This window comes from Pelodiscus sinensis, chromosome 5 (assembly GCF_049634645.1).
Source record: "Pelodiscus sinensis isolate JC-2024 chromosome 5, ASM4963464v1, whole genome shotgun sequence".
Lineage (NCBI taxonomy): Eukaryota > Metazoa > Chordata > Testudines > Trionychidae > Pelodiscus > Pelodiscus sinensis.
The window spans coordinates 303-71,706 of NC_134715.1; the positions used below are offsets into that span (position 1 = coordinate 303).

The 71,404-nt window shown below is 46.0% G+C and overlaps 2 protein-coding genes across 7 annotated transcripts in view; both read left to right on the forward strand.

Annotated features, from left to right (window-relative positions):
* Positions 1-3,039: 3,039 nt before the first annotated feature.
* MFHAS1 (multifunctional ROCO family signaling regulator 1) lies at positions 3,040-50,037 on the forward strand. 6 transcript variants are annotated; one of them, XM_075929191.1, is made up of 4 exons: positions 3,040-6,393; positions 36,090-36,374; positions 41,526-41,977; positions 47,393-50,037. In XM_075929191.1, exons 1-2 carry the CDS (start codon positions 3,078-3,080, stop codon positions 36,218-36,220), a joined length of 3,447 nt encoding a protein of 1,148 aa, XP_075785306.1. In that variant the 5' UTR covers positions 3,040-3,077; the 3' UTR covers positions 36,221-36,374; positions 41,526-41,977; positions 47,393-50,037. The 6 variants fall into 6 exon arrangements, with proteins under 6 accessions (XP_075785306.1, XP_006112360.2, XP_075785308.1 ...); XM_006112298.4 differs by having other exon boundaries at positions 36,090-36,216; XM_075929193.1 differs by lacking the exon at positions 36,090-36,374.
* Positions 50,038-56,785: 6,748 nt separating this feature from the next.
* ERI1 (exoribonuclease 1) overlaps positions 56,786-71,404 on the forward strand; it is a 21,466-nt gene continuing 6,847 nt past the window's right edge. Inside the window, exons 1-5 of the mRNA XM_075929196.1 lie at positions 56,786-56,917; positions 58,196-58,371; positions 62,141-62,351; positions 66,652-66,735; positions 69,002-69,111. Of these exons, the coding sequence (XP_075785311.1) occupies positions 56,846-56,917; positions 58,196-58,371; positions 62,141-62,351; positions 66,652-66,735; positions 69,002-69,111 (653 nt within the window). The 5' untranslated portion in view covers positions 56,786-56,845. The remainder of the gene's footprint in view (positions 56,918-58,195; positions 58,372-62,140; positions 62,352-66,651; positions 66,736-69,001; positions 69,112-71,404) is intronic.

Genomic DNA, 71,404 nt, shown 5'->3' on the forward strand with positions numbered 1-71,404 from the left:
TGCCCCAAACCTGTCCCCCGCCCTCCTGGCCCCGTTCCCTCTCCCTTGCCCCCCCCCACCCCTTGCTGGGCCTTGATGCAGTCACTGGCACAAGGGAAGGGGTGTATGTATGGGTCAGGGCTCCAACTCAGAAACTGCCACACCTGGCCATGGAGGTGTGGGGGTGGTGGACACTACTTCCATGGTGTGGGGAGGGTAACACACCGGGCCCTTCCCCGAGAGGTCACTGAGCATGTGCGGGAGGTATATCCAGTGCTCTGTGTAAGTGGCTACAAGGAGTTTGTGTGGGGTGGGGGAATACAGAGCGCTGCCTCTCCTGGACTGTGCCCTATTTTTACCTAGTCTAGAGGTAAAAATAGGGTACAGCATGGCTTCCTTGCGTGGGAAAGGGGGAAGATCCCTGCTTCAATTGGTGGAAATACACACAGGGTAGAGCCCCAGCTGGCCATCAAGGGTTGCTGCTAGAAATGGAGTCAATTAAACCATTACCCAATAAGCGGGGGTTTGTCAGTTAACTATCAGCTACATCCAATTCCCCCTCACGCGACTCTGCAAGTCAATTTTTTAGCAGGCTAGCTGACTCACTCCTGGCTCGGGCCAGGCCCTGGCAACTACCCCCACTGTGGCTCTGCATTAGAAACACTTCAAGTGCCAGCGTGCAGGCAGGCTGGATTTAAATGCAGAGCAACAGCAGTGGTAGCTGCCGGGACCTGGCACGAGCTGGGACTGAGCCAGCTTGCCTGCCCACTGGCTCCTGAGCTCTTTGAAATGCAGAGTGGCAGCAGGGGTAGCTGTGGGAACCCTGTACAAGCTGGGACTGAGCCAGCGTGCCTACCCCCTGGCTCCCAAAATACTTTCAATGCGGAGCTGCTTATTGGTTAATTCTGTAAATCACAAAAAAAAAATGTGTTAGCTGCACAATTACTAACCTTCCTCATCAGCGATGATCTAGATCAGGGCAGGGAACCTAAGGCTCTGGAGCCAGATCTAGCCCCTGAAGCTTGGGGCTCCCCCCAGCATTGGGAAGCCCACAGTGCGGGGGGTGGGGGGTTGTTTGTGGGTTGGTTGGTTTCTCACTTGTGTGTTGCCCCTGCCTGATCTTTCTGTGGGTCAGAGGCCTAGATCCAAAAAAGGTTGCCCAGCCCTGATCTAGATCATGTTTGGTCCTGCCTTAAGGGCAGGGGGCTGGACCTGATGACCTCTCAATGTCCCTTCCAGTTCTAGTGTTCTAGGATTCTATGAGCAGGATTGTGACCTTATACTGTAAATTCTTCTGGGCAGAGATTTAGGCCAAGTCTACACTACAGCTGGAAGGTTGGCTTCCGGTATGGAATTGCAGCCACATAAAAATGTAGCTGGAGTCGACATACTTTAAGCTGAGCTTGGCACCATCTCTACAGCAGGAGGTCCAGGGGAGAAGTCCCGTCAACTTCTTACACTCCTCGCAACAGGAGGGGGTACCTGTGCCAACAGGGCCCTTCTTAGCATTTGATTTAGTGGGTCTTTACTAGACCTGCTATATTGAACCCCAGAAGCTCGATCGCCAGCCTGCTGATCCTTCAGTAACTGGAGATATGGTCTTTCTACATGTATGTATTAGGCACTGGTACACTGAGGGTTTTATCTCAGCCAGGACCTCTAGATGCTACTGTACAGTGCTGGTAATACACTTATTTAGACAGACATACAATTCATCAGGCTAAGTTTTACTTTCTTAAATATTTCTAACAATGCATCAAATTATTTAAAAATAGCCTTATAATGGGGAGTGGGATATAAAGACTCAGTAACAGAGGCTGCAAGAAATAGTTTAAAAAAATATTAGTAGTGCTAATACACTTTTGGGTTCCTCGGCTTTTAGGGATAGGATTTTCAGAATCACTCGGGATTGGCAGATCTCTGTTGTTCACCCAGGCAAGAGCTGGGTTGAAATCTTGGCCCCATTTACATGAAGGATCAAACAGCCAGTGGAAATGTTTTGTTTGTTTTTCTTCCCTCTTTTCAAAACACAGGCATTGACAGGAGTCACAAATATATTTTAAAGTTGAAAAATCAGATGGCATCTATTGTGGTAATTCCACCTCCCTGTTCCTTTTCACCATTCTCCTGCTTATTCATCCAAGGATCATGTTTGCTGCCTTAGTTACAGCACCACATGGGGAGCGCCTGGTCAGCTGCTTTCCATCATGACCCCTAAGTCCTATTCTGAGACACTGTTTCCCAGGATGTAGTCTTCTCTCCCGTGTGCTATATTCTTGGTTTATGACCTGAGAGCTAGCCACCTTACCATAAGATACAGATTTCTCTGTACCTCTGATTTGCCCTTAGCACCATTTACTGCTCTATCAACGTATGCAACCGCTCCTAACTTTACTAACAATGATTTTATGCAGAACTAGACACTGCAGCCAGGCGCCACAGAAGTCCTGCAAAGTCGCTACATAAGCATCCAAAAGGCACCCAAATGTCCTTGTACGAAATCTCCCCAGGATTCAACAGAGATCACACATACCTGTGCCAAGAGGACGCTCCTAGCCGCTGCCTAGGAAGCAGCAGGACGCCGGGAACTCCCTCCCTGCTGGAGTCTATTGCATTATCCCTGACCTGCTCCGCTAGCGTTGCCCAGCTGGTAGGGGATTGGCAAGAGGTTTCTGGCTGTCCTGGTTAAAGGGGGCGGGGCGGGGATCCATAGGACCATAGAGCTGGCAGAGACCTCGGGAGTCATCAAGTCCAGCCCCCTGCCCCAGGCAGGGCCAATCCCCACTCAGTCAACCCAGCCAGGGTGCGCTCTGTTTCCTAGCCGGCCACGGGGCTGGGGCTCCGCTCCCCCGGCGTACGCCAAAGGGCGCCCTGGGCAGGGCGCTGGAACATTTGTGGGGTGTGAGCGCCCCCGACCCCGCCTGTAAACCCCGGGGCGCGATCGCAGCCGGGCAGCAGCAGCCTCGTCTCCAGCCCCCGGAGGCGGCCGGCTCGCTCTGCCCCGCGCGGTCTGGCGGCGGCCGGGCCGGGCCGGCTCCTCCCCCGGCGGGGCGGGGCGGGGCGGCGCTGCCTCTCCCGGAGCCGGCCGGGCGCCGCGCATGGCGCTGGCGGCGAGCGGGGGCTGCGCCGAGCGCCCCGCGGCCCGGCCCGGCCCGACCCTGGCCATGGCCGAGCCCGAGCCCCCCGCGGCGGCGCGGCGCTGGCGAGACGCCGCCCTGCGCGCTCGGGAGCTGCGGTGCAGCCTGCGGCAGCTCAGCCTGGGCCCCCGCGCGGAGCCGGAGCCGGAGCCGGAGGGGCCGCGCCCCGGGCCGGGCGAGCCGGCGGCGCTGAGCCTGAGCGGCTGCGGCCTGGAGGAGCTGCCCGAGGGGCTGGGCGCCGCGCTGGGCGGGCTGCGCGTCCTCAGCCTGCGCAGGAACCGCCTGGCCCGCCTGCCCGCCGCGCTGCGCCACCTGGGCCGCCTGGCCGAGCTCGACCTGAGCCACAACCGGCTGGGCGGGCTCGGGGACGGCGAGGCGCTGGCGCCGCTGCGGGAGCTGCGCAAGCTGAGCCTGAGCCACAACCAGCTGGGCGCGGACGGCGCGGCGCTGCCCGGGCGGCTGGGCGCGCTGCCGCAGCTGGAGGAGCTGGACCTGAGCTTCAACCGTCTGCGCCGCCTTCCCGAGGCCCTGGGCCGCCTGCAGCGCCTGCGCTCGCTCGACGTGGACCACAACCAGCTGCCCGCCTTCCCGGCGCCGCTGCTGGAGCTGGGCGCGCTGGAGGAGCTGGACTGTTCGGGCAACCGGCAGCTGCGGGCGCTGCCCGAGGGCATCGCCGCCCTGCGCCGCCTGAAGATCCTGTGGCTGAGTGGCACGGGGCTGGGCGCGCTCCCCGAGGGGCTGTGCCAGCTGCCGGCCTTGGAGAGCCTCATGCTGGACGGCAACCAGCTGCGGGCCCTGCCCCCCGGCTTTGGCCGCCTGCACCGCCTCAAGATGCTGAACCTCTCCTCCAACCTGCTGGGGGAGTTCCCGGAGGCCGTGCTGGCCCTGCCCAGCGTGGAGGAGCTCTACCTGAGCCGCAACCAGCTCGCCCTGCTGCCTGCCCACCTCTGCCAGCTGCGCCAGCTCCGCGCCCTCTGGCTGGACAACAACCGCATCCGCTACTTGCCTGACTCCATCGTGCAGCTCCACAGCCTGGAGGAGCTCGTGCTGCAGGGCAACCAGATCGCCATCCTGCCCGAGGGCTTTGGGCAGCTCTCCCGGGTCAGCCTCTGGAAGATCAAGGACAACCCGCTCATCCAGCCGCCCTATGAGGTTTGCATGAAGGGCATCCCCTACATTGCCGCTTACCAGCAGGAGCTAGCACACTCCCAGCCTGCACTTAAGCCCCGGCTCAAGCTGGTCCTCATGGGCCTGAAGGATGCTGGGAAGACCCTGCTGAGAAAGTGCCTGATGCAGGAGGAGAGGCAGAGAGACTCTCAATTGGCTGCAGCCGGCAAAGATGCTGGGAGAACCCAGCCCAGAGGATACTCCATGCAGCAGCGAGACATCAACCTGGGCCTGGCTCCTGAAAGGGTTGGAAAAATACAGCAAGGCCATTGCCTCATTACTGAGCCCCGAGATGCTCTGTCTCCAAAAGACTCCTCGCTAGGACCTGCCTCTGTCGAGCAGCAGGACCCGCTGCTGTCCCCGTCCCTCAGAGTTGCTGGAAAAACCACGCTAGAGGATTGTTCTACTGAGCACCAGGATGTCTGCCCATCTCCATCCCCACCAGTTAATGGGGAAGCCCAGACAGGACACTTCCCCATGCTGCTGGATTGTCACGCCCCCCTCAGGCCACTGGTAGCAGGGCTGCCAGGCACCAGCCAGGGCATTGAGGTGACAGACTGGACAGCAGATGCAGAGAGGGGTCTGACCTTCATTGTATACGAGCTGGCTGGGGACCCGAGCTATGATGTGATCCAGTCCTTCTTCCTCTCTCCTGGAGCCCTGTATGTGCTGGTGGTGAATCTGAGTGCCTACACCCCCCATCGCTTCTACTCCTCAGTGGGCTACTTCCTGCACTGGCTAGGTGCCAAAGTGCCCCATGCTGTAGTGTGCATGGTGGGCACCCATGCTGACCTGTGTGCTGAGCGGGAGCTGGAGGAGAAGTGCCTGGACATCCACCACCAAATTGCCCTGCAGGAGAAGCGGGATGCTGAGGGACTCCAGCACTTGGCCCAGCAGGTGGACGAAGCCCTAGGGCAGGACTTTGACCTGCGTTGCTCCAGCCCCCACACTGCCTTTCATGGGGTTTCAGACAAGAACCTGCGGCGCAAGAAGGCCCAGTTCCAGTATCTGCTAAACCACCGCCTGCAGATCCTTTCACCGGTGCTGCCCATCAGCTGCCAGGACAACGACCACGTGTGCCGCCTGCGGGAGAAGCTACTGTCAGTAGCTGAGCATCGGGACATCTTCCCAAACTTGCACCGGGTGCTACCCAAATCCTGGCAGGTGCTGGAAGAGCTGCACTTCCAGCCACAGGCTCAACAACTGTGGCTCAGCTGGTGGGATTCAGCGCGTCTGGGCTTGCAGGCGGGTCTGACTGAGGACCGACTCCAGAGTGCCCTGTCCTATCTGCATGAAAGTGGAAAGCTGCTGTACTTTGAGGAGCATCTGACTCTGCGGGAATACGTATTCCACAATCTGCCCAGGCTCATTGACATTCTCAACGTCTTCTGCCAGCGGGATGCCACGGTGCTGCTCCGGAAGCTGCTCCGTGACACCCAGACAGACGAGCTGAAAGCCACCCAGCTCCACCACTATGTGGAAGGGTTCCTGCTGTATGGGCTCCTTCCTGCCCATGTTATCCGCTTGCTTCTCAAGCCCCATATCCAGAGCAGGGAGGACCTGCTGCTTATCCTGGAGCTGCTGGAGAAAATGGGGCTCTGCTACTGTATCAATAAGCCCAAATGCAAACCCCTGAATGGGGCTGCTGCCTGGTACAAGTTCCCTTGCTATGTGAAGAACGAGGTGCCCCACGCAGAAGCCTGGATTAATGGGACCAACCTGAGTGGACAGTCCCTTGTCATTGAACAGCTGCAGATTGAATACATCTTCCCCTTCATCTTCCCCCCCGGGTTATTCGCCCGCTACAGTGTCCAGATTAACAGCCACGTGGTTCAGCGGTCCGATGGCAAATACCAGATTTATGCCTACAGGGGGAAGGTGCCTGTCGTGGTGAGTTACAGGCCTGCTAGGGGCACTCTCCAACCAGATACTCTATCTATTGCTAGTCACGCATCTCTACCAAATATATGGACAGCCTGGCAAGCTATAACCCCCTTAGTGGAAGAACTGAATGTACTGCTGCACGAGTGGCCAGGTCTGTACTATACTGTGCACGTCCTCTGTTCCAAGTGCCTTAAAAGAGGATCGCCGAACCCGCATGCGTTTCCAGGTAAGGTGGGAGTCCACTCTGCTTTAGCAGCCCTTACGTAATGTAACTATCGCCCCCTCTTCCAGGGCATTGGGTTTCAAAGTTGTCTGGTTTTGTGGGTAACTTCTTTTGGATAGTACCTTTCTTAACCTGATTCGGTCCCTTCCCTACACTACAGTGCGTGACTACCTGGGAGAACATAAGTGTGACCTGAAGGGGAAAGGCTCAAAATAAGCTTAATTGGAGATGGGTGCTGTTACATGGCAATATTCTCCCCGCCCCATGCCCGTTCTAACTGTATACTCTATTTTTGTCCCTTAGTGTAGAGTCTGCACATGGAGTAAGACTTAACCCCCAAGTTACTTGAGTTCCTCACTTCCCATTTTTCTGTTAATTTTTTATTGTTTCCCCTTCTCTTTGGGGCTGTCTGTAAGTCAGTCATGTTTGAATTTACATACTCAGAAAACCAAAAAGAATTTATGAAACAGCTATTTGGAATGCAGAGGTTTGTGTTTGTCTAAAAAAGCCTTCAGAACGTCTCAAATTCCTGTCTAGATCTAGGAGGAAAAGTTACTTCCTGAATACGGGAGGGTGTTTTATCTTCCGTTAAATAGCTCTGCAGACCACCTGGAAGTGGGTCACAGACCTCAGTTTGAGTGCCAGTGTTTGGAGAAGAGCTCTGAAACTGTTTTAAAACAAATTTTCATTGATGCTTTATATGTGAAACTTTAAAAGCAATGTTTGAAAGAGGTGGTAGTTACCACAATGGTATGTTTTGTGGTAATGGAAATTTTCAGATGGCCTGTGGTTTGGATTCTGTTCCATTTAGTACGTATGCAGATGCTGCGATCTCAGTTTATAAAACTGTTGCCAACTTTGCTGTGATAGCCTCAGAGAGAACCAGAAAAAGATGTGTTAGCAATCAGTGCCTATGTTGGTGTAAAATCAAAACTAACTTATCAACTGTAAGTAATTAGCGCAGCAACATCTCCTATAATGGAGATCAAGTCTAGCATCTGGCAGGATTTACATAGCCTGTCACTGAGGGGGCTGTGTGTGGCTGGGTTGCCTTTTTCTTGCCTTATTTTAAACAATAGTTGCAGTAGCTGTTTTGTTCTAGTCTTGCATTCTTCTAAAGGATATTATTCCTCTTAATGGAGGAAAAGGTCAATCACTTCTAAATCTGTGCGCCCAGGCTTACTTTTATAGAACCACTGGGTGTTTAGGGTTTAGGCTGTGGACAGTCACAGTTCAAGCTGAATCAATTTGTTGAGTTAAGAGGATAGAAGATTAGCTGTAAAATGTAAGTAAACCATTAAGCTTTAGAGCTGTTTGTTAAATGTGTCCAGGTTTTCCATATTACTGAATGTTAGTTTTGGATAATGGGATACTAACTACTCTATTTTCCCCAAAGACTTCAATCAGATCTACAGGAAAAAGGCCAAAATGCCCACCTCAAACTGTACATACATACTATGGGTTCATGTTTTGTAGAGGAGGCCCAGCACCTGGGATGGCAATGTATTTTTGTTCTCTTTTTAATAAATCTATGTGAAATGTTACAAAGAGGGGAGAATTGGTCAAGCCCACAAGGGATTGGGGATGTTAAGTAATGATTAATTTACTAGTCGAGTAGTCGATGGCATGTCCATCGACTACTTGCTAGTTGAGAGGCACTTTTGCATTCCTCCTTTGAAATGTACAAGAGCCGCAGCGGGGGCTCTCGTGCATTTCAAAGTTTGAACCTGGCATTGAGCTTAGGATCACCTGGGGAGTCCCCAGCTGACCCCGGGCTCCACTCAGCGTTTCAAAGTGGCAGCGCTGCACTGAGCCCGGGTCACCTGGGGAGTCCTCAGCTGATCCCAGGCTCTAAGTGGTGTTGCCACCTTGAAATGCTGCACGGAGCCCAAACCAGCTTGGAGCCCGGGATCAGGTGAGGATTCCCCAGCTGACCCGGGCTCAGTGCAGCACTGCTGCTTTGAAATGCTGGGTGGAGCCTGGGATCAGCTGGGGAGTCCCCAGCTGACCCTGGGCTCTATGCAGTGCTGCTGCTTTTAAGTACCCCCCTATTGCCCCTCTTTACTGCCTCTTTCTAATAGAGGCAATGGGGGGGAGGGGAGCGACTAGTCGACTATCCTGTTGACTTTCCGATAACCATTTGCCTACTAGGGATGTAAGCAACTAATCGACTAGTTGACTAACTGATAAGCAAAAGCAATTGCAGCCAGGGAGGTTTAGGTTGGACATCAGGAAAAACTTCCTGCCTGTCAGGGTGGTTAAACACTGGAATAAGTTGCCTGGGGAGGCTGTGGAATCTCCATCCCTGGAGAGATTTAAGTGCAGGTCAGACAGTCACCTGTCAGGGATGAGCTAGATGGTGCTTGGTCCTGCCATGAGGCAGGGGACTGGATCAATGACCTCTCAAGGTCCTTTCAAGTTCTAGTGTTCTATGATAGTCAACACACTAGTCGACTAGTCCCTCCCCCTCTCCCCTGCCTCTATCAGGAAGTGGCAGCAAGGGGGGAAAAGAGGATGGGGCGCTGGGAGGAGCTGGCTTAAAAGCTGGTTCCCCTCAGCTCCAGCTCCGTGGAAGGGGCAGGGGCACAGCGGTGGCATTCCATCTTTGAAATGTACAAGAGTCCCTGCTGAGGCTCTTGTACATTTCAAAGTGGAAGTGCCACATGGAGCCTGGGGGCCAGTGGAGCTCCTCTTTGGCCCCAGGCTCCATGCAGCGTTTCAATCTTTGAAATGCACAAGAGCCCCTACATTTCAAAGGCAGAATGCTGTGCGGCACTTCCGCCTTGGAAATGTAGCAACAGCCCGCCCAGCTGTTGCTACATTTCAAAATGGAAGTGACCTTATCGAGTAATCAAATAGTCAATGGAAATTCCATCGACTATTCAGTTAGCTGATTCATCTAATTTTAACTTCCCTAAAGGCCACATTATCTATGGGAGAGAATGTCAGAAATACAGAGGGCAGTTAGGTCCCCAGATTTTGCAGGATGAGTTGATTATAAATCAGCAAGTAGGAAAGCTTGATTTAAATAATTGATTTTAGCCATGTTTTGCATTTGTACTTTTTAGAGGTTTTAAGTTGACTTTTCTTGGTAACTATTAAAACCTACTATTTGCAATGTAGTATCTTTACACTGCATTTGATGGTTCTTTTTGCTGATCGGGAGCTTATTCTAATCTATATACATTCATTTAAGCAATTAAATAGCTTAAGTTACTATGATTCATCTTAATGGTTTATGTTTTTGTGTTAGAAAATGGTGAATAATTTTTTTTTATTTACTAGATTAATTTCTTTTTTGTAATTTGTGAAACTGGATGGAAAATGTCATTTAATATATACAATTAGCATTTTTGTTAAATAAAGCTACTGTACAGTGCAAGATAGATAAGAAAATATGCAATTAAAATATACTTTAAATGCAAAACTACCGTTTTCATCAAGGGAAATATCTGTAGATAATTAATGGAACTAATTATTTCTGGTAACCATGTCTTTCAAGATTTTAGAGCTAACAGAATTTACCCTCCTATAGTTTATTCAGAAAAGTTATTTACTTGTTCCCATAATATAAGAACTAGGGGCCACCAAGTGAAATGAATGGGCAGCAGGTTTAAAACAAATAAAAGGAAGTTCTTCACGCAGCGCACAGTCAACCTGTGGAACTCCTTGCCTGAGGAGGTTGTGAAGGGTAGGACTATAACAGGATTTAAAAGAGAACTAGATAAATTCATGGAGGTTAAGTCCATTAATGGCTATTAGCCAGGATGAGTAAGGAATGGTGTCCCTAGCCTCTGTTTGTGGAGATGAATGGCAGGAGAGAGATGGATTGATCATTGCCTGTTCAGTTCATTCCCTCTGGAGTACTTGGTATTGTTCATTGTCGGCAGACAGGATATTGGCTGGATGGACTTTTGGTCTGACCCAGTATGGCTGTTATGTTATGTTCTTATTTCCTGCTTTTTCAACTCCAAGTTGGTTTTTGAATGAATTAGTCATTGAACTGAACTAGCTGAATAAACAGAAATGAAGCAAATATTCTCTTTGCTTCTGCAGAAGAGGCTACTGCTATCGAAAGCTGGCTTAGCTTTTTGGCAGGTGCTGGTTTCAGGTGCTTAGCCAAAGACTTCTACCAGTCTAGTAGTCTGACTTTCTTTAGAAATGAACAGCAAATACTAGTATTTTTATATTTAATTTAAATTCTTTTAGTAGGTTAGAATTAAATTTAGGCTTTAGCATAGATTACATTTAAAATTATGGCAATCTGAAATGGGTTTATTTTATAAAAGAAACCCAGATTTAAATCAAAAGAAAAGTTTGATTTAAATATGATTTTCTTAGGTTTTTTTTTTTTAATCTGTATTTGTTCACTTTGTCAGATTGCATTGAAAGTCACTCAGGAGAGAAACTACCATTTTGCCACCTCTTCTTGGGATTGGGGTCCAAGTTATCCATGTTGAAGATGTCTCTGTTGAGCTGCTACTACAGGGAATGGAAAATGCCAACGGACTTGCTGCATATGTTGGCAGAAATCAAGTTACTTGTAAAAATAATGATACTTTTAAAACTTTAACTTGGTTAAAGTTACTGTGCCAGGCACATCATTGATTCCTTGATACTGTAAAACCTGAGAATTATGAACACTTTGGGAATGGAGGCTGTTTGTAACTGAAATATTTGTAACTCTGAGCCAAGATTGTGGTGTAAAAGTCTGAGATGGAGCCATGTTAGTCTGTAACTAAAAAAACCGTAAATAATAATAGTCCTGTAGCACCTTAGAGACTAACCAAAAAATATACACAGGCTGCTCTTGTATGTTTCAAAAGGAGAGAAGCAGCAGTTGGGATCGCGGGGGGGGGGGGACGGTTTCAATCCCCGCTCGCACCATTTCCCCACTGCCCTCTGCCTTCCCTGGCCCCCTACAGAGATGGTGTTGTGGGGTAGGGGAGTCAGCTTTTAAGCCAGCTCCCCCCAGCACCAGCTGCTGCTTTCCCTCTTGCTGCCCCTCTCTGATAGTGGCAGCAAGGGGCAGGGGAAGCGACTAGTCGTGTTTTTACCCCACTACCCAGTAAACATTTGTTTTATCAGGTAGTCAACTAGTCACTTACATCCCTAGTGGGCAGAGCCCATGAAAGCTCATGATACTATCTATATATATTTTTGGTTAGTCTCTAAGGTGCTACAGGACCATTGTTTAAGTTTTTTTTTTTAACATTATGGTGGCTTGTTCAAAAGTTTACAACTGAACATTGACTTAATAGGGTTAAAAATTTACTATGCAGAGAAAAGTGCTGCTTTTAACCATCCTTCAATTAAACCATTTCCTTACCTTTTCAATTTGTCTTCCCTTTTCTGATGTTTACGTTTAACACAGTACTGTAGTATAACTGCTTTTTTTTCACTTGACTCTTCTGCTGCTGACTGCATACTATTGGTTCCAGATAAAGTGTGTGATTGACTGCTGTGTTTGCAACATCGGTGTTTGTAACGCTGAGGTTCTACTGTATTTTGGTTTTCTTCTTTGAGAGCTTGCTCAGTATGCATGCTTATGTGGATGGTGATCAGAGATTTTCTCATTAGCAGTATATGTAGGGCTGGCTTTCTCGTGTGCTGGTACTCTTGAACCTCTTTAATCTGGCAACTCTGGGATGTAGAATATGCTGGATTAAGGAATTTTCGTGGGCCATAGAGGGTGCTGGGGCAAGGTCTGGGAGGGAAGGGGTGTGAGGAAGATGGGCTAGGGTGCTTACCTGGCACCCCACTTCCAGGGGCACACTTGGCTCTGTGCCCCTTGCTGCTATAGGAGTGGCAGGAGAAAAAGTCTCTAGAGAAGTGCTTCGCTGCACTGCCATTACCCCAGCTGGGGGATGGGGTGGAGTGGCAATGCACAGAACCATTTTCTCCTCCCTCTGCCAGCGTCCAAACCAGGGGTGTTCCGGGATCAGAGACACCCAGAATAAGGAGTTTCAGGTGTATACTGGGCATTGCCAGCCCTGCACTCTGACAGTGGCTGGAATACTCTTTGTTTTCTGTTCAGGGACTTTATTCTAGGGATGGAATACGAGGGGTTTAGCCATGGGCTGCTTGTCCTAAACCAGTGCAGGGGAGTGACCAGCACACAATGTTGGAAATGTTTGGGTGACGTGCCCGTTAAGGAGAGATACCAAATCGATCAGATTTGAGACCGTGCGCTCTCAGGGGGACAGATGTTTGGCTTACAGCCCTTCTCATGGAAGCTGCCCTGCACCTGGCATTGGAGCTGCTGGTACTGGGCCCATACTGGCACCAGCTCCCTCATCCGTGCCTAAGAAGAGGCACAAGACGTCAGGGTCAGCCAGGAATGGCTCCCCTCTGCAGTCGGAGCTTGTAGGTGAGATGAGACCCGTGCTGGGCTAATGGTCTTCCCCAATTTGGTATCTGAGGTGGGGACTGCACCCAGCCCAGTGAGACTTGCCACCAACTCTGGTGAACAGCAGGGACTCTGTTCACTTGTTGCTGCCTTCAACGCTGGAAGCCCTTACAAGCTGTGACTGGCTTGACAACTCTTCCTGTGCTACCCCCAGCCTGAGACCTTGCAAGATTTCAGTGCTCCGGGAAACCCGCAGTGAAGGCACGCTGGTGCCCAGTCGGCTGTGCTTGGTCACTGCTGTGACACCCCGATCGCCAGCTCCGTTTTGCAGCTGAGCGGCCCCATTCCTGGTTCCGCACACTCTGTCCTTGGCACCGAGGCATCCGTCGCTGCCTCCATGAGACGCTCCCCTTAGCAAGGCCACTGACAGCTGGTCTCCACAGCACATCATGGTCTCCCCGGGAACAGTCCTTGGGATCAGAGTGTGACCCAGGCAGTTCTCAGGGCATTACCGGCGCAGTTCCTAGGCACCAGATTTTTTCTCACAGTTCAGAGGTTTCTCTTTCAAGTCTGTCATTAATGCTTAAACTTGACACTTTGCGCCTGGGTCTCAACAAAGACGCTAATTACCCATTACAAAGATAGCTTCCCCAATTATCACCTCTAATATCATTAGCTCACAGACATTAACCTCTCCCCCCCCCCCCCCCCCCCGTTCTGAAATTTGATTTGTCCTTTTTATATGCGTTCACTTTTTTTGATTGTATCCCTTTTGGTGTATATATATGGCCAGGCCAATTTTCTTCCACAATTTGATCTGAGGAACTGGGTCTGGTCCACGAAAGCTCATCACCTAATAAACCATCTTGTTAGTCTTTAAAGTGCTACATAGTCCTGTCTTTTGTTCCAGCTACACCAGACTAACACAGCTACACCTCTATTACCTTTCAAGGGCAGTGTGTTTTTTCTCACCACAGGCTGACCCCAGGCTGAATTTGGTTGAAGGACTCCAGAGCCCATGGCGGTGGGGCTGGCCCACAGGGCCAGGAGTTGTGCAGAGCCTGTGGTGACAGGCAGCGAACTTTGACTCCCTAGTGCTACATCCCTTACATCGGTTTACCGCGTAACCGATTCAGTTTTGATCGGTTACATGGCTAGTGTTTTTCTATATTTTTATATCCTTAAGTTACCACTCATTTCACCAAAGTGCAAGTTTCCTCTGGCCTTCCTCGCGCAACTCCCAGTTCAAGATGTCTGCAGGACTGCTGCGTGGTTCTCGCTCCGCACCTTTCTGGCCCATGACACTGTCACCCAGCAGGACCAGGATGATGCCAGACTCACAAGCAGTATCCTTGAAGCAGTCATCAAGCATGGAACTGTCATGAGTAAGCACCCAAAGAAGAAAAGGTGATTGTCTGTCATAACTCTTCTTCCAGATGTGTTGCTCTTCTTCTTTAAAGCAAAGAAGATTGGAAGACTAGAAATGTGGTCTCTCCATTTTTAATGTTGGCACAGAATATGTGCCTTTTAAATGCAAATAATACTTGAATTTTTAAATTTCTAAAAATACAGGTTGAGCCTATCTAGACCTGACCAGTGCTGGACCAGAGAATCTGCCAGACCACAGGAGGTCAATATTGTCCAGCAGCATTACCAGCACTGCCACTGCTTTCTGGGCTCTTAGAAGACATCTAGGGGTAAATTAGAGCTAAATAACAGCACAGAGCCCTGAGAGCCAGAACTGGAGGCTGCAAACAAACTTGATGGGATGGTGGATGTTGCCAGACTGGAGTGCCAAACTAGAGGGCTATGTCTACACTGGCAGCTTCTTGTGCAAGAACAGCAGTTCTTGCGCAAAAACTTGCCTGCTGTCTACACTGCACGCGTGATCTTGCCCAAGTAAATTTACAGTATAGCGTTGTCAAACAGGGCTTCTTCTGGAAGAGTTATTCCTCCCCCCACGAGAAATAAGCCCTCCTGCGCAAGAGCTCTTTCACAAGAGGGCGGTGTAGACAGGCTACATGAATTTCTTGCGCAAGAAGCCCCTATGGTTAAAATGGCCATCAGAGCTTTCTTGTGCAAGAGAGCGTCCACACTGCCTTGGATGCTCTTATGCAAAAGCACATGGCAGGGTGGATGCCCTCTTGTTGAAGATTTTTTGCACAAGAACTCTTCTGCAAAAGAGTTCTTGTGCAAGAAGCCACCAGTGTAGACATAGCCGAGAGGTTTAACCTGTACTGTAAAACTCTTCTTTCCCTATTCTTCCCTGGTGCCCTTTTTCTTGAAAATGTTTGGGTAGCCCCAAACTCTCTAACAAAAACCAGGACTATGTAGCACTTTAAAGACTAACAAGATGGTGTAATAGGTGATGAGCTTTCGTGGGCCAGACCCACTTCCTCAGATCTAATAGTGGAAGAAAATTGTCACAACCATATATAGCAAAGGATACAATTAAAAAAATGAACACATATGAAAAGGACAAATCAAATTTCAGAACAGAAGGGGAATGGGTGGGGGGTGGTGGTAAATGTCTGTTAGCTAATGATATTAGAGGTGATAATTGGGGAAGCTATCTTTGTAATGGGTAAGATAATTAGCATCTTTATTCAAACTTAGGTGTAAAGTGTCGAATTTAAGCATGAATATCAGTTCAGGGGATTCTCTTTCAAGTGTGGTCTTAAAAGGCCTTTGAAGCAGGATGCAGGTAATCAAGTTGTTGAGACAATGTCCTTTCTGATTGAAATGGCAAGAACCTGTTTTTTCTTTGTGATCCTGTCTGATATCTGTTTTGTGGGCATTGATCCTTTGGCGAAGTGTCTGAGATGTTTGTCCAATGTACATAGCAGACGGACACTTTCGGCACATGATAGCATAGATTATATTTCTGGATGCGCAGGAATATGTGTTCTTGATCTTATAACTCACTTGGTTAGGTCTAGTGATGCTTCAGTAAGTAGAGCCCTGAGAATGCACGTTAATCACTTACTGAGGTGTCACTTGAGAGTTTGGGAAAAACAGCTCTTAATCAAAAAGGAAAGCTGACAGTCAGTGTGCTGTAAGGAATCATGGGTAAGCAATATAAAATGGGTCTGTTAACTCAGCAAAGTTTCCTTTAATCTTATCATCTGGTTTCTTGGTGCAAGCATGGCAGGATGTGACATTCCTTGTAGACAGTCATCTCTTGCTGTAGGCTCTTAGGATGATTCCACAGCTCAGTGACTATAGAGTAACACTATGTTCAGATGAATGGATCTTTCAGTTTGGCTAGTGAAGCAAAACAGAATTCTGTGCCTTTATTACATTACTTTTTAGAGTTGCTGAAATTTGTTTGTACAGGAAGTGACCTGTAAAAGGAGTGTGCTGCTTTGAATTGGTCTTTGTTTTCTGTTGCATACGTGTTAATAGCTGCCTCTCTGTTTATTTTGTTGATGTAAGGCTCATGTAGATTTTTGCTTTAAGGGTTAGAGTGATTGCATTCACATTAAGACTGATCTTTTGTTTTTCATCCCCTTTGCTGATGTGTCTTGTGAGCTGGCTGGAGATGCTGTTCTGTAGTGAGTGATCTCTTCCATTTCTGATCACTTGTGATCACTTCTATCAGAATCTTGTATTGTCTCCTTGGTTTAAAAACTTGGTAAGTTGTGGTTCTAGTGGCGTTAATTTACATCGTTAGGGTACAATTCGGTAGTCTTAGTTAACTAGAAATTCATGTCATCAATATGCATGCTATTGACAACAGTTTCCATGGAACGGCATTGAAGACTGGATGTTTTTCCTAAAAAGATTGGGTCTAAATTATTTTTGGGAAAGTGTGTAGCCTGTGTTCTGCAGGAAGTCACAATGGTCCCTTCTGGCCATGGAAGCTAGGAATAATATGTTCATGCAGAACAAGAGTGAATCAAAGTAAGCTAGAGAGAAAAGGTTCAAAGTTCCTTAAATATTGCAGTTATTGTGAAAAATTCTTTGACAAGGTGTTTGTTTTCTAGCAATACAGATGTACCCCTGCAGGTATCTTTTACAATGGAAAATACTACAGGTTGGATTTGACAAGTACCAAACAAGGGAATTTGCTGGACTAGGAGAGGTCCTCTGCCACAGACCCCTGCCCCCAGCTTGCTGGCCCTTCCTGCCACTAGCTCTGGCTGCTGGATGCCAGCCCCCTTACCTGCCATCCCAATTCCTCCTGGGCTGCCCGGACACTGGCTCCCACTGCTGCTGGTCCCAGATGCCGGCCACAGCCAGGCTGCTAGATGTTCTGGCCCAGCCAGACTGACGGACGCTATCTCCTGCTCCACTGCCGCTGACCCTTCTCCCAGTAGGCTCCTGGCTCTGGAGCTGTGTGGCTCTGGAACGTTTGTGTTCCTACCAGATGACTGATGTTGCTGGACCAGAGAATCCCAGTTGTGGGAGGTGAAACCTGTATTAATGTGCAATCTAATGATCAGAATAATTGCAGAGTACCACTTTAAATAGTGGGAGCCAAAGAAAAGGGAGAAGTGTGAGGGGCTAGAGATAGAAGAGGGTATGAATGCATTAGTATTGGAAATCGAACTCTCACTGCTTAACCAAACGAGCTTTTTTCCACTGAAACCAAGACAATGGGAAATGCACTGAGCCCTGGCACTTGTACACAAGGCTGTTCTCTTCCACTTTCAGCTGTTTGTCAGGTTCATGCTCAGGGCCATGTTGAAATGCCACTTGAGCAATGTGGCTTTGTGCACTAGATTTAGGAATTGGATCTTCTCACGTGCTCATCTGCCTCAGTGTGTAGCCTTCGTCTGTGTCTCCTGTCCCCATCTACTGTATAGAGGAAATGGCTGTTCTTACATACATCACTGAAGTGTTCAGAGGATAATTTAACTCATTTTTAAATGGTGCTCTACAAATATAAACAGCTGCACAACAGTATGGAAAATACAGGTATAATCTGTCAGCAATGTCAATGTCATCTTGATGCTGGAGTATTAAGCAGATATCTTCCTACAGTATCTTGGCCTGTATTATAGCGAGGAACTCTGGTTAATGGCAGCATAATGAATACTTTGTCTCAACAGTCCTGTTCTAATGCTATAAAATCTCCACAGTAGGATTTTTTACAGGGTGGTTACAAATCGATGATCTAAAAAAATTAATTTGGATTTTTTTATTTTTTATTTTTTTAACCAATCAATATAATACATTTTTTCATTTAAAAATAAGTTATAATTAAATCTCATCATAAACATGCTACACCTACACGGACAGTCTCATAAAGATGAATTAGTTTCTGTACAGTATCTGCTACAGCCTAACAACCAGCTCTTGCTTCTTGAAAGTTCTGGGCTTCCAATTTCTGTTTCTCAGCAGACTAAAAAGTAACATGTGCAAAGACAGACATAGGCTGGATAGGATTGGTTTTGTTCTGTGCTTACATAGTGGTGAACCTGGCCTAAGCTCAGCAGAGTTAGTTAAGTCATTGTCTAAAGGCAGAGACGCAGTATCTAGGAAAGGACGGAGGCAGCAGAGAAAGGAACAGTGGAGTGGCTGGAAAGGAAAAGGGAAGACACTATTCAGTGCATACAGCTTTCTATATTCCCCTACACTTTTACCACAGGAAAAACTATCATAGCTTAGGGTCTCTCTCACACCCAGATCTGGGAATATTTTGAAGAAATGAGTTCCTTGGGAGAAAATGATGTGGATATGGATGAGTGGATCAACTGCTTAATAACATAAATAATTCACTTTGCAATGCATCATTCAAGACCCTCTCTACGCCTTTTAGTATAACTGTGATTTTGACAAATTCCCAAGCTGTTTGGATATTGCTAGAAAAAAAAAAGTTTTAGCTAATCCTTATGGCTTGTTTAATTAGATAACTAGGTTTAGAATCTATCCCCCAAGTATTGTATACAATACAGAAAGCTGCAGTAAGAGACATCTGGAGTTGTGAGGAGGGATGTAAGTGATGAGTTGACTGGACTAGTCACTCTCGCCCCACCCCTGCTGCTTCTCTCAGAGAGAGGCAGCGGGAGTGGGGGGGTGGAAGCCAGCTTAAAAGCTGGTTCTTCCCAGCACCATCTCTGGGAGGGAAGGGGTAGCAGAGGCATCCTTACTGCTGCACCTCTTTGAAATGTACAAGAGCTGCCCACAGCTCTGGTACACTTCAAAGGGAGAGGTACAGAGCCCCCCTTATCAACTAATTGAGTAGTCAATGGAAATTCCATCAACTATTTGATTAGTTGATTAATCGGAAATGTAACATCCTTAGTTGTGAGTTGCCATGAGTGCCTTTTTTATTTTGTCCCATAATACATTCCTCTTATTCTGGATAGACTATAATGGTGATGCCATAAGTCTGTTCCCTATTTTACTTCCTTCTCCAAGAGAACCCCATTCTATATTTTTCTCAAAAAAACAGAAGTGCTAGTGAGTTCAGTAGGTCTTAAGAACATCAGAGCGGCCGTACTGGGCCAGACCAATGGTCGGTCTAGCCCAGTATCCTGTCTGCTGACAGTGGCCAATACCATTTGCCCCAGAGGGAGGGATCACAACAGGGAATCTTCATGTGTTCCCTTCCATGTCACCCATCTCCAGAGAAAGATGGGTAGGACACCATTCCTACCCATCCTGGCAAATAGCCATTGATGGACCTAACCTCCATGAATCTATATAGCTCTTTTTTGAATCCTGTTAAAGTACTAGCCTTCACCATATCCTTTGGCAAGGAGTTCCAGAGGTTGACTGTGCACTGAGTGAAGAAAAACTTCCTTTTGTTTGTTTTAAACCTGCTGCCACCTAATTTCATTTGGTGACCCCTAGTTCTTATATTGTGGGAATAAGTAAATAACTTTTCCTTATTCACTTTTTCCATACCAGTCATGATTGTATACACTTCTATAACCCCCCCCCCCCTTGGTCTCTTCTTTTCAGTGCTGAAAAGTCCAAGTCTTCTTAATCTCTCTTCATATGGGACCCATTCCAAACTCCTAATAATTTGTGTTGCCCTTTTCTGAACCTTTTTCAATGCCAATATATCTTTTTTTGAGATGAGACCACATCTGTACACAGTATTCAAGATGTGGGCGTAGCATGGTTTTATACAGAGGCAAGAAGATATTTTCTGCTTTTTCTCTATCGCTTTTTTAATGACTCCTAACATTCTGTTTACTTTTTTGACTGCCGCTGCACCTGAGTGGATGTTTTCAGAGAACTCTCCACAATGACTCCAAAATCTTTCTCTTGAGTAGTTATAACCAATTTAATCCCCATCATATTGTGTATATAGAGTTGGGATTATTTTTTCCAACATGCATTACTTTACATTTATCAACATTAAATTTCATTTGCCATTTTGTTGCCCAATCACTTAGTTTGGTGAGATGTTTTTGAAGCTCCTCACAGTCTGCTTTGGTCTTAACTATCTTGAGCAGTTTGATATCATCTGCAAATTTTGCCACCTCGCTGTTTACTCCTTTCTCTAGATCCTTGATAAATAAGTTAAATAGGATTGGTCCCAGGACACAGACCCTAGGGGGACCTCACTAGTTACCTCTCTCCGCTCCGAAAACTTACCACTAATTCCTACCCTTTGTTTCCTGTCTTTTAACCAATTATCAATACACGAAAGGACCTTCCCTCTTATCCCATGACAACTTACTTTACTGAAGATCCTTTGGTGAGGGACCTTGTCAAAGTCTTTCTGGAAATCTAAATACACTATATCCACTGGATCCCCCTTGTCCACATGTTTGTTTGGTCCCCTCAGAGAACTCCAGCATTCTTACTCCAGGGACTGGCAGGCTCCCGAGGTTGTTCAGCTGGTATTCTGCACATTTCTAAACTTTATAACGCTATTTAAGGTGCAAGCGTAACCTTACCTTCCGACAACTAACTATTACAAAGCTGAAAGTGGTGAGAGCTCCATGATCACATTTCTCTTTAGGTCTTACATAAATGATAATGAAGTTGGGGTTCGGGTTGTAAGTTTGGCAGGGTGTGTCTTTCAGTCTGGCAGCTGACTTCATACGGGGTAGGTAACTACAGATAGTTAGAACTTTTTTTTCTTAAGTAGGAGCTCTCACTGCACACTAGTAAGCTGATAGTGCAGATGTGAACATCTCATTGTGAAGTAACGGATTTTCATAAATTTGATATTAGAAGGGCATTATGGTCATGTAGAGTTTTGCATAGCACAAAGCATGGAGTTTCATTTGGCTACTTTCATATAACTTCTTGGCCACAGTTCACAAGATGGCACTTTAATAATTTGCTTTCCATTATAACACAATGACCATGCTTTGATGAAGGAACCCAAAGCTATCCTGTGATGGGTTTTTTGTTTTTGTTTGTTTTTTATTTTATTAAGAGGTTTCATATTCCCACCAACTACAGTGAGTTATAGGAAGGAAAAAATAGTTGTTTAGATTATAAAATTCATGCCAAATGTAACTAACACAAACTGGATGTTGGGGCACCTAATATGAGAATTCTTCTTTTGTAACTTCTCTTTAGGACTTTCACCATGTCATTGGCAAGTATCTGACTATGAAAGGAAGTGTTTTCCCGTCAGGTACGCATCCTGTGGCTCAGTTAGCTCCGTTCAAAGATGTGTGAGCACTAGACTGCAGTGTGACACAGCTCATGCTGCTTAATGCTGATGATGTTGTTGAAGTATTTCATTACAGTGTACTAGCCGTGGTTTCCACAGCAGCATTTATCTTAAAGACTGGCCTGGACCGAATAGGAGTGTTCTCACTTGCCTGGTTATTTTACTGGTTTCTTTTTTCTTCTGCAGGTGAAGTGGTTACAGGGACATGCTGACCTCAGCAAAGCATCTCGTGGTCCGCAGTCTGATTACCCTGATGGGCTGCGTGCAGGCTGGTGGTTTAGATAGCCCCAGCAAAACACACTATCTGTGTATATCAGGGAGCTGAGTGCAGCCTTAAGACCTGCACGGGAGAGAGGAAGAGATGTGGGCCTCTGCAGAGCAGAGGTGATGGCTGGTAACTGGAAGCCTGGAGTGCGTGCCGTTGGTGGACCTAGGAATGGGAATACAAGAGCAGTTGCGCTAACCCGTGACAGTCCTTCTCTCGATCCCACTCTTCACTGAGTGCCTGAGGTCTGGTGCCTATGGCACACAAGACCTGAGTGGGGGAAAAGGGTAATTTCTCCCAGGGCAGCCTGTCACAGGGTTAGAGTCAGGGCTGAGAAGACCTAGTGGATGAGGAAGCCCAGAGAGCAGAAGCAGGTAGAGCAAGTATAAAACCAGGAAGTGTTATAGCAAGCAGGGAGAAAATCTGGAGTCATTCCTTGGATAGCTGAGGATAGCTGAGAATTGGCTAAGGACAAGGAGATCTAGGGGAGAGTAACCGCTGGAATCCTACCTTGTACTGTAGACTATGGCAAGAATCCGAGTGGGGTGAAGTAGCCACAGGGAGCAGAGGAAGATAGGGAAGAAAGACAGGAAAGAGGCCATGGAAACAGCAGCAAGGTTAGCACTTGAGTCAACCTTGGTTTCTGGACGTAGGGTCCTTTGGCTGGATGCTGGAGAAATGAGAGGGCCTGGATTCTCTGCCTGCCACTAGCCAGTGGGTTGGAAGACTGAGTTTGCAGATAGTGTTTGGCTGATGGGCCTTTGTTATCCCAGATGGGTAGCTGTTGTGACCTGGCTTAAAAGTAACCTGACCACAGGGCAAGCAAGGAGGGGTCATTATCCCCATAATCTGGGGGAGGAGAGAATCCCCCAATGAGTCTCAGAGAGGTGCCCCCAAGGTGAGGAATAAACGCTGTGGAATGCCATTGTCTCTAGGGAATGATCCCATATTGGCCCCTCTCTGGGTTGCTCAGGAATATGTCAAGTGATCAGTCCAAGATAGGAGTCTCAGATTATCCCTACTGCCCAAAGTCGATCTCGAGAGCCCAGGCTCTTATGGGAAATACAGGATGATGTGTGGGAAGTGTTAGTGACCTCAGCTGAAGTGGAATTTTACTTGCATACTGTGGCGAGCTTTCTCTTGCCTTAAGGATTGGTAGCTTTCTTGGGGCAGTATATTTAATCGTCTGCGAAAGACAGCTGGTCCAGCCTGAGCTAGCTTGCAGGATGAAATAGCTGTCTGGAAAAGTTTGCATGTTACAGCAGGAAGCAAGAGAGTGGAATGTCGCATTTGAATTCCCTCTCCAAGCTGCAGTGTAGTTTCTCCATTTTGCAGGGATGGATTTTTAAAGCAGAGCAGCTGTCAAAGATGAAATTCTGAAGTGCGGCGTTCTGTGGCAGATGCCCAAAGAAACAGGCTGCAGAAAGCACAAGTGGACATGCAATCATTTAAATCAATGATTCTTTTTCTTTTTTTAGTGATTTAAATCACTGATTTAAATGGCTTTGATTTAAATCAATCTGCCCTGCTAGTAGCTACCTCAGCTTTTTCACAGCAGTAACCAAAAAAAGAAAAATAGTAATGCAAGAAAGACATGGCTGTTCTAAACCCTATTGAAAACTGCAAGTAGAACTCTGGCACCTTAGAGACTAACAAATATATCTGTACTAGGGATTTAGTAGTGTTGCTGATGAACCAATACGTGGATGCTTATAGGTTAATGGTACTGGCTATATCCCACTCCTCCCCCTTACTCTGCATAGAAAGGATTTTCAGAGCCAGCTGAGGGTAGCTGCTGAGACCTGGCACGAGACAGGACTGAGCCAGTGTGCCTGCCCGCTGGTTCTGAAAATCCTTTCTATGCAGATCCGCAGTGGGGGTAGTTGCCAGGACCCAGCACAAACTGGGACTGAGTGCTTGTAATGCTAATTGATTCATCATGTAACCAATAAAATATGTCAACCACACGATTAACGAATTGTATGCTTCTTAACATCCCTAATATATAGTAGCATGAGCTTTCATGGGCAAAACCCACTTCCTCAGATGAGCAGAGACTAAAGTCTATTGAACCAAGTTAATTTCTAGTTTAAATCCACTGACAGGCTGAAATTGGTCCACAGCTTTTTATAAAACCAGATGTTTTGCAAACATTATCTTTATTTGTACCTTTTTTTATCCTTTTTATCAGGGATACTGTAATTGTGTGCGCAAAATATTAATTGCATGAGTGGTCCATTGCTGCTGAGAATGGACTTCAGTGCTTGTAAGGGCACAGCTCCCCTTGAAGGATTTGTCCCTGAATTATTTTGTAGTTTTGATGAATATTTGGAAGCTTTAGCGGGTAGCTGAGTTAGTCTGTTACAGGAAAAAAACAACAAATGGTCTGGTAGCACTTTATAGACTAACAAAACATGTAGTTGGTATCATGAGCATTTGTGGGCACAGCCCACTTCTTCAGATGACTGGAGTTATGAGTTTGGGGTGTGTACACTCAAAATAAATATGGGAGGAGAGAGGGAAATAAAGGGAAGGGGGTAGGAGACAGAGCATCAGTAAGTATCTGGAGAATGGGTACTTAAACCAAAACAGAAGTCTTTTTGTGGGAGAATAAAAAGTACTTTTTTTTTTCTTTCTTTTTTCTTCCAGAAATCTACCAAGAGCATTTTCTTCTTTTCAAGGTGCCTGTTGTTAACTTTTTGCTTGGCCTTTATAAAGTAATCTACTTATTCCTCTCCCAGCAGAAGGCTGCCTTCTGGAGAGCCTAATGCTTTGTGCTTAGTATCTCTGCGGACACTTGGAATACATATAACATTCAGAACGTTTTGCCAAACAAGGCAAGATTATGCAAGTGTTAGGAACTGAAGCACAGCACTGTGATAAAATTCTTCGGGCTGAAGAAGGAATGTTGAATAAACAGCCTTTGGCCAGAACGGACATTTGCTGCTTTCATTGTTCATGTGATCTTTGATTTAGTGTTGTCTGCCAGTCCTTTTTAGTGGAATAAATCAGTGTTGGAACAGAACTTTATCTCTTTGTATAACTCTAGTGTTCAGCATAGCACTGGTGAGGGCTGTAAGATTGGTTTCAAAAATCTTTACATACTGTGGTAAAGATGGAGTTGTCTGTACATTAGTTTCTCTCACTTTAATATACATGTTGCACCTCTCTAAATCAGGCACCCTTGACCGAGCCAAACCAGAGAATTTGCCGAACCACAGGAAGTCAGTATTGTCTAGCAGCATGACCACCAGCGCCACTGCTGACTGGGCTCTTAGTAGACATTAAGGGTAAATTAAAGCTAAGTAGTAGCACAGACACTGGGAGCCAGGACTGGTGACTGTAAGCAAACTTTATGGGACCACAGGAAACTTGACCACACCCATGCTAAGTGGATGTCCAGCTAACTAACATCAGGTAGGGCCGCAGATGTCGCCGGACTAGAGGGGTGTGTGTGTGTGTGTGTGTAACTAATGTATATACATTTTTGTATCATTTGCTGTTGCTGGATGCCATGCTTATGATGTTGGGAACATCAAGCCTCTCTCCTCAGCCTACATGCAGTCTGACAGCAACAGTACTGCAAGTGTTCCCTTCCTGCTGTGCCAAGGTGCCTTACTTCTGATGTGGAAGAACTCCCTCTAGGTCCGGTTATTACATGCATCACATTAATGCTGAAGCTTCACAGATGTTCAGGTCAGAAGGATCCATTATAATCATGTACTCTGCATGGTACATGCCAGAGAATCCAGCCCAGGATTTCTGAGCTAGCGTGGTCTCCAAGAACCCCTACATGAGAGTTTACAGTCTAGAGCGCAGTTGGGTCTCTTCAGCTGACATGATTGTGTGCTGTTGAGAATGCTGATGAAGGTCTTGAGTGTTGGTGACGGGTTTTGTACCATCAAAGCTTGTAAAGACCACAAGCTCGCTTCACATTGTCAGTCAGAAGTTGGATGGCAGCAGCGAGATAATTCCTGACGTGGGTACCTACATCGGCACTCCAGAGATGACGAGCTCTGTCATCCATTTGCAATATGCTGGGCCATCTACCACTCTAGTTAGCGAATACAGCATTCTCCTGGGGAGTGCTGGGTGATGGGTTCAAGTCCCCTTCTCCCCGACCCCGGGAGCAGCAGGACTGCCAACGCTGGCTGCCCCGGAAATGGAGCCGGCTCTGGCATTAAGGAAGGCAGCATAAGGGACACCTTGAAAGTAGGGTGGTGGGGTGGGTCCTGACATGGCTTAGTGTATAGTGTGTTTGAGGAGCACATGCTGGTGGGTTCTTCACTAAAGTTTGTGGACTCCTAGAGCTTTTAAGAGAGATGTTCACCCAGGAAAAAAAAAACCAATCATTTGCGGTAGCAAGTGTCAAACCTTGGGGAACTGACTTGGCTTGCAGATCTCATGTGCGGGGCTAAGAGCAGCGGTGTAGAAGTTCTGGCTCAAGGACTTCTTAACCTATCATTTAAATGATTGGAGGGTGGCTATTGTGATTCCAATTTTTAAAAAGGCTTCAGAGGCAATCCTAACAACCTCAGAATTTGTTGCCAGAAGGTGTTGTGAAGGCCCATATAACAGGGGTCAAAAGAGAGCGAGAGAAATTCATGGGGGACAGGCCCATCCAAGCCTATTAGTCAGGATGGGCAGGAAAGGTGTCCCTGGCCTCTTTGTCAGAGGATGGGAATGGGTGACAGGAGGGATCACTGGACGATTCCCTGTTCTGTTCACTGCCTCTGGGACACCTGGTATTGACCACTCTCGGAAGACGAGACCCCGGACCAGATGGGTCTGACCCAGTATGGTGGTTCTATTCTTATGGTAGCAGGCAAAAGAAGCCGTCACCTAGAAAAGTGAGAGCTATTTGACAGACAGACTTCTGAATGACCCTTGTCTCTGCATGCTGCATTTGTATCCCATGAGGCTGGAACCTTCACTCCAGCTTATGAGGGCAGTAGAGAGCTGCAGCTCAGGTTTCGGTACCGTCTCCCAAAGTGAGCAGGGCCATCTAGACAGTCCTGCTTACCTGGGTGCCTTCACATGAGCTCCATTTCCACCTGCTGGTAGGACGGTCCTATTTGCTGTCAGGGCTGCCACTGAGAGATTTAACGGGTAAGGAATTCTGCAAAGTCAGAGGAGTGACTCCTTGATTTAGTTCCAAATAGCCCACAGGAGGGAGTTCTAAAAGTCTAGATTGATCCACTACGTAACACTGTCCCTGGATAATTCAGCTGCTTCCCAGGGCAGAAGTCCCCTGCGCTGGCACTTGGATGCTAAACATCAAAGGAGGGGAGAGGCTTTTAAAAAGAAGACGACCAAAACAGCTTAAAGGGAAAACTTGGCAAGCAAAAATCCATACAGTCAGTAGGGAGGCATCTTAAGAATGCTGTTTTGGTGCTATGGGGAAATGGGTAAAAACAAGCAAATCCAAACATGCCTGAAATAAAGTCATGCACTTTCATTAGGTACACAATGTCTCTCTCAAAAATGGATCTCCTCTCTAAATGTTGCTAATAAAACAGACTGTCAAAATGTGAAATAGAGATTAAATGTGAAGAGCAAATGTAGCTATAAAGCCAAGCTAGATTTTGAATAAATGCAAGAGTCTCTCCAGAGAGATGGGAATCCTTAAGCCAAGAAGGTGAAAGGGGCACAATAAGAAAAGAAGCTAAATGATTTTTTGGCATCAGATTTTACCTGCTTTCAACACTGATTAATTATTTACTGCTTTTAAGGTTATTCTTCCGGTAATAAAAATGAGATGCTATAAGAGATGGAGATCTTAAAGCAAGAGATGAAAAAATTGCACTGTGACCCATAACAGATGGCCTTTATCTGAGAATTAATTCTGAAGGAACTAAAGAGCAAAGTAGCTTAGCTACTGTCTAAAATTATATAATATGGACCTAAAACAGTATCAGAAGACTGAAAAGTGGCTTTAAGTTGCAGGGTTCTTTTTTAAATGAATGAAAAGTGAGTAAGAGGGTATCTTGTAACTTCACGATAATAAGGAATAATGCAGGAAATATGAAAATGCCATCCCAAATGACTGCTGCTGCTTTGGTGTGACTACAAAGCTTGGTTTTAGTCACCTCATCTTGAGAAATGTCAGAAATGGAAATGTGCAGAGAAGGACAGTGAATTGATTGGAAACATTGGGGTTTAGGGATTCCGTATAAAAAGGGATTTAAAAGATTAAGCCTGTTCCCTTTGGAAAGGGGACATATAGGAGGAGAAATGTTATAAGCTTTTAAAAATAAATGCTGGTATTAGAGGACAAATGGAATGCAGCTCTCCTTTCTCTTGCAACACAAGACCAGTGGCTTGTTTATGGCATTAAAAGACATAGGCAGAAGAAGGAAATGCTTTTAAACAAAAGATACCAGGCCAGATTTTAAAAGGAGTTACTCTATCTGGGAACTGCCCAATACTGAGCTTGCATGGAAATCTGCCATCTTAATCTCTCTGGGAGGGGAGCTCTAGAGCAATAGTAGTACTGTATGTGGTTGGGAGTCTCACTGGTGTGAACAGGAGAGTTGGCCTATCAGGACTATATCCTGCCCTGCATCATGGTAAGGTACATCTAGTGCAAGTCTGTGTACTTCAGTGGCTCTATTCTGCATTGGCAGCCGTGTGTGTGTGTGGGAGGAGGAGGTCTCCATTTCCACACAGAATGGGATGGTGGTAGTGGCCTGTTCTTACTGTTGTACAGTCCAACAGAACATATGCCGTAAAGTGCTGTCTGCTAAAGGGGTACTGCACATATGTACACCGTGCCTCGCTTGTCAAGTTGAGACTGTTACCATGTCTACTACAGAGCCACCTTCCATCTAGAAAGGAGAGAGCAACCTAGTGCAGGAGAGACTCTGAGCTTGGCATAGGCTTGGTACAGGAGTTGGGAAGGGACACAAGATTCACCTCTGATTCTCATGTCTCTGCTGGCCCATCAGCATAAGCACAGTTTAGGGTGTGTCTGCACCATGCACTCTTCTCAGAGGAGTGTAGAGCACGTACAGGACGATCCCTCCCCCGGCCAGTGAATTTCAATAGCAGTATAGACGGGGAGGCGCCTCTTGGGCAACTACAGACACTTCTGAGCCTGTGGGCATTCACCCAGGTATGCACCGCACAGGATGCTTGACTCACTCCTCTGCACTGGCTTTTTTAGCAGCGTACTGTCCTGCGGATGGAGACTTTCTTCGTTGCAAGGAAAGGCTTCTGCTGCCAGAGCCTTTCCCCAGTGCCTCTCTCCTCCCAGAGCCTTTCACTGACACACAAGATGGGCGTAGTCTGTTTTTCTGGGATGGGTAGCTGTGCATATCTTGCATGCTGCCACAAGAGACTTGCAGAATAGATGTGTCCTCGGAGGCGGTGTAGTGTGGCTATGCCTGACTCAGTCCCTATGCTGTGTTGGGAGAGGGGTGGCTGGCATAGGAACCAGCTGTGCCATACACTTGGGGGAATTCTTATTGGGAGAGATGCCTCATTCCCTGCATATGCTGATGACCGGGGCTTGACAAACTATACAGTCTGTTCGCCCGTGGTGAATAGATTTCAGCCCCGCGCCCCGTTCATTCGCGGCGTGTGCATGAGCAATGCAGCTCTTATGCATGCGCAGTACGGGGCTGGCGAGGGTTTTCTCAGCCGTTTGTCAAGCCCTGCTGATGACTATGCAGCACGGCCTTGACAAGTCAGTTTCAAGAGAGATCTGTGACAAGGGACCTATGCTGCTATACCCGATCCTCTTTGGGATGCACCTTAACTCAGTACATTTAAGCTGAGTCCAGATGTGCTGAAATTGTATGTTTGGTGGCAGTTCTGAGTAAGTGAAGAAGGCAAGTTAGAATTCTGTTCTGTTTCTGTCATACTCCAGAAAGCACCTTCTCTCTCTCAGCTGTTGGAGGACCAGACACCTGGCTTTGTAAACAAGAGCCTGTACTGAAATCTTACAAGCCAAGCGTCTGGTTTCCCGTGAAATACCAAGTATTCAGAATGAACTGTCATGGGACAAGGAGCAAGTGCCGTTGAGATCAGACACAGGGCCCAACAACATGCCACCCATGGTCCCGGGCTCAGCACCTGCCGCAGGGATGTCCAAAGCCTGGAACCAGTACTATTGCACACTGGACAGCTGTGTCTGTTTGTTAATGTTGGTACTGGGATGGAAGAGTGTACCCATTTCAATGTGTAACCAATAAGCTTGTGCTTATTGATTACCTAAATGACTACATGCAGCTCCCGGTCCAACCCTGGTTTGGGGAGCTGGCTGCTGCCCACGCTGCTGCCTCTGATACTGGCTTAAAAGCTGGCTCCTTGCATGCACTAGCTCCCATAGAGTCGCCTGCCACTCCATGCTGCTGCCTCTGTATCAGAGGCAGCAGCCTGGGTAGCAGCTAGCTCCCCAAACCAGGGTTGCCAACTGCTGCTTTTCCAAAGTGTTAAGCATCCAGCAATGCTCATTAAGGTCACTGGCAGGGGCAGATGACCATTTTGCGGGGCCCCGGGCAGCATAATTCCGCAGGGCCCCCCCTTTGCCACGGTGCATGCGCAGTGACGCCATGCGCATGCGCAGTGTCGTCACGGCGCATGCGTGGGGCTTTCTGAAGCGTGGGGCCCGGGGCGGCCGCCCCATTCGCCCTGCCCTATATCCGCCCCTGGTCACTGGGATTACTTGTGTATCTGCAGGACTGGGCCTCAGTGAGCAAGACTAGCAGTAGGTTGGAGGAAGGAAGTCTGTGTGTCCCATTTTTGCAGCTGGCTTCACGGGGGCACAAACAGACATGGCAAAGAATTTTTTTGTGCTTTTACAAATTTATGACCTTTTTGCCATCTTCAGTGTTCTAAACCAAAAAGAGGCAAAATGTGACAAAGATCATTTTTGTTAGATGCTAAATACAATTGGATTTGGCTGACAGCTTGTGTTGCACCATTCATGGTAATGTAACAAGAAAAGGTCCAGCTTTATAATGGAAATAGTACCAAAAGTAATCCAGTTATAAACTACCGTATGTAAATGTAATAGCTGCACTGTATCAGTGTGCGCTATTCCATGTACAGAATACTTAACAGCATTTAAGAGGGATTGTGTGACAGCAGAAAGTGCTTAAGTGCATGAATTAGACTATATTCTTAAGGGAATAGAATGGTTCTTTCTCTAAAGATGCTGCTAACACCTGATAAGTTAATGTTTTTTATTACAGAATCTTTCAACTAATGGCTTCCTAACCTGTTTGTGGATTTCTGTGTTAGTGGCAGAATTAGCAGTTATAGCCAGTTCTACCTATATTTCCATGTAGGGACATAACATTGGGTTAGATATAAATGTGTTTGATATAAATCAGTGTGGCTGACAAACGTGTTTTAGAAATAGTCTTATTATTTCTTGCTTTCTTGCCAGTCTGTTCTGTATGGAAACTAAATGTCTGCAATTTTGATCTTTTTTTCCTGCCACAGAAATTCACCTGAAAGTAGAACAGCTGTTTGAGAGCTCTCAGCCCTTGCATTATTCATGATAGCACTATGTGGGTTAGAGCTGGAGAAGGCAGGCATGGCTCTGATGTGGAAGTCCTTAATGACTTACTTATTCCTTTTCAGCATGCTGGTCACATCTTTAACAATGGGTCTGGGTAGAGCCATTATTGGTGTTTAATTTTTAGCAGCTGACTGCTTTTTCCCATCCGTATCTGATTATTTCAAGCATTTTATTGAAGTGGATTTTTCTACGGGTGGGAGATTTGTCTTTGAATAGGATGGTTATTTTATCTTCACCTTCTCTAGTGCTTGTGTTTTTATTATTGTAATGCTCTGCAGTGAGGAGGTGCTTCATGGTCTGTGCTCATTGTAATTTCTGTTAGCATATGAGGAAGCTGATCTTGTATATTTGGGGGAGGGTTGTAAATTTCAGCTCTTGTAGACATCCTCCTCCAACTGATGGTGAGAACATACATGTACATGAAACAACCATGTGTAGAATAGCCTTCTTTAGCTCCTGTGGGCATGTCCACATCCATAGCTAGAGATACTTTAAAGCTGGCTAAGAGGGGTGAGAATCCACAGTACTTGCTGGGAAGAGTAGTTCAGAAGTACTCCAGTTGCCAGCATGAAAAAAGCATTCCTGAGATTTCTAGCTTAAAACATCTTTTATGTGCACTTCTACTGCGTCCTGCCCTGCCCTGGGTCAGTGGGCCCTGCTCTGATGAATGTCTTGGCATATACACGCATCAGTCATCAGGTTCTGGCAGAGCCCGGACTGCAGGAGGTAGATAGAGGGCATTATTATGCAGTTCTACAAATATTTTCCATCCTATGAAATGATGCCAGCCTAGAAAACTGTACAGTTTTGCTGAGAAGAGACCTCTGTATTAGGAGGAGTTCACTGACCCCCTTTCTGCAGATTCAGAATTAGATCAATATGACTTCATCAGTACTGTCACTCACAGCAGGAAGCAATGGTCAGTCTTTAGTGAGCTGAATGCTTTGCTAACTGGCTGTAAGGTACCTGAGGTTGGAATGTGTTTGTGTTTTTTATGCAAACCCCACTTGGTGGTTGGGTCTCTAAAGGCTTATAAGGGATGGCTTATCTTCTTTACTCCTGGAGTTCTGTTGCCCTGAAAACAAGATTCAAACTCCTGCCACACAAATGCTGCAGTAACTAATGAAACTTGACAATTTCTGCTTATTGAAGAACAAATGATTTAGTTTAGTATTGTCTGTGTTTGCTCACAACCAACTGTTGAGTCCCGTGAACAACCACGGGAGCAGGAAAACCATTATAACTCAAGGGAAGAGTAAGAAGCAATGGCTTTCCTGGGTAGAATCTACGTAAGTCTCACTGTGTGGTGCACAGTATTATGAGGGTATGAAAAATGCATAACCACCAGCGCAGAGAGAGGTCTCCTGTGTGACTTTAGGAGGAGTGAGCTTGCCTGCGGAGAGTCAGTCATTGAAGGTCTGTCTGCACTGCAATAAAAAAACCTGTGGCATCAAGTCTCATAGCTTAGACTTGATTTTGGGCTTGTGGGATTTGGGCTATGAGCCTAAAATTTGCAGTGTAAATATTGGGGCTGGAGCCCAGACTCCAAGACCCACCTTCTTTGCTGGCTTTCAGAGCCCAATTCCAGCATGAACCTGAACATCTACACTTCAATGGTTAGCCCTGCAAACTCGAACCTGGTTCAGCCATGAATATCTTACTGCAGGGTAGACCTATACAGTAAACTTCCGATCATCCGGCACCTTTAGGACCCAGGGGGTCCTGGATTATCAGATATGTCGGACTATTGGAAGGGGGGGGCTATGAGGGGTCTTGGGTGAAGTGGGGGGGATGTGCCCCTCGGCCCGCAGGACCAACCCGGCAGCACCCAGCTGCTCTGCCCCAGACTTCCCCAAGTCAGCCGCGGTTGAAACTGACCAGTGGCTGACTCGGGGAAGCCGGGGGCAGAGCAGCTCCAATTATCCGGCTGCCGGGAGCACTTCCGGGTTCCAGATGGTGCCGGACCATTGGATGCCGGACCACTGGAGTTTTACCGTACCAACAAAAGCCCTCAGTGTAAGTTATGTTGTTCAGGGGCATGAATAAACCACTCCCCTGAGTGACACATATTACACTGACCTATACGCCGGCGTAGACTACGCTGTTGGTGGGAGAGCTGATCCGACCGGTGTAGCTGATGCCACTTGCAGAGATGGTTTTACTGTGCTAACGGGCCAACTTTCTCTTGTTGTGCTAGTGTCACCACCAGTGTGCTCCAGCGCATTTGTGGAGCTGCACTGCTGTAGCGCTTTGTGTGTAGACAAGCCAGGGTTGCTGAACGTGATTTTTATGGATGGTACAGAATTATGGAGAAGCAGACTTTTACAGACACGTTCTTGTGTACTCTGAAGAGGGCTCAAAAAGAACAGTATTCAATGTTTTTACTTATACGCCACAACAACAGTGTTACGATAGCTTAACCTACTTACTCACCTCGTCAGTGCCCTCCAAGTTCTCCAGTTTGTGATGAGGCAGCGGCGCAGGAGGGGACCACCTGTGACTGTCTGTGTGACTCAATGACGGGGAGCCTGTGGGAGGCTGCTACGCCTGGCCAACTGTACCCAGCTGCAGGGAGCCTGGTGGTGGTGTGTACTGCACGTACACCCACCAAAAGCTGCTACTGTGCTAGCACTAGTGATGTTGAAGAACAGTTCAAAGCCAGCAGCTGGAAGAGCTGTCCCCACCAGCCAGCAGTAGTAGAGAACCTCTGCCAGGAGAATTCTCCTGAACGTCTGCCCCAGGCATTGTCGACTTCTGGAGCTTGCCCAGGGGCCAGTGGGGGGGGACCACTCAGCTCCACTGCAAAACTCAGTGTGTTTTAAACTGAGATCTAAGTGTTTTTACAGAATTTATGGACCTATCCAGTGTTAGCTCTTTTTTGGGGGACTGTCTGTGACTTTACTGAAAGTTGTCAACCTTGAGGCAAGCCCTGAGATGCAACCCTTTATAAGCAAAACATGGCATGCTAGCCTTCCATGATAGCTGCTGCTCCGAAACATAAGATTCAAATAGTCCTGACTGGAAAGAGTCTTAAAAGCACGAATCACTCTTACTTTCCTAGTTCTGCCTCTGGAAAAGTCTTTGACCTTTTCCCAGGAAGGTCTTAACAGTAATGAGTAAGCTTCACCCAGAAGTCCTTCATCCTACTGCAAAGTTCATTCTATTTACAACTGGCAGCTGCTTGCATTCATACTGATGCTTTGGCATTAGGTCCAAAGCCACTGCAGTCATGCTGTAACACGGGCCTACACTAAGCAGCAAAAGTGGCTTCTCCCCAATCCATGTGCAAGATGCAAGAGCATGGAGGGGGAAGGGAGTTCTGTGCTCAAGAAGAATGAGCTCAGTGAAGCAGTGTACATGATCATGGTTCTGTTTTCAGTCACTTCAGACTCTTAGTTTAAGAACTTCATCAGATCTCTTGGACTGTTGTCCTCATTAGCAACTGCACTAAATACATGGGGAGTCGAAGCTTTAAAAGGGAACTGGTGTTTGAATTATCAACATTAGGGTTGCCAGGTGCCTTGTATTCACCTGGACAGTCCGGTATTTTCGGCTCCTGTCCAGTAAAAAAAAATTCAGAGAATACTGGACACCTAAAATGTCAGGTATTTTCTAAATTTTTCCCCGGCTAGGAGGCAAAAATGCTGGGCACCTGGCAACCCTACAAACACTCAGCGCTTGGCCTCTTTTCCCCCCCCCCCCGTCTGAGGTGCCCCCCGACCCCAGCCCCCATGCTTACCTGGTTCCCCATGTTTTTTATGGCTTAAGTCCTTGGAGTCCTTCCTCCCCCCAACAGAATTTTTTCCCGGTTTTTTTGGGGGGGGTTCAATATTTTTGTTTCAACCATCTGGCAACCCTAATCAACATGCAAACCTGCAGACAGACAGAAACCATACCCAGCCTCTCTCTGCTGTCTCTTTCCATTCATTTTTTTAATCTATGCAAATGTGAAATGACTAATTTTATTTTGTAGTGTCCTTAATAAGATTAATCTCAATCATGCAATTAAACATAAGAATACCATTTATTTAAATATTTTTGGATCTTGTCTACATTTCCAAATGTATTGATTTCAGTTATAACACAGAATGCCAAGTATACTGCGCTCGCTCACTGTTACCTCTCGATTATAAGTATTTGCCTTGTAAAAAGAAAAGAAATAGTATTTGTGGTTCACCTACTACCAGCCTGTCAGGGTAGGGGCTGGGAGTCGTGGAGGGGCAGAGGACGGGGTAGGGGGGTTCAGGGCACAGGTTGGGTGTGGCGCTTAGGGCAGCGTGATTTCCGAACTAGAGAGCAGCAGTCCTGGGGAAGTTGCATCCCAGAATCTAAATTTTTAACAATGCTGATATTTGGCCATTTTTGCCAAAAATGCAAAGGAATGCAGTCTCTATTGGGGAGTCATACAATCCCTCTGGCTAGATTGGGACTGACTGACTTCATGGTGGGGTACTCTGTCGGGGGGTGGGGTAGAGCCGGTGCATTGGTTGCCAATCACTGTATTGCATAGACACAAATAACTGGGAGCTGTCTATAGCTCTCTCCACTGATCTGCCAGCTGCTTGGACACCTATGCTGCTTTGTATGTATGCAGAGCTTTGCTGGAATGTAAATTTGAGATCCCCTCTGTCCTTGAATTCTAATTAGGAACACCTAACCTGCAGACCTTGCCTCTTACATTGTAGAGACCCACCCCGATTTGCTTTTGAGCCAGTCTGTGGTGATACAGGTTAGAACAGGAGTAATGGCAGATGTTGCCTTTGTCTGGAGCAGCATGTCTCCCAGCTGTAATCACTACCATGCTTATGCATGAGAATTTTGTTGGGTTGAAACATAACATTCCAAATAAAACCTTGTATGATGTTAGTCTTAGATGCCTCTCTCACGGGTCTTTGTGCAATGACCTGCCTTGTGAATATGGCTGTGGTGCTCAATGGGTGCTTTTTTTCCCCTCTTTCTCTTGCAGGAGAATTGCTGAGTCAGCCTAGACCAGAGGGAGTGATAGAGATCATCTGTCCCAGGAATGGCAGCGAGCGAGTCAATGTTGCACTGGTTTACCCCCCCACCCCAACAGTGATCAGCCCTTGTTCCAAGTGAGCTCCGAGAGACGCACAGACCCCCAATTTCAGTACACGCCAAAACCCTACACAAAACAAGCCCTCGCTAAGCATTTTTGAACACTAGTGGCCACAGAGCCCAGGGACTGTTCTAATTATTGGTGGGACATGGACATCCCATTCTCAGAATAAAGGTACAGTAAAGCAAAATCCTCCTCAGTTTGTTTTGCTAAACAAAGCAAGTGTTTAACTGGTGATTCTTCTGAGTGCTGGACCCTGTGCATATCCACATGTGGGTATCCATGCGCACCATGCTCCTAAGCCCAGAGATTTTGGCAAGCGGTGTCTGTTGGCCTGCACATTGATGCTCCTAACTGAGGCCTCCTAACTTAGAGGCCATCTAAGTTCCTCCTTAACACCATGCAGCCTCAGGTGGAATCCAATATTTTTTCTTCACCATTTTATTTACAGCTTTTCTGAAAAATGGAACAGCTATTCTTTTCAGCTTAGTGTCGTTAATAGAGTTTGTTTTACCAGATCAGGACTTCTTCCCCATTATGTGGGTGGGAGTCTGCCCACAATTCCGGGCTGCAAAACCTGCCTTTCCCACCTTAGATCTTTTCCCATCGGTGACGAATAGCAAGGCTGCCTCTACTATCTGGGTGAGATGCATACTTTTGCTAAGTGCAGCATTTGTCTCCTTACCAGTGAGAACTCAAAGCCTGTGCCCTTTGTCATAGGAACACTTGATGAAGAAGACTGAGCCCCCTCTCCAAGCCAGCCAGCGAGACACTCGTGTACACTGTCCTCACCAAATGAGTAGCGCCCTCAAAGTGGGGAGCCTTCAGTTTGCCGTGGAAGTAAAAGGCACTCGTGGCCATGAAGATTGACCCCCATCAATGACTGTCCATAAGAATGTGCTCCTTCCCCAAGCCCATTGAGGTCAGGCAAACCCTTACATGCAGACCAAAACAAAACTCCACACACAAGCCAGGCTTGAGGGTAAAGCCTGTAGGAAGAAGAATCCGCCTGTGGATTCTGCCACAAGCATACAGCTACATCTGCTGATCCTGCCCATAGTTGTGGGCCCAGACCCTTTGGTACAACTTACCTGGCCAAAGGACTCACCACACCCCGGGACGTACTGGTACTGTCCATGCTGACTCTGGACCCTCCCATGCATCAGGCAGTGACTTGCAGACCTACGTGGCACCTGCGGGTTTCTTTCTCCTGTACCTGGGGTCTCGCCTCTTCTCTGGCCCAGCCCTCCTGAGGCGGGTGGGTCACCGCACCAGAACATGATGCTGCTTGGTGTTTTTGGAGTCGTCTTGCAGCCATTGGGCAGAACTGGTCTGGGGCTGAGAGTTCTACCATTCTAACAGAAGCAATTTTCAGATTTGAATGAACCTGATGAGCTGGCTCCTCTCCCCCCCCCCTCCCCCCCCCCCCCCCCGCAGCTCCCAAGAGAGCCAAACCCAAATAGGTGACCCAAGATTTACTGTTGCCACTTTTGTAGTCGCTTTCGTAAGGACTGGCTGTTTTCCATGCCCAGGGTTCCTATTCAAATGGTTGGCCCTCTTTTGGGCCTTATTGGGGACTGTAGGATCCTGGATGGTAGATGCCCGGGACCCACCCAGGAAGCTTTCCACTCTTCTTGCCTGCAACCAAATTCACTGGTAGATGAGGAGGAGGATGTTGAACCGGAACCAAGGTACCAACAAGAATCTTTTCCTCTTCTCCATACTTACTAACCAGCCTCGGTAATACCGTGACTTGTGCGAAAAATGGCTAATGAGACCTAGACCCAGCTGGATGAAGTCAGAGACCCATCCAGTGTTGAACATTCTGCAGCTTCAGGGCCCAAAGAGACTGGGCCTCCCAGTTAATGAGACCATATTGGAACCAGCAGGATTGGCACATTCCAGCATCCTGCGCCTCCACACCTCTCAGTGCCAAAAGGTGCTTTTTCATCCCAGGAAAGAGCCAATTGTTTGTGTTCTCAGCCTGCTTCAGACTCTCTGGTGGTACAGGCTGCTACAGAAAGGACTAGGTCACAGTACCTATGGACTGTCCTATCAGAGAGAGGCTCCTAGCGATAGGACCCCGTAGGGACAAAGGTCTTGTCCTTTGTGAGCTTGCAATTCTGCATCACCAAGTAGAATGGCAACAACTACTCTAGGCTGGCAGCATTTCAGGACAAACTTGCACCTGGTGACAGAGCCCAGTTCTAGAGCAGGGAAAAATGGCTCTTCAGACTGCAGTTGATGCAGTGGATAAAGCATCAACAAGCTTGGCCTTGGTACTGTTGTGAGGAGGGATTCTTGGTTGCAGTCTGCTGGGATTTCCCAGGGAAGCGCAGAATACCATCCTAGATCTTCCCTTTAAAACCTGAACCTCTTCAGTGAGAGAGTTGATGGCTCCCTTAGTCCTTTAATGAATAATCTGTCTACCTTCTGCTCCTTGGAGATCTGCCCACAAGCCTGGAGAAGGAAGGAGCATAGGCAGAAAGATAAAGCAAAACCACCTCCTCCTCCTCATGCTTTCATGCAAGCAACAGAAGACACCAGGCACTGCTTTTAAGCACCACCTCAACCATGACCCATTCCTAGCCCATTGCTAGGAACTACTTCTGACATCTTAGTCGAGACCCATATCTGATGTCACCTACCCTTTTTTCCTTTACCTTTGGGGGGCACCTTACTCCTTTAACTGGGAGTTAATCATGGTAGCTAGCTGAGTCGTGGCGATTATCCATCAGGGATACACTCTAGAGTTCCTCCCCTTCCCTTCTCTTCAACAGGAAGTGGAATCCCTATTACATCTAAGGTCAATGGAACACGTCCTGCCTCCATATCAAGGAAGAGGGGCCATATTTCTTAGTTCCCCAAAAAACAGAGTGGAGACCTATTCTGGATCTTCAACATCTTCCTTTGAAAGTGAAAATTTTGGATGGTTATATTAGCATTAATGTCATGGAGGCAATATGATTTGCAGCCCTCATTATGGATGCATATTTTCATACAGACATTTACCTTTCCCACAGGGAGGTTCACACAGTTTACTGGAACAGGAGCACTTCTGATTCTGAATCTTCTCCACTGAACTAGTGTTAGCACCCAGAATGTTTATGAATGTTCCCCCGTGGTAGCAGCACAGATGAGATGTCAGGGCTATCCAGTTTTTCTCTATCTGGATGTCTGACTCCTGTTAGAATCTTTTCTGTTGAAAGTCAGGTCAGTTCGTCAGTTCTTCATTCAGCTTCTTGCAGGACTGAGGGTTTGGCATGAACTAAGAGAAATCTGTTTTATCCCTCATGAGAACAAGAAACTTTGGTGGGGCAGAGTTGGGACTCTCTGCGAGAGCCTTTCTCCTTGCAGATGTGCAACCTGATTTCTTTGATTTCCTGCAGACCAAATCCACAATGGGAATTTGGCTATTGCCGCTATGCCATATAGTGGCATGTATGAATGTGACACACTTTGCCAGACATCATGTATGTTATCTACAGACCTGGCTCATCTCAGTCTACTCGCTCAGCAGCAGCCACATTAAATCCAACTTTTCCCACCCGGACCATCTCCTTTGTCTGATAGTCAAACCCAGAAAAGGTATGAGTGGGAGCCCCCTTCTCTCACTTCCTATCCCACCACGCAGGAGAGTGGCATTGTGGGTTACAGTCTTTTAGAAGGACAAGACAGCCCTGTGTCTTCATCCTGAATGTCTTCTCAGGCCAGTCTGAATTTCATTGTCCTCACCAGCAGGTTCACTTACCTGTCTCTCTGGTCAAACCCCATGCTTCTGAAGAGAAGAGACTTCACTCCTTTGACGTCCGGCAGTCACTGGCTTTTTACCTGGAAAGAACCAAACCCATGAGAGAGTCACCAAAAATACTCTTGCAGTAGCTGAGATCCCAAGTTCAAGCTGTATCTTCTCAAAAGATTTCTAAGTGGGTTTCTGGCTGCATTGAGTGCAATAGGCTAGTTCATGCCCCACCTGCCAGAGGCATCATAGCACCCCTCCATGAGAGCACAGGCCGCCATGGTGGTATCCCTGCCAGAACTCTCAATGCAGGGCATATGCAGAGCAGGCCCTGGAGCTCCAGACACACGTTTGCATGGCACTGTGCACTAGTCCGGGCATCTGCAGCAGTGCAAGTATCTTTGCTGTTGGCTTCCTTGCACCCACCTCCAGTTTGAGCCCTGCTTGCCATTCCCCTGCATGTGAAACACACGTAGGGAGCGACTCTCCTGAAAGAGGTGAAGTTTGCAGACTGCAAGAGGAAGTTCTCTGAGATGTGTGGTCCATGACCCACCCTCCCTCCTCTCTGCTTCACAGCTGGTTAGATTGGTATGAAGAGGAACTGAGGGGGAATCAACCCTCACTGCCTCTTGTATCCTCATGTGGGAGCCAAGGGGAGATCTACTGCTTGTATGCAGGCCGACTGACACTGACTGTTCAATGGCTGAACAGGCACCGGGGGCATGTGCCTGCCCACCTGTGGAATACAGAGAGGGACCAAACCTCTCAAAGAACTTCTGGTTACAGGAAATAACCTTTATTTTTGTTCTTCTGACTGCCTATCACTTGGTAACTTTAGGGGGTAGCCGAGTTAGTCTGTACAGAAAAAGACAACAAATGGCCTGGTAGCACTTTTGTTAGTCTGTAAAGTGCTACCAGACCACTTGTTGTTTTTATCACTTGATAGAAAGGGCAAGGTTTTAAAATGGCACCTTCACTTCTCTGGATGCAAGCTATTGCTGTGGCAGAGTTCGCAAACTTTTTCGGTGACATGAATTTCCTCAGAGAGAGATTCATGTCCCAGCTGTTCCCCCTTGTGAAGAGGGGTGTACTTTATAATGGTAGCAGAAAAAAGTGTACACATGTACATGTCCAGCTTTCTTCTTTGGCAGCATCCTTACTCTTCTTTCCTGCTTTTAGGGCCTCACAAGTCATGTTTGCTATCTGATGCTATTTCCGAACACCGTTTGCCAGTGTCTCCCTGCAATGGGCTAGCTGTGTTTAAACTAGCTTAGGGTCTCCTGAGCTACAGCTACCTCAGTTTGAGAAGGAACACAAACACTGTAAGGCTTATCCCACGAACGCTAGTTCATTCTGCCCTACACAGCACCTAACACAAGTGTTCCCATCTCATAAAAGTTGTGATAGCTCATTTGTCAGCAAATCCATGACAAAAGAAGCAGTGTCTGAAAAAGGGACATTTTATTTAGACTGAGTACCCACTGTATTTGGCAACTGGAAGAAAACAATGTGTATTAATCTGTCCATGATAAACACTATAAAGGACTGCTGCTATGTGATTGTTTCTTTGTTCTTCTCTCCTCCAGATGAATGGCAAATGCTAGTGCTAAAGGTTTTATATCGGGCAGCACAGAAACCATGGAGTGGCTGAAGGATCTGTAGCACAACTGTCTGTCTTGGGTTTTTGTCCTGCCTTTACAGCGATAGCTGGCTTCAGAACTCTGAACTGCTGAGGTGGGAACGCAGCTGTTTGTGTGTCTCCTGAAATACCCTTGAGAACTTAAGTGTACCTGGAGGTCCCGAGTGAACAGATGTGATGTGAAACCATAGTCGTGCAGTAATCAGGTGGCAGGACTAATGGCTGGAGATGAAGCACTGGGACTGAAATTCTGTGGACCCTTTGATTACCTGTTGTGGATCCATTTGGACTTATTGATGAATGTAAAAATGTTCTCGGTACCGTCTCATTCAGATGTAACTGAGGAAAATTCAGTTGAGATTTGCTGTTGTAGAGCTTCCTGGAGTTGTTCCCATGCAGGTGAGTGAGGTTGCATCAGTCATGTTTTTCAGGGGAGGCTGGCCGCATGCATATCGCAATCCTATCACGTTAAAAGCAGACCCATAGAGCAGGCATGTGGGATCTGGCTCCCTTCTTCACCATAGCAATGTATGGCGCCAGGGGCGGATATACGGCAGGGCGAACGGGGCGGGGGCCCCACGGAAGTATGCTGCCCGGGGCCTTGCAAAACTCTCATCTGCCCCTGTATGGCGCACATGTTCCTCCCGTATTTGGTGGAGGGGATGAGCTGTGGCAGCTTGTCATAGAGACATTCCCATACAGGTTGAACCTCTGAAAACGGACACTCTGGTCTGACCACAGATGTTCCTGAGCCTGAGAGCCCTAGTGGCTAGGCCCAGGGCACAGGAGGGCTTGTGGTTGGAAGCTCTGCTGAGGCAGTGGTGCCAGGGCCAGGAGCCCAGCTGGGTGGGGATGGCAGCCTCAGCGGAGCCGGTGGCAACCTGGCCGGGGCCAGCAGCAGTGCAGACGGGAGCCTCGCTGGGGATGGCAGCCACAGGGTGGGAAGGTGGTGGCAGCCCTGTGGGTAAGGATGTTAAATTGCAGTGATCTGGCTAATGGTGTGGTCGATAACATTTATCTCAGCCACACGATTAGTCGAGAAGGGCCGCTCTCAGAGCCGCAGCACGGGTAGGTCCAGGGGCCGGCTTGAGCTGGGATTGAGAAGTCCCAGCTCGTGCTGGCGCCAGGAGCCACCTGCACTGCGGCTCTGCATGTTAAATGGGGTAAGAGCAGCCGGGCTCTTCCTGCATTTTAAAATGCAGAGGCGCGGTGTCCCAGACCCGGGACTGATTGGTCTCTACTCGCGCCGAGTCCAGCGGCCCCTGTTCGTGGTGGCCCAGACAGGAGCTGCTTGGTGGCAGCAGGAGGCAGGGGGGACAGGCGGCATCGCAAAGAAACAACGGGGGGGGGGGGGGTTGGCTTTTAAGAGGCAGGGAGGAAGCAAGGAGTGGATACTCCAGTTGACTACTTGCTAACATCCTTGCTTCTGGGGCTGGAGTCTGGCCGGGGCTGGCAGCCCTGCCGGGATGGCAGTGCAAGGCCTGGGAGTCCAGCTGGAGGCAGCAGTCCTGACAGGGATGACAGCCCCAGCAGGGCTGGTGGCGGCAATGGCTAGTCCAGGGGGCCAGCATTGACCTCCCCTCGTCTGGAACCAATTAGGTCCCGAGGATGCTGGACCTGGGAGGTCCAACCTGTACCAAAATTACTGTCCCAGACGGTTTTAACCATGTGGTTGTAAATGTACGTGAACCTAATTCACTTTCTAAGGGATTTCACCTATCGAAGGGTGAGGGGGAATAAGAGGCTAGTCAGATCTGGGCTGGCATGTGCTAAGTTGTAGTTACACATGATGCTTGGTCTGTAGCAGGTTGGCTTTAGGAGCAAGTCAACTGCAGCAATCCAATCAGCTATGTGTTAAGTCCCTGACGTGCTGTTGCTGTGTGTCTCTCACAAATCTGCACACTGCTCTCACCCTGCCTGTTTTCTGTGGTGCCTGCAAGGGGACTAGTCTGTAAACCTTGAAGTGAAGCGCTTTAAATCTCAGCCAGTGCTGCTGTTTGAATCCTCTCCTAAGTTCATCATGATGCAGATCATAAGGATGTTCGCCCTATCCTTCCTGTTCAGATGACACCTAGTTATTTAATGGGACATTGCAGACAGCTGCTAGCTACCAAGTCCCTGGCTGGGCCACCAAAGAGCCACCACAGAAGAGTTCAGGCACATGCAAGAGGAGAGTGCACCCCATTACACCTGGTTGTTGAAATCTTGACAGAATTATTGCCTGGCTAGAAACAGGAGCTCCCTCGAGGTTTGCAGGGAAAGGCACTGCCAATACTGTGTCCCTGCTCGGCAAATGGCTGGGCTAGAAAAGCCTGCACTCCCTGTTCTCAGATACCTTTGGAACTGGCTCTGGCGGGAGTGTCCGACTGACTAGCTGCGGCCGCGCATTCACACATGCAGTCATGTTGGTGGCCAGAAGAGCATTCAGCCCCAGATGAGCTCATGGCTTGCAGGAACCTAGAGCTCTCTTCACCAAGTGCCTTCATCGTCTGCAGACCAAAAGGGCTTGATTGCGCGAGAGAGCTCTACCCCTGCAGTTCCCAAGGGAAACCCGCAGCAGTGTCCTGTGTCCTTTCCTGCGGCGGCCGGCAGATGGCACTGGCACTGCTACTTGGGCTTCTGAAGTTGTGAAGAACTGTAACATCACTGAGAATGGGGGCAGCCTTGCTCTGCGCTTAGCAAAGCTGTGAGTAGCCTCAAAGACAGACAGAGCAGAGTGAGAGTGGACCCCTCGCCTGCACTGTCAGCAGTCAGGTCCCTGGGAGGGACAAGAGAGACTGAGAGCCTTCCCCCTTTCAGCAGCCAGAGGAGTTGATCTAGAGCAGCAGTCTCAAACGTAAATCCTCGTCTGACAACAAAAATTACTATATGACCACAGGCTGGGGTCCAAAACCTGAGCCCCACGTACCCAGCCAGGAGGGGCCAAAGCCAAGGGTTCAGCCTCAAATAAGGAGCCTATAACCTGAGCCCCAATGCCCAGGGTGAAGCCCTTGAACTTCAGCTTTGGCCTCATGGTGGGGCTCGGGCTTTACCCCCAGACCTCAGCAAGGCTAAGCCAGCCCTGATAACCCCATTAAAAAGGGTCATGATCCACTTTGGGGTCCCAACCCTCAATCTGAGATCCACTGATCTAGAACCCACAATCTGAGATTTAGTCCAGTGCTTAACAACCCTGACAGGAAGTTTTCCCTAATGTCCAACCTAAATCTCCATTGCTGCAATTTAAGCCCTAGGCTTTTTGTCTTATCCTCAGAGGTTAAGGAGAATAATTTATCTCCCTCCTCCTTGGAACACCCTTTTAGATACTTGAAAGCTGTTATGTCTCCCCTCAAGCTTTTCTTTTCCAAACTAAACAAACTCAACTCTTTCAGTCTTCCCTCACAGGTCATGTTTTCTAGATCTTTCATCATTTTCATTGCTCTTCTCTGGACCTCTCCAATTTCTTCACATTTTTCAAATGTAGTGCTCAGAATTGGACACAACACTCCAGCTGAAGCCTAATCAGCACAGAGCAGAGCGGAAGAATGACTTCTCATGTCTTGCGCACAACACTCCTGTTAATGAAGCCCAGAATCATGTTTGCTTTTTTGCAACAGTGTCACCCCATTGACTCATATTTAGCTTGTGGTTCACTGAGCCCTAAATCCCTTTCTGCCAGACTCCTTCCTAGACAGTCACTTCCCATTCTGTATGTGTGAGACTGATAGCATTTTTCCAGTTCGTCCAGATCATTTTGAATGCTAGTCCTGTCCTCCAAAGCCCTGTGTGGTATCAACTGCACACTTTACAGATGTGCTCTCTGTGCCATTATCTAAATCACTGATGAATATTCTGAACAGAACTGGTCCCTGCGGGAGTCCCTCCATACCTGGACTCTTCCAACAGTGACTGTGAACCATTGGTAATGACTCTGAGACTGGTCAGCCAGCCAGCTATGTACCTACCATCTAGGTTGTAGTTGCCCTAGTTTATTAATGAGGGTGGTCATGGGAGATTGTATCAACTGCTTTACCAAAGTTTAGATACACCACATCTGCCACTTCCCTTTTACCCATAAAGCTTGTTATCCTGCCAAAGAAAGCTCTCAGGTTGGTCTGATATGATTTGTTCTTTACAAATTCATGAACTTATCTTATTCTAGAAGTGTGCAGATTGGCTCCTTAATTATTTGCCCCATTACCTTTGTGGTACAAAAGTTAAGCTAACTGCACTGTAGCTTCCTAGGTTGTCCTTATTTCCCTTTTTATAGATGGGCACTATATGCCCTGTTCCAGTCTTCTGAAATTCCTGCTGTTCATGTTTTTCTAGGAGAGACCTTGGCACACTGCACTCAGCTACTTCCAAGGGAATTCTGTGCCAAGAAGTTAAAAATTCTGCATGCAATAATTTAAAAACTCTGCATATTTTATTTATCAAAATCACACAGTGTAGTCACACTAGTCTCAGTTCTCTTTTGACAAGTGTTTTGAAAGTTAAAAATGTTGAGTTTCTGTGCTATTTTGACAAATATTTGCAGAATTATTTTGGCATACAAGTCCCTGAAGTACGGAGAATCTGGATGCACAGGGGCTCATTGGATGGTTCTGGTTGCAGGGGGAATAGGACTCTGCAGGGGAGTGTAGGTGAAGGTGGTTTTACCTCATGGGGAAGGGGTCTGGGTGTGGGGAACTCCGTGAGGAGTCTGAATGTTGGAGGAGTGAAGCTTGGTTGGTGGGGGTCAGGATGCAGTGAGGTGAGGTTCCAGGTGCGGGAGGCTCCCAATTCAGGGCGATGTGAGGGTTTGAGTGCAGGGGTTCTGGGTGTGGAGAGGTCTAAGTGTAGGGGCTCCCGATGATTGTGATGATACAGTGCTTTCTTTAAATCAGAGGTGGTGGGAGAATGGGAGGCATGTTTCACACAGTATATTTTACATTACATCATGTCCTGGGATGAGGCTCAGCATGGCAGGAGTTTGGGAGGCTGGGTAGGGAGTGCAGGAGGAGTGGAGTGGGGACCCCAAATGCAAGGCTGTGTTTGATGCATGGGAGCTGGGCAAGTGGGGAGAAACGCCCTGTGTAGTGACTTCTCCCCCGCATGACTAAAAAGCGATGGGACCAGGAAGTGAGAGGGAGAAGCCACTGCACAGAGAGCTGCCCTCATCCCCGCAATGCATCTGGATTATTCCCCGGCTGATCCAGGTGCCCGAATGGAGGTACCTGCGCTGCGAGTACTGATGCAGCTTCTCTTTGCTTCCTTACAGGAACCATTCTGTAACCTATCATTTAAATCAGCCTGTGTAGCAAATGAATGGAAGATGGCTAATTTTTTTAAATGGGTTCCACAGGTCTTTCTCGTAATTGTAGGCCAGTAAGCCTAACTTTAGTCCTGGGGAAACTGGTTGAAATGATAGTAAAGAACAGTCTTGCCAGATACATAGATGCACATATTTTGTTGGGGGAGAGTCAACATGGCTTTTGTAAAGGGAACTGATTACTCGCCAGTCTACTCGAATTGGAGTCAACACACACATGGACAAGGGGGATTCAGTTGATACAGTGTACTTAGCTTTTTTTAGAAAACCATTCACAAGCTCCTTCACTAAAGGCTCTTAAGCCATTTAGCTGCCGTGGCATAAGAGGGAAGGTCCTCTCATGGATTAGTAATTGGCTAAAAAATAGGAAACAAAGGGTAGCTATACATGGCCAGTTTTCAGACTAGAGAGAGGTAGGGGGTAACTAGTGGTGTCTCCTAGGGATCTTTGGTTTGTCTCAGTTTGGCCATTCTTATGTTCTGTTCCCTGCCACTGATGTATGTTTCTATTTTGATTTTCCCCAGAGGAAGAACCTGGTGATTTGTTGCTGTGATGTTATGAGGAAAAGAAAACCCCAGACTGGAATCTCTTTCCCAGCTGGAGGACTGTTTCCCAGTAACTTGGCATGATCTGTGGACACAGCTAAGAAGAGTTAAGATGTTTTCAAGGAATAAATGACATGGCTTGCTAAAGAAGAAAAGAGTAAATGTTTTACAGCTGAACCTCAGAATCACGATCATCCTCCAAGAAAGAGCTGCTTGACAAACGAATGGTGTGAATGGTTTCTCAGGGATTCTGTTTGCTTCACTCAAATAGCCATAATTACGGGATTGATGGCAGTATTTACAGCGCTCTGGTTTGGATCTGTTTCATGCAGATGAGGGATCACTCAACTGAAATTCACTGCTGTTCACTAACTAGCATAGAACAATGTGGTGTATCTTTATTTTTGTATTATGCAAAACCATTTAATTTTCTACACAGTTTAAAGCTTTTAGTGTTAGTTACCACTGGGTGCAATATTCCACTTGGGAGCCCTACCAAATAGCTCTTAGGTTCTTGTGACTATATTTGCTCGCTGAGTACACTCCATGCTGTCACTGTCAAACAGCTCACCAGGGAGGCTGCTTCTGGGGATGTGCTGCACTCCACATGGGGAGGGTACACTGCCTGGTGTTAATCGTCTTTCTCTCTTCACTTCCAAGAAAATCAGAAGTGCCCCGGCCTGTGGCAGAACAAAGCGGTGGCAGCCAGAAGATGCTAGTTTGGAAATCCCCTTGCCTCTGTGTGCCTTGCTTCAGCACTGTGCAATGGCAAACAGCAGGGGAGCTAGCATTCCCTGGGAATAATGTGAGGCTAAGGACAGGCGCAGCACCGGTGAGATTTGTCTCGCTGACTCCGTGCTGTAGGAGTTGATGCTAGGGAGTGCTAGGGAAATGTACCATGTCAGCCTGCATGCACTCGCCCCTGGCTGCTTTCCTATGCTTGAGAATTAATGAACTCTTGCAATCAAGCATAGTTTTTAAACCACTGTGGTGGCCTGTACTATGGGCCCTTGGCAGCAGGGCAGGACATGATCTTTGAGAATATGTTATGAGGAAGTAGAGCGCACTGGCTGTATTGGAGAAGAATTTACCTCAATTAGTGGGGAATTCAACTCCTTTTAAATAGGAGAATAAATTTGAAACAGCTGATATTTTCAACCAGAGCACAATATTGTGCTCACTGATCTGCTTCCAGGCTCTAGCTTGCTGGCTGATCTGTGTTTTACAGAAATAGCACAGTTCAGAAGGATGCAGAAGAGTAAACCAATAAATCACTTTACCGTTGGGGCAACAATGGGAGTTAGACAACACCATTTTTCTTGGGGATAAGGGGCAATAAGCAGAATCTTGTATTGCATTTAAAAGCAATACCTACATGTACATACTCAATGAGGGCTCAGAAAGTTGGGACCTCTGTCAGTGGGTGTTACCTTACGTTTTGTATACTGAGGAATCTGGAGTATTTTTGCAGTACTGGATTGTTGCTGCACCACATACATTCCTGTTGTTACTGCACTGACATCTTTGGAGTTCTTACTAGAAGGGAGTTTGGCTCCAGTTTTTGCTGCCTGCTTAGCCTAAAGCCAGAGTTGGGCTGACTAGTCCCTTTTCAACATGCATCCTTCTCTCCAGGTTCAGCCTTTGCTAAATGCTTTTCAGATTCATTTTTAAATCTGAATACAGCTGAAGTCTTAAATATTGATTGGGGTTAACCAGGTGTGCATGCACTCCAGTCTGTGAAGGCAGTTCAGGGTTTGTGCACCATGAGTCAGAATTGAAGGAGATGGTTCCCTTGGGCAATCTCCCTGTAAGGATTTTTGGTAACTGTGTAAACTTTGCAAGTAAAGGCAGGTCTCTGTGTTCAGCTCTTCTGAGGACATGAGGATGTTTAGTCCCTGCTGTAGTGCTTCTGATCAATGGGGGGTTTACACCAGGGTGAACTATTCTTTGTGGTGTTTCCTAAAACTGCCAGAAAAACCTGTGCCCAGGTATGATCGGCACTGTGATGATGGAGTGCAGGAAATGTGTGAGACTGGCTGAAGAAACAGTTGGAAATGCTTCTTCACTGGGCAGGAATAGTCATCCTTCGTGCAGGAATCTTCTTCCTTTCTCATGACTGGCAGCTCCAGAACCAGACACCCAGGAACTGAGCTATTTAGACTCCAGACTGGATCTAGTTGAGGCAGCATAATTGGCAGAACTGTCAGACACTTCAGGAAAGGCCAAACTTCTACGCCAGTAAGCACAAGAGCAACAATTCTGACCAGGCAGATCCTCCCATTCCAAAAACTGCCCTTTGAGCCTGTTCTGTCTTCTGCTTGTGCCTTGTGTGGTAGAAGAGCCATTTCCCAGGTGTGTGTCAGACACTGCCCAAATGGTTTCCCTCAGAAAAACTTCACCTGCTTATGTTGGGCCTGTCCTTGTGACTTGCTGTCATGCAAGGACATCAGCTGGTACGGATGTAAAGCGGATGCTGCAGGTACAGTTTATTCATTAATCTCCACAACGGGGCAGAAAGTTACACAATATCTTCGCCAAAACAATTGAAAATAAATCTGATCTTAACTTGAAACAAGGCATCTCTTCTCATTCATTTAACTTGGCTCAGAATTTCCACCACTTTTTCCCAAAAATCTATTTCTGGCTTTGAAGTCCCAGAGGCTAGTTATATTTTTTTTATTTCTGCACAATTGGGATTTGATGGTGGAGCCAGAGGCTAAGTACTAACTATGGTGGTAAAATACAAATTCAGGCAGATTCCTATAACAAACTGTAAACCCTTGTTCTGACACGCTGTGTGTGACCCTCCAGAGATCCCATAGTCACTGGTCCTGTATCTAAATACCAGAGAACATATAAACTCCACCTCTTTTTGTTGATGGTGTTTCTCCAGGGGGTCGGTGTGCGGTGGGATAGAGAGGGAGCTGCAAGTGCTGGGCTGGCATTAGGGGGTGGTAAGCAGAGGCCTCCACAAAGCTAAGAGACATTCTGAAGTCTAAGTTCTGCTTCCCAGGGCAGAAATCTGACTCTTTGAAAGGATTCAGTGGTTTGGAAAGATTGAGAGCCACTGATTGTGAGTACAGAGATATTTATAATCCAGTCCTTTGATATGAGAATGGCCAGGCTGGGTCAGACCAAAGGTCCATCTAGCCCAGTATCTTGTCTGCAGTGTGCCCAATGCCCCAGCAGGAGTGAACAGAACAGGGAATTACTCTTCAAGCAATCCCTCTCGTCCCCCATTCCCAGCCTCTGACAGAGGCTAGGGACGTCATTCCTGCCTATCCTAGCTCATAGCCATTGATGGACTTGACCTCCATGAATTCATCTAGTTTTCTTGAAGCCTGTTGAAATCCTGGTCTTCACAGCCTCTTCTGGCAACAAGTTCCAGAGGTGGCCCGTGCCCTGAGTGAAGAAAAACTTCCTTTTGTTTGTTTTAAACCTGCTGCCTATTAATTTCACTTGGTGACCCCTAGTTCTTATGTTATGGGAACAAGTAAATGACTTTTCCTTATTCACTTTTTCCATACCAGTCATGATTTTATAGATCTCTACCATATTCCCCCCTTAGTTTCCCCTTTTCTAAAATGAAAAGTCCCGGTTTTTTTAATCTGTTTATAGGAGACCCATTCCAAACCCCTAATAATTTGTTACCCTTTCCTGAATCTTTTCCAATGCCAATGTATCTTTGAGAGCTCCTGTAATAATAGCAGCACCCAATAATTACATCAAGAATCTCTTCTAATTTAATCTTATTATTTTTATCCTCCATTTGAATCATCTTTTTCTTCTGAGTTTATAACGTGACCTTGGCTCTCTTCGGCATAACAAATATCAGAAAATGTCTTACTAAATCTTCTAGTGGCTGTGAAGATCTCTTCTGTCAGCTAACTCTTCTGGTATCTGTTGCATCATTAGCAAGCCTGGAAAAAATTTCATGGTAGGAGAATAGTGGCATGAAACAATTTTTGGAAAATGGAGCATAGAAATCTGTTTTAATATCCTATATCCAGCCCAGTTACCAGTGACATTCAAGTCACATCTGAGCTGAAATTCCATTTCCTCTTTACAGTTAATTTCTAACAAGAGATGGACCCAAAAGTAGAACATAGAATCTAAACTAAACAAAACATGAGGAAGATCAGCTCTATATCCAGAGTTCAACTTGACAGCTCAAGTTTATTTTTAAGAGGGCCAGTTCACAACTCCAAATCCCAAACATCTTGCCAAATGGCTTGGGTTTGGATTTGAAATTTAGGAACTTGAATTTGGACTGAAGCTTCACAGCTGGCCCTTCTGCCATTCACATTACAAAGTTTAATAGTATGACTTTCAAGTGCTTACTCTAAATCTACTCCAATACTACGGCCTCGGTACAGCACCCCTTTAAGAATATGTTCAGTTAGAAGCATCTGATTGTCCATTGAAATCAATGGAACCACTCCAGTGCTTGGATTTCACATTTAAGTACTTTCATGGATCAGTGCCTTCAGAAAAGTCCTTGTCACATTTTCAGGGGAACCCCCTCCACTCCTACCCCCTGCTTCCTACCCTAGCCCCTCGCCTCATTTCCCTGAATGCCCCTCTGTAAACCCACTAGGCAGGCTCCACAGCTGAGCTGTTGTATCTGCACCTACCACCAACCTGGTCTTGTGTGCCTGCTCTGGGCGCCACCTAGTGGGGCTCAATGGGAGCGCTTAGTGTGGAGAAGGCACTAGCACTATGCCGGAGTCCCATCCCGTTAATATACCCACATTCCCCTCCCCCTACTGTCTCAGACAGGGATGTCAAGGTGTAACCTATAAGCTTGTCTCTGGGCAAGAGGACACTCCCAGGTGCTGCCCAGAAAGCAGCAGCAATGCAGGAAACTCCCTCTCTGGCTGAAGCATCTTGGCAGTTGAGTTTATTTTGTTATCCCTGACCAGCTCTGTTGGCATATCTCAGTTGGTAAGGGGCTGGAAAGAGGTTTCTGGCTGCCGGGCAGGTTGAGCACAGAAGCTAGTGACGGGCAAGTTCAGCAAAGTTCCAAGGAATCGCCCAGCTAGACAAGCCAGCTTCCTGCCCCTTGGAGAGGGATTTCCATTAGTTAAGGTTTCAAAGGCCCAATGTTGACACGTAGATTTTCCTGAATCACCCTCACCCAGGGAGTGGCACCTGCCATGGTCACGAAGGGCATGTCTACACTGCACCTGTAGCAAGAAATGAGCTATGCAAATTGCGTAGCTTCTTTCGAGTGCATTTTTAAAAACAGCTTATTTTGAAATTTGGTGCCAAATTTCACAATAGAGCACTATTCCAACATGTCCCTTAATCCTCATGGAATGAGATTTACAGAGACATCAGAATAGTGAGCCTGTTATTTGAAAGCTATTTCAAAATAATGGGCTTGTTTAAAAGACATGGAATAGCTATTTTGGGATACTACTTGTTACTAAGCAGAAGATCATAACTTTTTAACTGAGGAGCTGCTGTAGCCTCCCTCTTCCAGCTTTTCCTCACCATTAGATATGGCTTTTCACCACCACCCTGCCATCAAAGAATTGAAGCTGAGCCCCAGTTACATTCATTCATTCTGCCACCAGCAGCTGGAATCAAATCCTGTCCCAGTCATAGCCTCTCAGTTCAAACCCTGGAATGTGCTTCCTTCCAAGGACATGCCCAAGTCAGACGGAATGACTGTGACTTGCAGTAAGAGCACAGATTTTATTAACACTATTGTGCTGCTTGGGAAGGATTTTGAGAGACTATACAAATTGGCAACTTCTGTCTCTGCTACTGTAGTCAGCAGCTAAAGTCACTAATTTGTCACTGGTCTCTTTGGCTATGTCTACACAGCAGAGCTTTTCCGGGATACTGGAGGTATTCCGGAAAAGCTCTGCCGTGTCCAAGGAATGTGTCTACTTTTCAGAAAATTGTTTTGGAAAAGCAGACACAGTTTTTCGGCATCCCTGTAAATCTCATTCTATGAGGAAGAAGGGATGTTCCGAAAGAGGGTTTTTTCCCTTTCGGAAGAAAATCGGAAAAAGATACACAAATTGTGGTTCACAATTTGCATATCTTTCTCCAACTTGTCCCTGCAGTGTAAACATAGCCTTTGATACTTATTTCCTTGCTAAGCAAACCAGAAAGTCACTATAAAAACAGCCAGAAGTCCTGTAGCACCTTAAAGACTACCATGTATTTGGGCACAGGCTTTCGTGGGCTGCCGCCCACTTCGTCAGATGCAACTGATTTGCTCCAGCCCAGGAAAGCTTATGCCCAAATAAATGTATTAGTCCTTAAGGTGTCACAGGACTCCTCACTGTTTCCGCTGAAACAAACTAAGTGACTCTCTCAAAAAGTCACTAAACCTGGTAACAAAGTGGCAAAGTTGACAAAGCCATTACAAGAGTCTAGGTCTCGTGGCATATGGAGTCACTGTGCTATGAGGAAGCAGAGTGAGAGCTGGCTAGAAACCCCATGGAAATGTCCTTCCCTGACGCTTAGCTGGACACCTAGGCTGCATCTAGACTGGCAAGATTTTGCGCAAAAACTTGCCAGCTGTCTACACTGGCCACTTGAATTTACGCAAGAGCACTGACTCTGTAATTTACAAAATCAGTGCTTCTTGCGCAAATATTTTTACACTCCTGCTCGGGGGGGCGGGGAGGGAGGAGCCCTCTTGCGCAAGAATACTTGCACAAGAGGGCCAGTGTAGACAGAGAAGAACTGTTTTGCACAAAAAAGCCCCGATGGTGAAAATGGCAATCAGGGCTTTCTTGTGCAAAATCATGTCTAGACGGGCCATGGATGCTTTTGCGCAAAAGCATCTGTGCCAATCTAGATGCTCTTTTGCGGAAATGCTTTTAACAGAAAAACTTTTCTGTTAAAAGTATTTCCGCAAAATCATGCCAGTCTAGACGCAGCCCTATAGTTCTTGGCACAAGCAGCAGGTGCCTATTTTGGCATATTGTGCACTCAGCTCTGGCAGTGTCTCTGTGGCCTTAGGCTGGCACTCAACCTTGTCTTGCACCACAAGAAGGGCTGGGCTCTGCGCATTCTCACCCCATTTTTTGGCAGGCAGTGAGGATGACGGATGCATGCTGAAGCCACCCTAGTGATGAGGGGAGCTGCATCAGGAAGGAGGCGCCAGACACAACATCCCTGAGCAGTGTTCTGCTGAGCCTGCATGACAAAAAGCAAGATGTGGGGCTGTGGCTCGCTGGGGAGTAGAGGGTGGCAGCGGCCTGGAGCCCCATGAGGCAGTTTAGTAGATGATGCTTGTTCAATGCAGGAGAGATCAGGGCATGTGGCCCAGAATCATAGAATACCAGGACCGGAAGGGACCTCGAGAGGTCATTGAATCCAGTCCCCTCCCTCATGGCAGGACCATTCCTGATAAACTTAGTTAAGAGCAAGTTAGATATCTCCAGAAATGGGACACTGCCACTCACAGCCTGTCTACGGTGGGGACCTGAGGAGCACTTGGTGCAGGAATAGGGATGGGCAAGGATGCTTTATGGGTCTTTCTATGTATCGTGAGAATTCCTCTCTCCAGGGATTTCATTTAGGAGCAGCCTTTCCTTTGTGGTTAAAGAATGATGAGTGACATGGAAGAGGGCTGGACATCCGACTCTCATATAGGACTTTCAGGATGAGATCTCTGGGGGGAAAATGGACAGATGCAACATTCTTGCAGCCCAGAATTAGTGGCTACTTTTGCCTCCTTTGCTCTCCATGCAACTGGAATAAGAGGCTGAGTGAACCTGGCCACTGCTGGTATGCTGTAATGGACCTGCAGCCGAATTCCCTCTCCCTGCCCCCAGGCTCTGATAAACAAGCTTTCTGCTATCTCCACTTGGATTTGAGTCAAATATTTCCACGGCAATGGAGGTACAGCAATTTTAATTTCTCTGAAAATATGTTATGGGTCACCTGCTATTTGAGTTACCCAAAGCATTTTGTATGTTTTCCTTCCAGGTGCTTGATTAAGAGCAGGGGTGGGGAATCTCAAGCCTAGGGGCTGGATGCAGCCCCTGGCTTGCCTGGATCTGGCCCTTGGGGCTCAGGGCTCCCCCCTGCATTGGGAAGCCTGCACTGGCACTCCAGCCCCCCTACTGCCCCACCACAGGGCTGGAGCCCACAAATTCTTCCAGTCTGGGATCCCCTAGGCTCTTATGAATGAGGGGAATGTGAGGAGCATCTTTTTCCTTCTCAGTCACGAGACACATCAGGGAGCGTTTGGTTTTGGTTTCTCAATTGTATTTGGCCCCCAACTAATTTTTCTGTGGGTCAGCAGCCCCCTGCCCCAAAAAATGTTCCCCCCATTAAGAGCCTGTAGACACAAAGTCCTATCCATTCACAGAATAAGCACAGCCCAGGTAATGTGTCGATTCACTTCAATCTAATGTGAAGCTACCACCTATGGGAGGTAGGGCCCAGCTTAAGTCACTACTTCACGTCCTAGCTGAGCAGTCCCTGTGAGTGCTTTCTGTGGTGGGGATTTTGGCCTAGGGAAGCCCATCCAGCAGGAACTGAATGGAGGCACCAGCTTATTCCACAAGCCAGAGAACAAAACAAGGCTTTTGTTGCCTATGTCTGAGCAGCAGCGTTACATTGACCTACTTGCTGGCGTAGACAGCACTAGGTCGGTGGAAGAGTTCTTCCACCTACCTAGCTGTAGCTGCGCAGCAAGATGGATTAGCTATATTGCCAGAGCCCCTGGCCTCAGCATAGGCACAATGATGCTGTATCACATTAAAGCGTAAGAATAAGACACCAGTTCTTACCATTTCTTTGGGCCAATGTCAGACTAGGTAATGGGGGTGGAGGCCCTTCATTCCCCTCCCGTGTGTACTGGCAGGTGTGACTATAAATCATGACCGGTGTGGAAAAAAGTTAGTTCCTTATTCCCACAATGTAAGAAGTAGGGGTCACCAAATGCCAGGAATAGGCAGCAGGGTTAAAACAAAGCAAAGGAAGGTTTTCTCCACCCAGCGCCGTCGACCTGTGGAACTCCTCGCCAGAGGATGTGGCGCAGGGTTCTAGCTCGCTCCATGCAGGCTGGTAGCCAGGCCGTTCTGACGTCACAGCGGCTCCGAAAGGTGCGTTCTGTGCGCAGGCGCAGGAACACGCCGCGCAGCCGAGCGGCTGCTCCTGACCTCGCCAGGCCCCGCCGGAAGCAAAACACAGCGCTTGGCCGGAAGTCGCCGCCGCTGCGGCCCGGTCTCTGGCCTAGCTCGGGAGGGAGCCTCGAACGCCCTTGTTCCGCAGGGGGTGGGCAGCCCGAGCCGCGCGTGTGGGGGACGGTGCGCAGGGCACCCCTGACGGGCACTCACCTGCCACCGTGTTGCCTCCCGCCGGCCCACCGGAAGAGGCGGGATTGCGTCGTGACGTCATTGTCGGCGTGCCCAGTGCACGGGAGGGCGGGTGCCCCGCCTCTTCCTGGCGCCGGCCATGGAGGAGCAGAAGGAAAACTGGCCGCAGGGTGCCCGCCACGAGCGGCCCGAGTCCCCCGCCCACACCCCGGTCAGTGCCTGTCCGCCCGCCCAACGGTCCTAACCGCCATCAGGGGACGGCGTAACGGCTGTGCCTGGTCGCAGCCGAGCGCCGTCGGCCGCAGCCTTTGGGGGGGGGGCGTGCGCCGGCCGTTCCCCGGAGCGAGCGCGCCCCGCGGGGAGCTGGGCGGGAGGAAGCGGCGCTGGAGTCGGGAGTTGAGCTCTTTAGCTCGGGTCCTTTCCGTCCTTGCTCTGGGTGGGGCTGGAGAGGGGCGTTTCTGGCTAAACATGTGAACTATGGAGCCGGTTACAGTTCCGTTGGTTGCACGGTGCATGGCAGTTCAGCCAGAACTAGAACTAATAAGCATCCGCGTATCGATTCGTCGGTTGCATTCTTATATCCCTAATGTAGGTTGCCCTACTACCCTGGTCCTCTCACCATAGCAGCGTGGGGCCAAGTGAGAAGCACCTCTCCATGGCTGCTGCAGCTCCAGCAGGCAGGTGAAAGTCCAGGCTCATCTGCCCTCTGTGCTTCCCAGCCAGGCTGATGAACACAGCAAACTGAGAACTTCCCCTTCTTCCCTGATGAAGGGGAACAGTGAGTAATGTTCCTGTACGAATACCACTCCACTTCTCCCTAAAGGGTGACTGGGATTGGTAGGCTTGCAGGAAGCGCATCCCCAGCTAGCTCTTTTCACCTGCTTGTGATTGCTTCCTTTCTGTATGGTTTTATGAGAAGCAGTCCGATTCCAGGCACATTGCATTTTCCAGGCACAACCAAACCTTTACCTTGCTTTAAGTTACTGTAAGAAGTTGTATACTGAATTTGGTGGTCTTAGCTCTTGCCGCTTAGGAGGTGTTCTTGAACAGACACTCAGACAAACTCTCTCAAATATATAGTGTACACATTTGCCACCAAATCTTGGTCATACTTGGTATAGAAATGCTTATATTTTCCCTTATCCAGCTAAGCCTATGACAGTTCACATTTCTAGGAGAAGTGACACTTTCATTAAGCTACAGTGTGACAAACGTATGCTCCATTGGTATGTTATACCAAACAAATTTAAATCTATCTTTTCTTTCTGCCATCTATATATTGTAAAGATATATGGTGAAAAGGAGACAGAATGGCCTTTCAAAACTGATAGTTGGTATACTGATGTATTTAGTTATATAAAACAATACATCGGTGAGGAAAATTGCATAATGAATGCTACATTGAGTTTTGGTGATGAAGGTACACGTCAATAGTAGTTACTTAATTTCTATTTAGTTTTTAAAACTAATTGCAGACTTTTTCTTCTAGGGCAAGCAACATTGTAGACTTGATGGCCAAGAAAATAATGGAAAATGTTGCACTTCTGGTTCAAGTGATTACAGTGACCCAATTTACAAAGAAATTGCTGTGACCAATGGTTACATTAATAGAATGAGTAGAGATGAACTCAGAGCTAAACTTGCAGAATTCAAACTTGAAACCAGGTAAGATTTAGTTATTAATCTTACATCATTTCTGAGAAGCGCCTCCATGTCATTTTCTTGGTTACATTTGTAAAGAGGAGGCTATTTGACCACCTTTAAGATTGCTTTAGTAAAGTAAAGAACATCTTCTGTAATCTGATAGGGTATTTAAGTTTTTCTGTGACCCTATTTCCATATTGTATCTAAATGGTAAATTTATGCTCTATTATTCAGCATGACTTTCTTCCCTAATCACATCAGCTACTGTATGCCCTCTCTCTTTTGTTTCATTTTGAGAGTACTCAGGAAGCTGAAACAGAACAAACCATGATTGATCCTTATTGAAGTGTCCTGGCCAAGACACTACAAGCTTATGGATCAACCTGTCTCTTCATTGGTTCACTATTACTTGTTACAACCTTCTGCATCGGAACTTCAAATCTCTTTACCCTGCCACATGGATGATTTCTGTTGGAACACTCATGGGAAAAACATGAGAGCCATGTTTGGAGGGACAGAGTGAAGCCCATTAGAGCAGGATTCTCAAACTTCATTATACTACAGCTCCCTTCTGACAACAAAAATTACTACATGACTGGGGAGGGGGGGAGGGACACACCAAAGCCTGGGGCAACGCAAGCCTTGGCTTCAGCTCCAAGCCTCAGCAAGTCTGTGACAGCCCTTGAGAAACCATTTAAATGGCATTGTAACCCATTTTGGGCTCCCGACCCATAGTTTGAGAACTGCTGCAGTAGACCAGTGCAAAACTAGAAAAGTAGAAAAGATTTTTCTTTGGGCACTATTCCAAGTGTTAACCCCGTTTTACTGAAATTATGCAAGTGCTGGATTTTTTCCTGCACTTGAAATAATCAGGTTTGTCTAGTTTTGAAAGAGTTCACCTGGCTTCTGTTTTGGCATATATTTGTCACTAGATGGAGTTTCCATCTTCGTGGGTTGCTGGAGCAGCCTGTCTGCTGGGAGCTTGGATACAGCTTTGCATCTTCACACTACATCATTCATCTCTGAAATCTTGGGGGCATATGAGACCAAAACACCAATATTGGTGGGTAGTTCAACTGTGGTATTGGCCCTCTGGATGTACCCACCCGATGGCCTTTTCTATGCAGTGGCCATTATGGGAAAATTGGGCACTGCACAAGGGCCATCACTCGAGGCCACTCCCTGCTCATAGAGGTAAACTGAGCTTAAATCCTCTGTCTATCCCACAGACATCTGATGCTCAGATTGTTGAGGGTGAAACTGATACAGACATGAATGAGGAAGTCACATTTCCTGCACACAATTCTTCCTCCTCCTGTCTTGAAGTAATCATGCTGCTGCCTGCTACCATGGTGGATGACTTCAGACAGTTCCTGGAACAGTTCAAACCTGTCATTCAAAAGCAACACGGTCCATTGGAGGAAGTTCAGGCAAACCAACACGAACTGTTCCAAATTCTGCAAACATCCTCAGCTTTTAAAATCACTCTGCCCATTAACGATGCATTGCTGGAACCAGCATATACATTCTGGCAGACCCTGGTCTCAGTTCTGCTTACACATTAAAGGGTGGCCTTGAGGGAGGGTGTAGGAGCAGACTGGGGGTAGGGTGTCTGGCCAGGAAGGAACTTGGGGTAGGGGTTGGACCTCCCTGGTCTGGCATATTCTGGACCTGACCCACAAGACAAGGAAAACAAAAAGCTTGATCTCTCAATGAACAGTTTATTCCTCAATGATGCTACTATTTAGCATTACCAACTATTTTGCTTTATTAGCTAAATATGTTTGATAGGAAATTGAGCTTTTTCACTGAGGAGCTTCCAGAGGAGGAACAAGCACGATTCAAGCCTGCTTTAAAGGAGGGCCAACTCACACTTGAACAGCACTCCTAAGCATCCTTAGAAGTAGTAGACACAGCTGTGGTTATTCTAGCATCCTGGTTACAATCCTTTGGCATACCTCAAGAACTCCAAACCAAGGTTGAGTACTTGTCTTTCGACCAAGAGAAACACTTTTCAACAAGGACAGATAAGGTGCTCCACTGGAAATATCCTAGAGCTATTCTTTACACTTTGGGGACCTACACTGATTACAGCCTTATCAGAAGAACAAATTCCTCATCCTGCCAACAGTAACAGAGGCAATATGAGGACCAAAGACAATGACAACATTCACAGCAATGGAGAGTACCTCAGTCTTGACTGTCCACACATTTTTATCACTATGCAATCACTTACGTCTCCAGATTGGATGCCCTGTCTAATCTCTGCAACACAAAGGAACCCAATGTCCCTTCTGCTGTCTGAGACACACTGCTGTACAGTCACCTGAAGTCGAGCACCCACAGAGACAGCACTCAAAGAAGAGGAGACGGTTACTCCCCTTGTGCAGCAACTGAAATTCTTCGGGATGTGTGTCTTTGTGGGTGCTCCACTACTGTCCCCACCTTAGCTGGTAGTTTGCAGTAAGGACTCGACAATAGAGAGAGAACTGGAGGGATTGGGTTGTGCATCTTCTAGAACGTATAGTACCCATGGCATTACAAGACACCTCTTGTACATGGACATTACCACTGTAAATCTCCAGTCAGCACTGGGACACACCAGCACCTGAAGTGGAACACCCACAGGGACGCAACTCTTGAAGAACCATAGTTACTGCACAGGGTGAGTAATATATTTTACTGTAAAAAAAATGTTCTTGAGGTGTGGGTTCATACACAAACTATGCCAGTATCTTGCTGAACTTTGCAGTTGACAAACCAGATCCAGACAGTGAACTTGTGACATTTGACCATACTTGAAGGATTGGAGATTATTTTTTCTCAGATAGCATTTCTGCTAGTTAACTATCTGAAAAATGCTGTCACTTAACTTTTTCCTAACTTAACTAGGGTTTTTTAAATAGCTATTTAGCTTGTATACTTAGAATACTAAGTAATAGAAGATTTAAGTATGTTGACAACTTATAAAGAATGTATTACTTTCCCAATGCTTGAGTTTCCCCACTTACATTTTGTTCTCCTCATGTACATGTATTCAACTAGGAGGAAGGTAATTGACAAGCTGTGGAGTGAGGGGGGCGGGGGGGGAAATCAGAAAATCGTAACTGAAATTGTCAGTAGATTTGAAAAAATCAGACATTTTCCTGTTAGATTTAGATTTATTTTAAAGAAAGGTAACAGTGAAAGAAGTCTTATTCCTTGCTATTGTTTCTCTTGCTCTACCACTTCTCCCCTGCACGTCCACAATTTCCTCTTTTCTTGGTTGTGAATGGAAATTTACTTCATCTATTCCATTTTGTTGACTGTGATAACTGTCTGATATCACTTTTTACCCTATGTTGTGTGTAATCATGGCAAAATGGCTTAATTTTCCTCTTAGAGCAATTTTGCCTTATGTCTTGAAATAATTCATCTGCTTCTTGGTTTGTAACATGACAGTTCTCATCTAAATCCTTATATAATAGTTTTAAAGTAATTTTGTTACAAAATAAACATCTTGCCAGTTTTTAACCTTCTGCCATTGTAATCATCCAAAATGCCTCTGCCTTCAAGGGTGCAGGATCCCAGCATTAAGGTTTTTTTCAAAATAATGGGAAGTAAATAATTCCACTGTAGGATCAGTCAGCTGTTTTGAACATTGCATATTGACTTTGTACATCATTTATTACCCTGTTCTGAGTAAGCTCAAGCAGTAGATTTGGCTTCATATCTGGAATGATGAAGGAATTAATATGAACAGATTTGGATTGGAATATGAGTTCTAATATCCTGTCTAATTCCTCTACAGGGGAGTAAAAGATGTACTGAAAAAGAGATTGAAGAACTACTATAAGAAACAGAAGCTGATGCAGAAGGAGCCCAGTAATGAAGACAGTTACTATGATTATATCTGTGTTATTGACTTTGAAGCGACCTGTGAAGAGGACAATCAGCCTGAATTTAAGCATGAAATAATTGAATTTCCTATTGTTTTATTAAATACTCATACACTAGAAATAGTAAGTGATCTACTTGCTCTACCTCTTGTCTCATTGCTTCAAAAAGTAAAGACTGATTAGTTTTAAAATAATTATAGAACTTGGAGTTTAAAGGACAATTTTTCTTTATTTGAGAGAGAGGCAGGTGTGATATTTGCTTTGGCATTTAAAAAAAAGACGAGTTGACCATGTACCTTAAATAATTACAATTTGCATTTTTATATCTGGGTTCTACTGAGTTCTTTTGCCCTTGTTTAGTTTCCCATTTTTCAAATACCTGCTTTATGCCAAGATAAATGCAAACAGGAGAAACAGTATTCTCAAATAAAATATTATTTTTTCTCTTTTTTTCAGTTAGGATAATCTTAGAGCAATCTATATTAGAAAATTTGCACTATTGTAATTAGGTCAATTTAATAGCAATCTAGTTTCACTGGTGCAAATTTTCTAATATGGAAGAGATTATAATTATATGTTCTAAATAATCAGGCAGAAACGTAGATGTTGCTGTATCTTTGTGTACCTCTCATGTTTAGCTAACAGTAATTTAGAAGCTTCAGGGGGTAGCCACGGTATTCTGTAACTGGAAAAACTTAAAAAATAACATACATTTAAAAATAACAAATAGTCTGGTAGTACTTTAAAGACTAACAAAACATGTAGATGGTATCATGAGCTTTCGTGGGCAGAGCCCACTTTAACTTCTCGAAAGCTCATGACGCCAGCTATGTGTTTTTATTAGTCTTTAAAGTGCTACCAGACTATTTGTTGTTTTTTAAGGTTATCCTGCACAGACTAACTTGGCTACCCCTCTGAAGCTTTTAAAAAATAACACATAGTCTTGTAGCACCATAGAGACAAACAAAAAATGTAGATGGTATCATGAGCTTTCAGGGGCACAATCCACTTCAGATGAATGGTGTTATTAAAGGTCTTTAAAGAAAAAAGGGGGGGGGGGTGGAGAGAAGGAAAACAAAGAAAAAATGGAGAAAGTCAATTAGTGTCCATGCTACAGGAAGCTGATAGAGAAGGTACTAATTGTTCTTCAGTACCCATTGTTTGGTTTTCTTACATCATTAGGATGTGGAATGTAGCAGGCCATCCAGCCAATGTCTTTATTCATACTTCTGTTATAGGAATCAAACTTGTAAATGAAGTTAAGTTCTAAGGCTTCCGTGTGGAGTTGACTTATGAAATTGGCCTGAAACAATATGGTGCCCGGGAGGTCCATTAATGAGTTCCCTTGGGCAAGTTAATTTAGAATATCTTCCCTAGGGTTAATACTTTGTATATGAGGGTCTAGATCCTCAAAGTCATGCTCACTTGGCTACCTGAAGCACTGTGTGTGGTTTAATTATATGTAAAGAAAATACTCAGAAGCTAGTAGCAGAACATTTCTATTTACTTAACCATAATCTCACAGATCTGAAGGTGGCCGTCTTGTCACAGGCCAATTCCTCAAGTCAAATCCACAGGGAAAGCTTGGAATTATAATACATATGCAAATTCAGTTAATTATGGACTTAATCAAGATATGGGGTGGTGGAACCTTTATCAATGAAGGTGCTAACTACTTTTTGATCTGAGGAAGTGGGTCTGGCCCACGAAAGCTCATCATCTAATAAACCATCTTGTTAGTCTTTAAAGTGCTACATTGTCCTGCATTTTGCTTCAGCTACCCCAGACTAACACGGCTACATTTCTATTACTTTCTGAATGGTATTCTTCCTGCCTTATTCATCCACTGACTTTGATCTTTATCTACTCAGGTTTAGCACCCTTTCTCCTGATACTTTATGCATAGAGGTAGGGGGGTGGGCGACAGAAGGTCTTTCTTCTCCTCCCCCCCCTTCCCTTCTCCTATTTATTTCGATACCATCTACATGTTTTGTTAGTCTATAAAGTGCTACAAGACCATTTGCTTGCTGTGCTGGTTTTTTTTTTTTTTTCTGTAACAGACTAACTCGGCTACCCCCTAAAGCTATAAAATGGGGATACTTAAAACAGATTAAGGGACTTGCTGAAGACTTTGTTGCCAATCAACTCTAGGGCTACATCTAGACTGCATCCCTCTGTCAACAAAGGGATGCAAATCAGGCACATCGAAATTGCTAATGAAGCCAGGATTTAAATATCCCACACCTCATTAGCATAAACACGTCCACCACTTTTTTCGAAAGTTTTTTGAAAAAACGGTAGTCTAGACCCCGATGTGTCGAAAATAAACCCTTTTCGATAGATCCTGTATTCCTCAAAAAATGAGGTTTACAGGATCTGTCGAAAGGCTTTATTTTTGACAAATCTGCGTCTAGACTGCCGTTTTTCCAAAAAAACTGTTTTGAAAAATGCGGCAGCCATGTTTATGCTAATGAGGATATTTAAATCCTTGCTTCATTAGCAATTTCGGTGTGACTAATCTACATCTCTCTGTCAACACACGGTAGGTTTAGGACCCAGGAGTTCTTGACTTCCAGCCCTGAGTTCTTATTCCAGGAGAGGCAGCATGTTATTTCTCCATTTTGTTTTGTCTAGTACTGGTCAGATTGATCATTAGTTGTATGTCCAGTATTCCCTTTTATCTTTCCCATCCAGGTGTAGAATACATTGTTATGCGCACCAAAGCATGTGAGAATGTGCATCATCAAGAAAAACATAAACCTGGCTGTGGGCACTCTGCTAATCAGCTGGACAGCTTTAGAATTTCTCCTTATGGGGGGGACACAAGCACACAACTTACAGGGAACACCGGGTATGTCTTCACTGCAGAGTTATTTCAGATCATCAGCACCCAGGTTAGCTTAGCCTGACCATGAGCTGCCACACTGCAAAGCCACATTCAAATCACTATTTCATTAGTGCTGCACTCAGATGCGTTTCATTAGGACTTCGGGGAGGGGGGGGTCACATTTTTCTTTATGCTGTAGTAAGTTGAACTGTTCTGATTCTTTCCCAGTGAATTAGAGAACTTTCCCTCTGGTCACATGGGTGGAATTTGGGGATGGCACTGGAGAATTAAAAGCATTTTAGTGGCTGAGCATGTAGATGGGAGCTGAATGAGGAGCCACGCCTGAAGAAGAGTCCAGGTTCACTTTGCAGTGAAGGCAAATGATCATAGGACCTCAGTGCATAATCTTAAAGGCCTGGTTTATACTTAAAACTTTAGCTGCTATCTGTAGTAGGGAAGTTAACTATCAGGTATTTGTGTAAATGTGTAATTGCTTGAAATTTTAGCAGATACATTTTGGGGGCAGGCGGGAGCCAATGCTTGTGGAGAGCTGGATTTTAAGATGGCATCAGTTCCCGCTTGACCCCCACCTCCCTTCTTTCCTCATTGCCTCTCAGGGGGGCTGGAGCAGGAGGTGGTTCTGTGGAAGCCGACACATGTGGAGGAATGGCTTTAAAGCTGGCTCCCCACGCATGCCAGCTCCTGCCTGCACACCCCCTTGCTGCCTCTGATACAGAGGCAGTTATGGGGAGGGAGGAGACATCTAGTCGATAGGATTAACCAACAAGCCCAGGTTAATCATGTAGTCACTACATGTTGACATCCCTGATCTATAGTTATGTTGGTTAGGGATATGGCTTATTTATTTTAACAACATAGCTACTAATGTATATTCAGCTATATTGATATGAGCTCTCTTATACTGACAATTGTATTCACACTAGACAGTATTTTGGTATAGCTATACTAGTATAACTACAACAGCAAAACTGTCTAGCATTTATAAGGGGTACTTCATATGGCCAAAGATTAACTCTTGAGCCTTCCGTTTCCTGGAGTGCAAAAGAGAGAGGAGCGTGTGCTTAGTAACGTGATGAAACCCAGCATATATGTGCACTTCAACTTATGGATATCTCAGGAAGCTTTAGGAACAGAGGTCATCCAACACTCATATATTACATTAGAATACAGCCCATGGCTTCCCTGTAACTTCATAGAGAACATAATGCTCATCATCCCCAGGTTTTATAGTTGATGAAGGAAAACTTAGCAAATGCTAGTCATCTATCAAGGATAACAAAGGGAAGCAAATATATATATGTATGTAGATTTTGTTTGTGATAAATGTCTTTTACCTTGGAACAATATGTCATCAAAACTGTGATTATCATATATTACTTCTATTATTGCAGTCCCATTTATTTGGTAAACAATGAACAATGGCTAATAGAGCCCAAATATGAATATTATCTTGCTGTTTGCTATTTAACTATTCTTTTCAGATACAAAGCTATTACTTCTATGAGACCTGATTTGTGATTTTGTGTTTCTCCATATGGCTGTAAAACATTTGACTTTTTTTATCCCCTCCTGTAGGAGGATACCTTTCAACAATATGTGAAACCAGAGATTAATCCTCAGCTTTCAAACTTCTGCATCAGTCTGACAGGAATCACTCAGGTAACGTGTCTGAGAGTCCAGACACAAGTATGAATGGAAAGTTTGCTTTGTCAAAGCTTTTAGACTTACGTTTCAGAATTTGGTTTTATCAGTCCTTCAAGCAGCAAAGTTGGGAGCTGAAAGGAAAAGCACAGATTCATTCCAAGTCCAAATATTTGCTGGCCTATGCAGGTAGCCCAAGAATTACTTGACTATTAAGATTTAAATCTTGCTTTTTCTGCTTGAAGATTGGCTTTTGAAACAGTAATACTTTGGAGACCTGGAAATGGAGACTTAGAAGTATAACACAACTTTGGAAGTAAGTACAGTTCGAGGCCTAAAACTCTTGAAGTCCTCAGTAGTTTTCTCAGTCTCTACCAATTCCAAGGCTTCTTTACTACTTTTGTAATGTCATTAATGAAGAGTTTAGCCATTTTGAGCAGTTTGGATGTGTTCATGAATGATGTAATGAGCAAAGTCTCTCCACTTTATGAATCATCTTAAAACTTAGGTCTTGTCTACATTTCCAAGTTTTGTAGGGGGAAAAAACTGCCTTTTGGAAACAAAACGGTATACAAACCGCAGTGCGACTTGTCAGGAAAAACACCTAGTATTGGGGACAAAAAACTTCCACTCCTAGGAGAGACTATTCTTTTCTCCTCCCTTTGTCAGCAGAGCCAGTGTTAGACACTACTGTGTTTTGTCCAGAGAACTGGCTTCCGCCAGTATTCCACAATGCCTATCCTGAGTGCTCTGCTCAGTGTTTTGATGTCTGCTGCCCTGCATACATGTGCCCCTCCCCTTTCAAAGCTCTTGCAAGTATCTGACAGGTGAGTTTGGAGAGTAAAAAGAAAATCATTGGAAGGCTTCTGTTCTGCCCTGCACTAAGAACATAGCAACTTGCAGACTGCTGTTGCAGGGTGATGAAGGGACAGGATGGTGACTGAAAAGACTGCTGTGCTGCTTTGAGCATGGAGAGCTCACAGCTACTCATGATGCCTCTCCTGCCAGCTGAGGTGGATATGGAATAACTCAGAGGGAATGTCAAGATGGGCAGCTATCGGCTCTGCCTTCCCACAACATTGCCCTATGGGATACATACCCACAGTGCTTGCTCACATGTCCATGATATGATCTGATGACAGAACAAGTGTGAACACTCTGGAAAAAAAAATTGAGTGTTAAATTAAGTTTAACCAAACTTGGTGGTGTAAATGAGGTCTTACTATGAGCTCCTGGACTGAGAACAATCCAATCCGTCTTTGGTACACAGACTTAGGTGGTGTTTCTAATTTGTGTTTAGACCTCATGAGTATGTACAGCTAGGTATCTGATAAACATCAAAACTTGCTGCTTGAGGGGGGTATTTTTTTGGTATGGCTTTTGAATAGGGAGTTTTCTGATTTTGCTTCTATCACCACTAATGGTTGTGCATCCGTGATAATTGCTGTCTCGTAGCTGGACATGGATCCTCTAACTGCCAGTTTCCTACCAGACCAAAGAATTTTAAATGGTTGCAAGATGACTGGCAGTGATTGTGGACTGGGAGACAGACTTCTTTTAGTGATAGAAATGTAGCTGTGTTAGTCTGGGGTAGCTGAAGCAAAATGCAGGACAATGTAGCACTTTAAAGACTAACAAGATGGTTTATTAGATTGAGCTTTCGTGGGCCAGACCCACTTCCTCAGATCAAATCGATCTGAGGAAGTGGGTCTGGCCCATGAAAGCTCATCATCTAATAAACCATCTTGTTAGTCTTTAAAGTGCTACATTGTCCTGCATTTTGCTTCAGACTTCTTTTAGTCTTAAGTTCTGCTGGTGGCTAAATGTGTGACTTACTGCCAAGTCCCTTATACCCAGATTTTTGAAATACTGTGTTTTCAGTGATGCAATGCCTAAATGATTTAGGAGCCTAAATTGACTGTCAGTGGAATTTAGGCTGTTAAATCAACTAGGTGTTTTAACAGAGCAGCAATTTCTCAATATCTTTAAAAATATGGGCTGTAAGATCTGGTTTTCATCCCCATCCTTCCATAAGTGGTGTGAATTAGATCTTTTGAGTACTTACTACCTATGAAAATCAGGCCTTTAAGCTCTCTTTGTCTCTGAAACCTGGGATAATGAGGAGCTATCTCACAGGTGTTTTGTATGTCCTCCTTTTTAAATGTTTTTAGTTTGTTGAAAGTATGTGATGTTTGTTCCTGTACATTAGTTTAACTGTAATGCTTTACAGTATACATTTTCTTTAGCAAATATAACTGACTTTTTTGTGTTTATATATTTTCAGGACCACGTAGACAAAGCTGATGCATTTCCTCAGGTTCTACAAAATGTTGTAGAGTGGATGAAACAGAGAGAGCTGGGAACCAAATATAGCTATACCATACTGACTGATGGGTATGTCTTGGAAAGCAGGGTGCATGTTTTATATAGTAATTTATTAAATGCATTTTAAAATTGCAAAGCAATTCTTAAATTAATCTGCTTTTTGTAACTAGTATTGCCAACATTAGAATATAACATTGGTCCTAAAATCATACTAGAGTACTTTCTTTTTTTATTTGGGTATAGTTCTTAAAATGAAATTGAGTAGGATCTAAAGTTTGAATGTAGTACGTGGCATCAATTTTTTTCCAGCATTCTCATATGCTGGCTTATGTAAGCCCAAAATGAAAGCTTGTCACTTTTCAAATCATTAATAAAATAAACAAATATGAATGTAAAATATAACCTGTAGTATTGAAGTTGTGTAGTTAGATTCAAAGTAATGAAAATATGAATGTTGATCTAAAAGCAGTGTTAAAATTGGCTTTATACAGTAAAACATGTTATCTGGCAGGCTTGGGGATTAAGACATTCTGGTTGTCTAAAAATTCCGGTTATCAGAAGGTACCATCAACCTAGGAAAAAACAATGGACAATAATAGTAAAACTCAAGTTTTTAATACTGGTAGTTTTGTAGTGTGAGGCAGTTAGTCTCACATTTCTATTTTGAGTCAAAGATGATTAGTACTACTTAAATAAAAAAAGAATTGTTAAGCCAATCTTGATAAACCAAGCCAGGCCTGTGTGCCTGAAGATGTGTCAGTATTGTGGCTGGGGGCAATGCCAGTTAACAAAGTTTTCTGGTTAACAGAGTACCGGATAACAGAGGTTTCACTGTAATACATCTTATTTACATTACCGTTCTCTGTAATATTGGCTAATATTTAACAAGAAAACAGGACTAGAAAATGTTGTATACTACATGATAGGAAGAGTGGCCAAGTGAATATAATATTGAAGTTGGAGTCAGGAGACCAGCATTTAGAGCCTGTCGCACAAGAACACTGTTTAATCTACCCTGCCCCTCTGCTTCTTAACTGATAGTTTCTTATTTCACAAGGATTTTGAGACTAAAATACATTAATAATTGTGAGGTGCTCAGATAGAATGGCAATGAGGACTATATAAATAGCCAGATGTGCAATGTAGCCAACATAACATTGGTCATGGATTCACATATTTTAAGGTCAGAAGGAACAGTTTTGGTGATTTTTGTTTAACTTGCATAGTGCAGGCTAGAGCATCAAAGCCAGTGTATCTCTTTTTAACTGAGAAATGTCACCATTCTGTTAGCTGCTATTGCAATCCCTTTTTCAAAATGAGAGAAACAGGATAGGCCATTTTAAGTGTCAAACTTTACATGTTCCCATTTGGGCTTCATAATGCAATGCACACTTTAGTGCAGTGAATGGTGTCTGTCATAGGGTTGCTTTCTGCTGGAGGCACCTCCTCCTGACTATCCTTGGGATTAGCTTTGGCCAAGCATTGTACCTTCCTTCAACAGGATCTCTTGTCCTTGTCTTGTCCTCTGAAGCGCTCATGCCAGGAATCACATCCTCCTCTTCCTCACTCAGCCTACCAGTTAATGTCACTGTTGTTTCCCCTTCCAGGGAGGAGTTTTTCCTTGACCAAATTATCCCAGGCAGTCCTTGGTTCTCTGCCATGTTCCCAGAGGCTGGCAGGGGAACATATGCCCTCTGGTCAGCAGCCACAGTCTCCACACTCCTGTTCCTTGCTCCTATTCCCCTGAACCTTCATCTATCTTCCTGACTTACACCCCCGCCCCCAGGTTTGACAGCCCCTCATCACCCTCCACTCAAATAGACTGCAATTGCTCCCTCCTTTCAGCTTCCTTTTGAGCACTATCTGGCTTTATACAGGTCCTATCGGTCATTGTATAGCTGACCTTGCTTAGTGCCCTGCTCCTTGGCTCCTCCAGATGCAGCCTGGGAAGTTAATTGGACTGTCTGACCGTCTTAACCCCTTCCAGTCCTTTGTGGGATGGACACCCGTCACCGTGTCCAAGACAATCATGTTCTTATCATTGCTGCTGTTTGCCTGGTGTAGCTTATGTTGTTACTGCTGTATCATTTGCCAGAAGTTGATGCTAGAATATATATACAGAAGAAGTGTAATTTAGTAAAAATATAGAGAACCCTTACTCAGGGGACCAGCAAAACAATTTTCTCTGCCCATATCTTTTTCCTGCTCTGGGGGTGAAGGTATCCTTTAAAATGAATTTAAGATTGCTAAATTTCAGAAGGATGCAATCTTTCTTTTTAAGTAAATTGTCCCAGTAGTAGCCCTTTCCCCTTTTACTCCCCTCTGTGTTACACTGAGAGAATATGCAGTAATGTCACAGAGA

Bases quoted from the DNA above. Each gene is read 5' to 3' on its own strand.
- MFHAS1 (XM_075929190.1), top strand. From the start codon at position 3,078: ATGGCGCTGGCGGCGAGCGGGGGCTGCGCCGAGCGCCCCGCGGCCCGG. The intron at 6,394-10,769 runs GTAAGGTGGGAG...TCACTTTGTCAG, and splicing joins GAACCCGCATGCGTTTCCAG to ATTGCATTGAAAGTCACTCA.